Source organism: Nicotiana attenuata, unplaced genomic scaffold (assembly GCF_001879085.1).
Source record: "Nicotiana attenuata strain UT unplaced genomic scaffold, NIATTr2, whole genome shotgun sequence".
NCBI classification, from domain to species: domain Eukaryota; kingdom Viridiplantae; phylum Streptophyta; class Magnoliopsida; order Solanales; family Solanaceae; genus Nicotiana; species Nicotiana attenuata.
Window position 1 is genome coordinate 292,977 of NW_017670647.1, and position 61,557 is coordinate 354,533.

The following is a 61,557-nucleotide window of genomic DNA, read 5'->3' on the forward strand; positions in this document are numbered from 1 at the left end:
AAAATGCACGTGATGCAGATAAGCGTTCCTACTAGGGATCCGGCATGGAGTCAAGTTCTTCTAGGTTCAAAACCTGGGTATGTGTTCTAGACTGTGTACCCGAGCGGACAACTCGAGTCGAGGAGGGGGCTACGTACCGGGGACCCGCGGGATCGTCCGGCTTAGTAACTTGTCCGGCATCTTTCTTATTTCAAGGTATGATACTAACAGAATAGGGAGTCTCAACCAGTAAGCACATCCCCGGAGGTGAGAAGAGAAGGGTTTCGGCACAGTTTATATACAGTTCAGATAATATCAAAGCGGTAAAGCATTTAGCACATTTAGCAGGAAACATGTAGGAAAATCAGAGAAAGCCAAATACAACAATATATCTAAGCTCGAATTCTGAACCCTGAACCAGAGATTCTGGGTTCTTGTCCCCAGCAGACTCGCCAGAGCTGTCACACCTCCTTTTTTACTTACACCCCCGCAAGAGGGTATGATAAAGGGAGTTATTTCCAACTTGAAGTGACAATCGGAACGGGATTTATTATTAAGATTTCAGAGTCGCCACTTGGGAGATTAATGGTGTCCCAAGTCACCGATGGAATCCCGATCCGAGGAAATTATGACTCTGTTAACAGTCAGCGAACCAGAAATCTGGGTAAGGAATTCTGTTAACCCGGGAGAAGGTGTTAGGCATTCCCGGGTTCCGTGGTTCTAGCACGGTCGCTCAATGTCATATTTGGCTTATTTGTTTGAGTTTAGTACATGTTTTAATCTATGTGCTTTTAACTTTGAACCGCTTTTATTATTATTATTGCAACGTCGTGAAAATGTATCTCGAACCACGTCACACCAGTGTACCCGTGGCTTTCAATCCATTTCGACTCCGTTGAGATTTGGATTTGGGTCGCATAAATGCGCACCCACTTTTAGGAAGGTAAATTATTTAAATCGCGTGCCTAAAGAGACTATCGCGTTATTATTTGGGGAAGGCCGTGAAATTCGCTAAACGACACATCCCGAAGTCTAGGCATTTTTTACAATAAGCGCTTATCGAGGGTCCCGCAATTTATTTGTTTTGCTTAGCGAGGATCGTCTCATTTATTTTTTTTTGGAGACAAACCTAATGCAATTATGACTCTTATTTTTATTTCCGTCTCTAAGATGAAGGGAAAGTCCTATTCAGTTAGGGCTATGAATTTCGAACTCAAGTTCAAACAACCAGAGATAGGTAAAGAGAAAATGGGCCTTGAGCCCAAATTGCAAACGAGCACATTGTGAACTTAAAATTTTCAGGGACACAGTCATCAGGCCCACAAGTGGTCATTGTTTTGTCAAGGCAGACCTGAGCTTCATCAATATACCCAGGCCCAAATGAAAACAGGCGGCCCAGTGGAAGTAGAGGGCAATTCAGGCAGCCGTGATGCCAAAGTCTGGGATCGAATCCCAGCAGAAACAATCACAATTTAATAGGCTATGAAGCCAACATCGAGCTCAAACCTCATCCACGATACAACGTGAAAGATGCTATTCAAACGGGAAGACTAATTAACTGTCATGAACTACTAGTCTAGATGAATCATTTTAATTCAGGTGAAATTTAGTGCTAATTTCAGGCACAAATAAATACTACCAACCTAGTTCACAGGTTGAACTTTTGACTAACATCTCAACCAAATCAACTACTGGGTTCATATGTTGTTATTCAAATTAAACAAGTCTACTGAATTATACATACTACCAGACATACAATAGAATAGTATCAACAAAACACAAATGGCCTTCAATTAAACAGACAGATCCTTGAACATCTCATTAGAGCTTCAATGTATACATCATGTAGTTCAAATTAGTGTACCTGAAATGGTAGAAATGAGTGAACAAGGAGAATCAGCAGCTAGATTTGAGCAGAGAATGAACCAGCAGCACACAGTCCAGATTTAATGTTAATGGAATAGTAAACTCAACAGTGCAAAGCAAACAACTAAAAATCTGATGGAGCAGTAAACTCAACAGTGCAAAACCCCAAAAATGCAATTTGAACAAGGGATCCTGAATTCTAATAACCAAAGCACCCAAAGGAAATCGTTGACTGACTTTCAACCCATTTCAAAGCTAGAAGGTGGACCTCAACTCTAATCAAAAGATGCATTCAAACTCTGACTCGACAGAACAGTAGTAGCTTATGCTTCCTGTGTTTTCTTATATTTTAGCTCTCTAGTGCTCATCTTTCAGAATCTGTAGGCTCTGTATTTTGTTCTTAATCCTCTCAGATTTCGGAATCTTCTCCCCCCAAAAAAACCCCTTTCAAGGCAAGAAAACATGCCTTTATAGGCAAGGCAAGTAGGGCAAACAGTAGGTTTCAGTTTTTGCACTTTACCCCTTCTTGGATTTTCGTTTTAGCCTAAAATGTCCCTAGATTTCTGACTTTTTCCTCTTATTCTGACTTGTGGCACAAGTAACTACCCTAAGTTTATTAGAATCTATACTATAGTCCATCCTAGAAAGTTCTATACTTATTACAATCCCTATCCTATCCTTACCCCCCTTTAAAAATTACCAAATCTAATAAAACTGCCCTTTTCCCATGCCTAAACTACCCTTAAAACCTCCTGAAATTACCGACCATTGATAAACCTGCCAACAACTAATCTAGCCTAAACTAATTCAGATTAATTAATAGAACTTGAAGCTCAAACTGAAATTAAACCAATTAAACTAAAAACCATGTTCATTTAGTCAAACCAAAACTCCAATTTTAGACGTGCACCAACAGCTATTGAACAAATACGGATCCAAAACAACAAATCAACCTATTAACCTAATGAGTCAGAATTAGATTTATTATCAGAAAAGCAAGCATATCAACTTGAATCAAAACGAGTAAGAAAATCAGAACTATCAATTGGTTGGCCTAAACGAACATTTGGATATATAAACTGGCAAAGGTAAGATGAAGTACAAACTAAGAATTAACCAAACTAACACTCAAACTAATCACAGAAAACAAATAAAAATTGACTAACAATTAACAGGAACCAAAAACTCAGAGAAGAGAAACTTACTGGCTTTAGGAATTCTGGCCAACCAATGACGTTCGAATCTTTCAAGATTTTTGACACGCAACATCCCTAATCGTGTGTTTTCGCAAGAATACACCTGGTTAAGGATGGTGCGGTCCAAAATCACGAAGATTTTGAATTAGGGTTCTGCCGGGATCGAAATTTTAGATTCGTGACATTCTGGACAGATTCGAGGGACGGGGCTTGGGGGGTTTGAAAGAGGAGGTGAAGGCGGTTAGGTGGTGTAATTTGGGGGTGGTTTGGGTGGGGTTTCGTCGTGGCCGGAAAACTTTGAGTTAATATTCGAAGGGCCCGGCGNAAAACTGCCAAAGATAATCCAGTACCAGTAAAGAAAGCCGTAACTGAAGAAGAAGCAGAAGAATTTTTTGAAGAAGATGAAGGCGCAAGATTACTCCATTGTAGAACAGCTGAGAAAGACCCCGGCATAGATCTCACTGTTATCGTTATTGATCCACTCAGACGAGCACCGCCGGGTGTTGATGAAAATTATGAATGAAGCCCATGTCCCGAATAAGATCTCAGTAAACCATCTAGAGAAAATAGCAAACAAGATTTTCGAGGTCAATAGGGTTACATTTTCTGATGATGAGCTGCCTTTGGAAGGCACTGAGCATAATAGAGCACTCTACCTCATGGTGAAATACGAAGACTCTGTGGTCACCCGGGTGCTGATTGACAACGGGTCCAGTGCAAACATCTGCCCTCTCTCCACCCTGGATAAATTAAAGGTGGATAGTGAGTGAATCATCAAGAATAGCATTTGTGTGCGAGGATTTGATGGCGGAGGGAAGGACTCAGTTGGGGATATAGTGTTGGAATTGACAATAGGATCGGTTGAATTTACTATGGAGTTCCAAGTGCTCGACGTGGCTGTTTCCTACAATCTCTTGCTAGGGCGGCCCTGGATTCATGCAGCAAAAGCAGTGCCATCTACCCTACACCAGATGGTCAAATTCGAGTGGGACCGGCAGGAAATTGTAGTGCATGGGGAAGATAGTTCGTGTGCTCTGGTAATACCATTATGCCTTTCATAGAAGCGGAGGACGACAAGGTTCCATGAGTTTATCAAGTCTTGGACACGGTATCAGTTGAAAAGATCCCAGAAGGAGAGTGTATTCCTGTGCCAAAGGTAGCTGCTGCATCCGTCATGGTGGCTTCGGAAATGCTGAAAAACGGATTCGTACCTGGAAAAGGCTTGGGTACTTCTTTGCAGGGCATCATACAGCCAGTGTCCCTTCCTGGAAACCTGGATACCTTTGGTTTAGGCTTCAAACCCACTGCTGCAGACATAAGGCGAGCTAAAAAGATGAAAAAGAAAGCATGGACCCTTCCAAAACCTATTCCCCGTCTTTCCCGTTCCTTTGTCAAGCCTGGTCCTAAGGAGCGCCTAGCAGCAATGTCCAGTTATGTGGTTGATCCCGACAAGGAGCTGATCGAGAGATTCGAAAAGCTGTTTGACGAGGTGAATATGTTTGAGGCTGGAGAAGGTCCGAGCAAAGCAGATGTTCAGTTCGTGGGGCCCCAGGCAAAGCTTAATAATTGTGAAGCTACTCCCCTTCCTACCCGGAAGGAGTCTTGGTAGTTAGTTTTGATTTCCTTTCAGTTTAATCTGGGTTATTTCCAAGGTTGTAATTCGGATGCTATGTTCCGTCCGTTTGGACGAGTTAAACCTTGTCGTCTTAAAATTTAATGAAATGCAATTTCCTTTCTTGTTCATTCCTGATAGCTTTTATTTTTTCTTTGTTTTTCCTTTTCTTCTTGTACAGTCCCTTTTATGCTGGTTTCAGTGACATGTCATGCATGAGGAGTCTTCGGCCCAGTCTTAAATGCCAACCTAACTCCGAAATAATAATACAAGAAATTGAGTGTGATGACGAAGTAGAATATGATGATAAGGAGGCCTTTGAGGAAATCAGTAAGGAATTAAGCCACTTTGAAGAAAAACCTAGACCTAACCTGAATGACACAGAAGCAATCAACTTAGGGGATCAGGATAATGTACGGGAAACGAAAATAAGTGTCCATCTGGAACCACAGCTCAGAGAAGAGATAATTAAAGCATTGCTTGAGTACAAAGATGTTTTTGCGTGGTCATATGACGATATGCCGGGTTTAAGCACTGACTTGGTGGTCCACAAATTGCCCACCGACCCAGCATTCCCTCCTGTCAAGCAAAAGCTAAGGAAATATAAAACAGATATGAGTGTGAAAATCAAAGAAGAGGTCACCAAGCAATTTGATGCAAAGGTCATCCGGGTCACGCGATATCCCACCTGGTTAGCCAATGTTGTACCTGTGCCAAAGAAGGATGGAAAGACCAGAGGGTGTGTTGATTACCGTGATCTCAATAAGGCAAGTCGAAAAGACAACTTCCCACTGCCAAACATCCACATATTGATCGATAATTGTGCAAAGCAGGAGATTGGTTCCTTCTTGGATTGTTACGCGGGCTATCACCAGATCTTAATGGACGAGGAAGATGCGGAAAAGACGGCATTCATCACGCCTTGGGGAACGCATTGTTATAGGGTTATGCCATTCGGGTTGAAGAATGCAGGGGCAACATATATGAGGGCAATGACCACCATGTTTCATGACATGATACATCGGGAAATTGAGGTCTATGTAGACGACGTGATCATAAAATCAAGGAAGCACTGTGACCATGTCAAGGACCTGAGGAAGTTTTTTCAGAGGCTCCGCAGGTACAACCTCAAGCTTAATCCAGCGAAGTGTGCATTTGGTGTCCCATCTAGGAAACTATTGGGGTTCGTGGTGAGTCAACGCGATATTGAGTTAGACCCGTCCAAGGTCAAAGCCATTCAAGAGCTACCGCCGCCAAAGAACAAAACTGAGGTGATGAGCTTGCTTGGAAGGTTAAATTATATCAGTAGGTTCATCGCTCAGCTCACGACGACTTGTGAGCCTATCTTTAAGCTGCTAAAGAAGGATGTTGCGGTCAGATGGACTAATGAATGTCAGGCAGCATTTGACAAGATTAAGGAGTATCTTGCCAATCCACTTGTGTTGGTCCCGTCAGAGCCGGGAAGGCCCTTGATTCTTTATCTGATAGTTTTGGACAACTCTTTCGGATGTGTATTGGGGCAACATGACATCACGGGAAAGAAAGAGCAAGCGATTTGTTACCTCAGCAAGAAGTTCACATCTTACGAGGTGAAGTACACTCAACTTGAGAAGACGTGTTGTGCCTTAACTTGGATAGCGCAGAAGTTGAAACATTACTTGTCATCCTATACCACCTATCTCATCTCTCGGTTGGACCCGTTAAAGTATATTTTTCAGAAGCCCATGCCCACGGGGAGGCTCACAAAGTGGCAAATCTTGCTCACGGAATTTGACATTGTCTATGTGACCAGGACTGCAATGAAAGCACAAGCGTTTGTTGATCATCTGGCAGAGAATCCAGTTGATGAAGAATATGAACCTTTGAAGACATACTTCCCCGACGAAGAGGTAATGCATGTTGATGAATTAGAACAGGTCGAGAGGCCAGGATGGAAGCTTTTCTTTGATGGGGCTTCCAACACAAAAGGCGTTGGGATAGGAGCAGTGCTTATTTTTGAGACAGGGCAACATTACCCTGTTACAGCTCAACTTCGTTTCTATTGCACCAATAACATGGCTGAATATGAGGCGTGTATCTTGGGTTTGAGGTTGGCTATAGACATGGGTGTCCAGGAAATCTTGGTCATGGGTGACTCGGATCTTCTGGTGCACCAGATTCAAGGGGAATGGGAGACACGAGATCTGAAGCTTATACCCTACCGGCAATGTTTGCATGATCTTTGTCAACGGTTTCAATCAATAGATTTCAGGCATATTCCAAGGATTCATAATGAAGTTGCTGACGCTTTGGCTACTTTGGCGTCAATGTTGCATCATCCAGATAAGGCTTATGCGGACCCTTTGCAGATTCAGGTCCGAGATCAGCATGCCTATTGTAACATGGTGGAAGAAGAACTTGATGGTGAGCCGTGGTTCCATGACATCAAAGAATACCTCAGGATGGGAGTATATCCAGTACAGGCCACAGAGGATCAAAAAAGAGCGATTCGACGCTTGGCAAGCGGGTTTTTCTTCAGTGGAGGAGTGTTGTACAAAAGAACTCCAGATCTTGGTTTATTAAGATGCATAGATGGTAAACAGGCTACAGTTATCATGACCGAGGTACATGCGGGAGTTTGTGGACCGCATATGAGTGGATATGTATTGGCAAAGAAGATTCTCCGAGCAGGTTATTATTGGCTTACCATGGAACGGGATTGCATCCATTTCGTGCGCAAGTGTCATCAATGTCAGGTACATGGAGATTTGATTCATTCTCCACCATCTGAATTACATACAATGTCGGCACCATGGCCCTTCGTTGCTTGGGGGATGGATGTCATTGGGTCGATCGAGCCAGCAGCGTCAAACGAACACAGGTTCATTCTGGTAGCCATCGATTATTTTACTAAGTGGGTTGAGGCGAAAACTTTCAAATCAGTAACCAAGAAGGCAGTGGTCAATTTTGTGCATTCAAATATCATCTGTCAGTTTGGGATCCCGAAGGTAATCATCACGGACAATGGCGCCAACCTCAACAGTCATCTGATGACGGAGACATGCCAGCAGTTTAGAATTACGCACCGCAATTCCACCCCATATCGCCCTAAGGCGAATGGAGCAGTTGAAGCGGCTAATAAGAACATCAAGAAAATACTTCGGAAAATGGTGGAAGGGTCCAGGCAATGGCATGAGAAGTTACCTTTCGCATTGCTGGGCTACCGCACTACTGTCCGCACTTCAGTAGGGGCGACTCCTTATTCATTGGTGTACGGTACTGAGGCAGTAATACCTGCAGAGGTCGAAATCCCATCCCTTCGGGTTATCGCCGAGGCGAAAATTGATGATGTTGAATGGGTCAAACCTCGCTTGGAACAGCTAAGTTTGATTGATGAAAAGAGATTGGCAGCAGTATGTAATGGACAGTTATACCAACAAAGAATGGCGAGGGCATACAACAAGAAGGTGCGTCTGCGGAAGTTTGAAGTTGGGCAATTGGTGTTGAGACACTGGCAGGGGCCATTTGTCGTAACCAGAGTGTTGTCCAATGGCGTACTATATTTGACGGATGTGGAAGGAAAATGTGTAGAAATGGCTATCAATTCTGATGCAGTCAAACGATACTATGTATGATTCCTTTGTTTAATTTGTACTTGATTGTATTTGGCATATTTTGGAGACTGAAATGACGAAAGCATTTTTGTTCTGCTATCCAAACACTTTATCCATTGCTACCCCTTTGAGGCTCAGTTATTTTCTTTCATACCCCTCTTTCGGAATCAGTGACAAAAACTCTTAAGCACGAGCGTGAAAAGTAAGTGAAGAAGCGGAGAAAGAAATGGTGAAATAGAGAGAGAAAACAAAAAAAAAGAAGAAAAAAGAGAAAAAGAAAAGAAAAAAGAAGAAAAAAGAGAAAAAGAAAAGAAAAGAAAAGAGGAAAAAGAAAGGAAAAGCAAAAGGAAGAGAAAAGAGAAAGAAAAGAAAAGAAGAGGAAAATCGGGGAGAAGAAAAATCACAGCAAGGTAATTTCTATGACCTGAACTACGTTTGACTTGATCCCGAAAGGATACGTAGGCAGCCTCTCTCTGAGGTGCAGTCACACCAAAATAAAAATCCAAAAGTCCCCAAGAAAGAAACTGGGGCAAAAGTTGTGTATGTTGTGAGAAGTTGATTCCGAAAGTTGTAATTTTGAACCCATGTCGAATTATTTCGAGCCTTTGATACCCTTTCTTTCTAACCCTATCCAAAAGCCCACATTATGGTCCAAAGAAAGACCTTCTAATCAGTCTTCAGGAAATGCCAAGTAAAGATGATTCATGTCCGGGGCAACACTCTGGTCCAAGCAGAAAAATGATGAAAATGAGAGAGTCTTATTGGTGAAAACCCTCACGGGCACCGTAAGGCGAAGTGAGTTGAGAGAAATAAAAATGATGAGAGAGTCTTATTGGTGAAAACCCTCACGGGCACCGTAAGGGGAAGTGAGTTGAGAGAAATAAAAATGATGAGAGAGTCTTATTGATGACAACCCTCACAGGCACCGTAAGGCGAGGTGAGTTGAAAGAATTAAATGAGAGAGTTTTCTTGGTGAAAACCCTTGCGGGCACCTTAAGGCGAAGGTGGTATTTCAGATGGACAAACAAGATAGGGTTGTGGTTGAACGCTGCAGGATGAACAAGGTTGAGGTCTGGTTGAAGAAATCAGGCCGTGGAATTTTGGGGCAACAAAGCGTGGCAATTGAAAGTTGATTGGTTAGACAGATTGGGCCGGTTAATCCAAAATGCATGGCATGATCAATGGTACCAGTTGTTCCACTCAGATAAGTCTCTTTCCTTTTCCTTCTTCGTTACAAATCGTCCGGTTTTGGATTTTCTTTATCCTTAACCCTCAAGGTCATTGCATTTCATTCTCTCTGAGTTTGTTTCTTTAAAATGTGTCAATGTTAGTCTTGTTCAAAAACAAAGAATAAAGGATGTCAGGGCTCGCTACCAGTTTCCCAATTGTAAAGCACAGCAGGGTCGGAACGTATCAAAGATGACATGACACAAAGGGTCACCGGAAGTTTCATCGGTGGATTGGCATAATAGTTTTGTGGGGAGAGACAAAGTTTCAGATAAAGGGGTCAGAAATGTAAAACCTTAAGATGGGGTAGAACACTTGAGTCATCAAAAGTCATGGGGAGTTGGCAAGTCTGTCAGGAAGTCAAAGCGATTCAAGGCAAGGCTAGGGAGGCAAGTCGGAGTAGAGCTCAGCAACAGGGATATACCCAGCAAGAATGCTAGCAACTAACCACCATTTTATATTAACAAGATTTTTCTTTGATTGAAACAGGGGAAGAAATTTTGTTGGTTTCATAGGAATTTGCCATAAGGGAAGGACAAGCACCAAACAGCCACCAAACTAGGGCAGGAAATTTTTCATTTATTTCAAGTTTTAGCAATCAGGAGCCCGACTGGAGAACAGAGGCATTTAGTTCAAGTTTTAGAAATCAGGAGCCCGCCTAGAGAACAGAGGCATTTATTTCAAGTTTTAGCAATCAGGAGCCCGCCTGGAGAACAGAGGCATTTATTTCAAGTTTTAGCAATCAGGAGCCCGCCTGGAAAACAGAGGCATTTATTTCAAGTTTTAGCAATCAGGAGCCCGCCTGGAGAACAGAGGCATTTATTTTAAGTTTTAGCAATCAGGAGCCCGCCTGGAGAACAGAGGCATTTATTTCAAGTTTTAGCAATCAGGAGCCCGCCTGGAGAACAGAGGCATTTATTTTCAAGTTTTAGCAATCAGGAGCCCGCCTGGAGAACAGAGGCATTTATTTCAAGTTTTAGCAATCAGGAGCCCGCCTGGAGAACAGAGGCATTTATTTCAAGTTTTAGCAATCAGGAGCCCGCCTGGAGAACAGAGGCATTTATTTCAAGTTTTAGCAATCAGGAGCCCGCCTGGAGAACAGAGGCATTTATTTCAAGTTTTAGCAGTCAGGAGCCCGCCTGGAGAACAGAGGCTTTTATTTTAAGTTTTAGCAATCAGGAGCCCGCCTGGAGAACAGAGGCATTTATTTCAAGTTTTAGCAATCAGGAGCCCGCTTGCAGAACAGAGGCATTTATTTCAAGTTTTTAGCAATCAGGAGCCCGCCTGGAGAACAGAGGCATTTATTTCAAGTTTTAGCAGTCAGGAGCACGCCTGGAGAACAGAGGCATATATTTCAAGTTTTAGCAGTCAGGAGCCCGCCTGGAGAATAGAGGCATATATTTCAAGTTTTAGTAGTCAGGAACCCGCCTGGAGAACAGAGGCATATATCTCAAATTTTAGCAGTCAAGCATCACTCGGAGAAATAGCGAAACATCTCAGATCACAATTCAAGGCACCTTTAAAAGAATGCCGCTGGGAGAATGCAAGTTAACAAGGCAACAAGAGCTACAAGAGCAAGTTTGAAGACATGGATAGGACTTTTCTAATTCATAGATCATAACTTAGTCTAGCTTCTCTTTATTTTGACACGGTGTAATAAGGGGGTTCAGTAAGCAGCAGCAGCAGCAGCAACAACAGTGAAATCACAGCTTCATGGTAGTCCCAGCTACCAGACCTTCCCGAACTACACTGACCTGATTCCTTTTTAGCCAAGGATATGTAGGCAACCTCAGAAGCAGGGTGCGGTCAAACTTTTCAAAAATGCTTCACACGGAGTATTCAAACGGGCGAAAATCGCTCATATTTGCTCACTTATCTTTGCACGAAAACTCTTCGTGCTTCCGAGCAAAGAGGGGCAGCTGTGAGCACGTAATTTTTGCCCTATATGAATTACTCCCACAGTTTCTAAACAAAATAATTTCTTTTAATATTTGCAATTTTGTGGATTTTTATGACATTTTTTGTTAATTGTTTGCATTTGTCTGCGCATGTTAATTTTGTTCAGATTATGGAAAATGTCACAAATACCATGCATGTGTATTTAGGATTATTTTTAGGTTAATCAGTAAATTAGTTGCTTTATTAAAAATTAAAAATCACAAAATTATTTCATTTTAGAATAGTATTTTTCCTTTTCTAATTTAGGATTAAAGAATTTTTTATTTATTTTCAGAAAGGGATAGTATTACAATTTTAGGTTTAACTTAGTTTTTGTGTCATTAATTTTAGTTAAAAGAAAATTGAAAAAAAGAGAAAAGAAAAGGAAGGAGAATTTAAAAAAAGGGGGCTGCTTAATTAAGGCCCAATTCCTTAAGACCCAAACTAAACCCGCCGTCCAGCCCCAAACCCGACGCGTTTTGAAATATACCCACAACACACAACAGCCCTAATCTCCCAAATTTGCAGAGACGCGTACTCGTACTGTTCTTCTTCTCAAACACAACCAAATCAGACCCTAAATCGCCAAAAAATTCAGGCGAGTGAGCCTCAATCTCACAATCACGCGTTCCCTCCTTCTCTCCCCTTGCCATTTCTAACCGTTTCTGACAGATTCCCCCTCCCTCACATGCTCTCTTTGATTTTAGTCCGAATTTTTCACCCTTCAGATGAAAATAAGGAAAAATGGGGGGCGTTAGATTGGATTGGAGTTAATATAATCCTTCCATTTGTCCCTCTTTCATCAGAAACGGGGTAAGAAATCTGTTTTGTGAGGAGGATTTTCGTTTTGGGGATTTCTTGGAGATAAAGGGAGAAGGTTCGAGAAGCTTGGAGGTATATATAAGGTGAGGTCATTTCTGGGGGATTTTTCGGGAGAGATTTTTGGAGAAAGGATAGGTTTTCCTTATAAAAAAGAGATTCCTCTTCTTCTTTTTTCTGAATTTCGGTTCAGTTTTCCAGAACAAGAGAAGATATAAAACTGTTCATTGTTTTTCTGAATTGGTTTCATTTTCGACTACTTTTTTCAAAAAGAAAAAAAATCACAGAAAATATACATTTCATTATCTCTTTCTGGGCTGGAGGTTTGTTTGGAATTGGTGATCGATTGAGAGCTGCTGAGTCTGTTGCTATTTGAGCATCTGATTTCTACTCATTAGCTTCCGGATTTCATTTGTAATCCAAGTTCGAGCAAAGTTGAACGAAAGTGTTTACTAATTCAGGTTCGTTTTTAATCCCTTGTAGCCTATCTTTGGCATTTGATTAAGAAATATATTGATAGTTTGAGTTTTAGCTGGTTTAAAACTGTTTAAATCTTGGTGGCTGTTGGTCGTAATGTGTTCATTTGCCATTTGCACGCGTGCTTCTGGTTCGGTTTGGCCGAGTTTACATGTGAATTAAGTTCTGAAATTTTCATGTTCTGCAATATTGATAGAGTCTGTAGGTTCTTGACAAATAGTTTTAAAGGGGTTGTGTTTGAATGCTGCCTCAGAGTTTGTGTTACACTCGACCAGGCTTTCGCGATTTGTCCCCATTGTTCTTTTCACCTTATTTTAAGTAGGAAACTCAACATTTATATCATAGCTGCCTCTGTTTAACTTGCTGAAATTCAGATTCAGGCATCTATTTTCGTTCTGTTTGCTGTAAGCTGTTGTGTGGATCGACGCATGTTCATTGTCTCAAGAAAGCATATGATATTTATGTTAGAATGCTAAATGGTTGTTATGTTGACATTTTCTTAAGCATTCTGCCTCCAGTTTGTTGTAGCTGTTGGTGTTTGAGCTATTGTCCTTGGTCAGTATAATATCGCGAAGTGTTAATTCAAGTATATGAAGTTGGAGTTGTTGGTTCACTCTATCAGTTCTATTTGAGAACACACAGCATCTTATCCTTTATTTCGTCTGCTGATTAAAAGATCAACCATGGCTAAGGTTTAAACAACTGATTTCTTGCTTTTGATTTTAGAGATTGTTTTGCTGGCATAATTGAACCTGAACATGAATAGTTGATAAAAATTGGAATGCCTATGGTTGTTGCTCAATATCGGGCTGAATTGCATTCGGATGGCTAGTATTCAGATCCATTTGTCTCTATTGATCTGATTTTGGACTTGTGACTTGATATGCATTTAGTTTGAGTGTAGTTATTGTTCATGTTTACAAAGATCATGTTTCAAAATTGAAGGATTGAATGTTCTGTTGGACTACTCTGGTAGCTAAAACACCTTCTCAGGCTCTGTTGTTGAGCTCATACCATGTGAGAGTACTGAAAGTTTTTTTTAAATTGACTGTGAAAAGGATTTTTCATTCAAAGAGAGGTAGCCCATTCGCATTTAATAGGAAGTGATAATTCAAGTTCAAATTCTCTTGTTCGGTTTAGCTGAGTTAGTGATAAAAGTTGTTGGCTTTCAAGTGAACATGTTAGTCTTGTTACTACGTTGATTAAGGATCACATTTGAATGGCTTGTTAGAATTGGTGTGTGTTGAGTTGTATCGTCAACTAACCTGCTGCTCATAACCTGATGACTTCTTTATGTTCAAGCATGAAAGGCTGAAAATATTGTTTGGGATTCTCTATGTATGGGTGATCGATCATCTTTGGCTAAGTATGAATGGAGTTGAAATCTGCACTGTTGCGCTAAGGTTGGTAAAGATAGGAAGTGTGTGTTTTCCTCCTGTTTGGTCAGTGACAACATTAGTTAATTCCTTTTTAAGTTAATCCCTGCCTATTCAAGTTCAAAAGATCTTTTGTCATTCTCTTTAGTTCTAGATTATCAATTTGTTTAAAAGAGCTGCAATTTACACTCAATTCCGGCCATGTAACTCTTCTGTTGATATTGCTAAGCTTACTGTTGCATGCTTTGTGTTAGCTCTATTGAATTTTGAATCAAGTAATAATGTACTACTGTGTTTTGTGTGTAGACGTGTAGGGAGTTCATGCTTTCATTTAAGTTTTAAGGAAATTGATCACCATTCTTGAATATCTATAGTTTGCTTTAGTTGAGTACAAACCTTTTTAAAAACAAGTCGAGGTGTGCCATGCCAAATAAAATCTCAAATGTGTGGCCCTCATTTAACTATTTCTTTTAAAATCCTTAGAATTCGAGGCGTGCCATTTAGCAAATTTCCATGGCCCTCGCAAAGTTAAGAATGCGTAGTTGCTTTAGGCGCGTTGTTTTAATAATACTACCTTCCTAAACTCGGGTGTGCATTTCATGTGACCCAAATCTAAATCTTATAACGTTGGATAAAATGTGTTTCGGATTGCGGGTGCATTTCATGTGACGCGGTCCAAAGATATGCTTTAGACGATGTTAAATCTTCTTTAAAATAAGTAAAAGCGGTTTTGAAGTTAAAATGCACATAGGTTTCAAAATGTTCTAAAATCAGATATTATGCCACTTATAGCAGTTGAGCGACCGTGCTAGAACCACGGAACTCGGGAGTGCCTAACACCTTCTCCCGGGTTAACAGAATTCCTTACCCAGATTTCTGGTTCGCGGACTGTAATACAGAGTCAACCTTTTCCTCGATTCGGGATTTGAACCGGTGACTTGGGACACCATAAATCTCTCAAGTGGCGACTCTGAATCTTTTAATTAAAATAAATCCCGTTTCGATTTTCCTTTAATTGGAAAAACTCCTTTATTATACCCTCTTTACAGGGTGTAAGTGGGAAAAAGGAGGTGTGACAATGCCTCTGTATGTTGCTGCATACGCATCTACAATCAATTCGCATAACATGTCCACATGTGCCACAATTATCAAATAGATGCAAGATACAATTTATCATCAAGAGTCAAATTCTCATTACTCATCAATAAAGCGCACGAGAACATGATAACAACAAAAGTGCGGATAAAGCATGACCATGGTTAAATCAAGTATAACAACCAAGTTCAAGTAGTTGTACAAAGAATCACATAACTATAATCGAGTGTATACGTTCCAATGAAGGCACATTACAAGACCAAGTCCGGATGTCTGTTCATAACCTACTTGTATTTATCCTCGAGGCAAATATAGCATAAGTCTCAAGATTTGCTGATCATGTTCAACATGAGATACCAATAGCTTCCAAATTTCTCTAGTATGGTTTATAGTACTCATGAAGTCAATTAATTTAATTATACATGGAATCAAGTTAAACACACAACCAAATAAGGCATAGAGTAATCTAGAATCTACCTTGAGCATGAATACCCATAGCACATGTATAAACTCGTCATCTCATATATACATCACTCCCGCATGTAGCAAACAATATAAATTAGTAAAAAAATTGCCTCAACCAAAGCTAGGCAAGACGCTTACCTCAAACAAGCCAAATTAATACTCAAAAATAGCCTTTCATTTAGAATCACCACTGCTCGGCTTAAATCTAGCCAAAAATCTTAATAATATCAAAAAATGCAAAAGAATTCAATTTCGATAAATAAGGTTGAGATCTTTACAGAACTCCTAAAAAGTGAACAAATGTCAACTCCAAGCCCGCCCGGTCAAAACCCGAGCTGAGGGGTAGATCTCGACTATCCATAACCGCACAAGTCCAAATATATGATTAGTTTTCAAACCCGATTCCAATTTGAGTCTCAAATCTCAAATTTTTATTTTTCAAAACATAGTCAAAAATCCCAAAACTTCCCTTCAAATTTCATGATTTGGATGTTAAAATTTGTAAGAAATCAAGTTATAATATCAAATTTGAGTCAAAATCACTTAACCAATAGCTATGTGTGGAAATCTCCTCCAAAAATCGCCTCCCACTGAGTCTAGGGTGCAAAATATGATAAAATGAGACTAAGTCCCGAAATCCCAGCTATATGATAAGCTGCAGATGTCGCATTTGCGACCAGAGGTTCGCAAATGCGACTATCGCAAAAGCGACCTTAGGATCGCAAATGCGAAGCAAGGCTGTCTCAAATATAGTCGCAAACGCGACAATGAGCTCACAAATGCGAACTGCCCACTACCCAGCCAATGTCGCAAATTCCACTCGAGCTTCGCATTTGCAGAACCCTCATCACAAATTCGAACATGGCCAGAATACCTAGTCGTTGCAATTGTGATTCCACCTCGCAAATGCGTGTAGAATCTCACAAATGCGAGTTTTCTACACTAGAATTCCAATACTCAACAAAACCATATGAAACGCGTCTGAAACTTACTCGAGCCCTAGGGGATCCACACCAAACACCCACATAAGTCTAGAACACACATACAAACACGCTCGCGAGCTCAAAACAATAATATAACGTCCTAAACCATGAATCGATCACTAAAATGCATCAAAATCACAATGAACTCAAGAATTTCCAGAAGCTCAACCAAGCGTCCAATTCCCATCAAATTGACATGGAGTTGTTGTCTCTTTAGTTTATGTTTCCACTTTAAGCCCCTTTAATTATGTACTTGTTATCCCAATACTTGTTGGTTATCCCATCTTTATACTCGACACTTTACATGTTATTTCATTACTTCTTGATATATAAATGCACATGTTTATTGTAGGTGTCTTGTCTTAGCCTCATTACTACCTCGTCGAGTTTAGTCTCGACACATACTGAGTACATTAGGTCGGTTCTACTCATACTACCCTTCTGCGCTTCTTGTGCATATCCGGATATTAGTACCAGTGTAGTCTCGAGAGGTGCTTAGTGGATACCAAATAGGTGATTGAAGGTAGAGCTGTATTCCATCTGCATGCCCTGATTCGTCTTCTTATTTCCATTCTTCGAAAAGTGTTATATTTTCTTTCAAAGTAGTGTATGTAGCAAACTCTAGAGGCTCATGTACTTGTGACTCCACATCTTGGGATGGTCTGCGTTAGATATTGGTTTTAGAACTTATTATGTTTATCTCAAAGTTGCTTTTATGCTATGTTATTATTCTATTGTCTGTCATTTATCGCAGTTCCTCATATTTATTTGTTGTGTGTTGTCTTTCCTATCAAGAGGTGATAGGCGCCATCGCGTCCACAATTGGTTGGGATCTTAGTTCGTGACAAGTTGGTATCAAAGCACTAGGTTGCATAGGTCCCATGAGTCATGAGCAAGCTTATTAGAGTCTTGAGGATCTGTACGGAGACGTCTGTACTCATCTTCTCGAGGCTATAAGGCTTTAGGAAACTTTACTTACTTTCTTTCTCTATTGTGCGACTTTGTTCAATCATTAAGTTTGAATCTTTCTTCTCTTCTTCTCTCACAGATGGTGAGGACGCCTATGTTATCCACAATGGATCAGCAGTCGTATCCAAGATTGCAGCCAATACAAGGGGTAGGGACCGAGGTCGAGGTAGAACCAGATCCAGAGGTAGAGGGAGAGCTCATCCTAGAGGACGCTCAGATACACCCATTGTCGAGCCTCAGATAGAGCAGGATGATACGATCCCTATTCAAACCGAGCCAGTAGGACTAGCTCAGGTCCCATAGGGGTTCATTGCTACCCAGTGCTTCAGTATGCCTTAGCTCGCATGGTTGGCTTGATGGAGAGTATGGCTAGGCCGGCGCATTTCCTGTGGCACCAACCATTTCTCTGGGGGAAGAGCCCAGACTCCCACTACTCATACTCCAGAGCAGATGGATAATGGTTATCATACCCAAGCAGTCCTACTATTTAGGGTGGTTCAGCCTGTTGTTGCTACAAAGCCTGGGGAGAGACCCGCTATGTTAGATGATGAGTTGAAGAGGTTGAGAGGTTCACCAAGTTGTTTCCCACTCACTTTAGTGGTACACCTTCTGAGGACCTACAGGACTTTCTAGACTGTTTCATGATATTTTGCACAACATGGGTATAGTGGAGTCCAACAAAGTTGATTTCACGGTATTTCAGATACATGGTTTTGCCAAGAGGTGGTGGCAGGTGTATGTATAGGGCAAGCTAGAAAGTTCACCTCCTCTCACATGAGCTTAGTTTCTTAGTGTTGTTCTTGCAAATGCTTATTCACTTCTATCAGAGAGAGAAAATCTGCAGTCAGTTCAAGCGCCTTCAGTAGGGTAGCATGATAATTACTCAGTATAAGACTAGATTTGTGGATTTGTCTCGCCATGCAACTATCTTGACCCCTACTCATATGGAGAAGGTGCGGAGGTTCATAGATGGCCTTAAATATTGAATCAGACTTCAGATGGCCAGAGTGACTGAGTATGAGATTTCTTTAATCGGGTAGTGAAGATCGCCAGGAGGATCGATCAGATTAGAGACCGGGCTAGGGAGATGACCTCTAACAAGAGGCCCCGTCATTTTTGAGGATTTAGTGGTGCCTCGTGTGGAGGCAGGAGTTCTTTTGGTATAGGCCATCCTATCAAGCCATTTCAGTCAGCTATACATGTTACCCATGGTACTTCAGGCAGCCACAATACTTATGGTCCTTGTGACGAGCAACTAGCTTACGGCGCACCTCTAGCGCCAGTCAGTGCACCTCTGATACAAAGTTATTAGGGTGGTTATTTAGGTCAGCAATGTCAGTTCTAGGGTCAAAAGTCATGTCAGCCGAGGGATTGTTATATACATGGGATCTAAGTCACGCCGAGAAACCTTTCCCCAGGTCACAGTGCAGTATGCCACAACAAGGTACTCGTGCCATAGTTCTTGCACCGATGGCTCCACCATTCGCACAGCCAATAAGAGGCGGGGGTCAAGTAGCCCGAGTTGGAAGCTAGTCAGTCAGAGGTGGAGGCCAATCAGTGAGAGGTCATCCCAAAGGTGGAGGACATGTTTGTGGGGCTCAGCCCCATTGTTATGCATCTCTAGCTAGACCTGAGGCGGAGTCATTCGATGCAATTACAGGTATTATATTAGTCTGTCGTAGAGATGCTTCCGTGTTGTTTGATCCGGGCTCTACATATTGTGATGTGCCTTCATATTTTGCTTCGCATTTGAGTATGCCTCATGATTCTCTTGATGTTCCTATTTCGGTTAGATACTCTATAGTAGTTTATCATGTGTACAGGTCTTGTGTTGTTACTATTAATAGTTTTGATGCTGTAGTTGATCTTTTGTTGTTGAATATGGTAGATTTTGAGTTCATTCTTGGTATGGATTGGTTGTCCCTATAAAACGCTATCTTGGATTGTCATGCAGATTGTGACTTTGGCTATGTCGGGGTTACCTAGATTAGAGTGGAGAAGGACCCATGGTCACTCCACTATCACGATGGTTTCATATTATAAGGCTCAACGTATGGTTGAGAAGGGGTGTCTGGCATATTTGGCTTATACCCATGGTTCTAGAGCGGAGGTTCCTTCTATGGATTCGGCACCGTTGTGGCTCAGTTTCCTAAGGTGTTTCTTACAAACTTGCTGGGTATGCCACCTAACTGGATATTGACTTTTGCATTGATTCGGTTTTGGGGACTCAGCCTATTTCTATTCCATTGTACTGCATGGCTCCAACTGAGTTGAAAGAATTGAAGGATCAGTTGCAAGATTTGCTTGACAATGGATTCATTAGACCGATTGTCTCACCTTGGAGCATGATGGTGTTGTTTGTTAAGAAAAAAGATGGATCGATGAGGATGTGCATAGATTATCGACAGCTAAAGAAGGTCACTATCAAGAACTAGTATCCTTTATTGAGGATTGATGACTTATTTGAGCAACTTCAGGGTGCTAAGGTGTTTTCCAAGATTGATTTGAGATCTGGATACCATCAGGTGAAGATTAAGGCATCAGATGTTCCTAAGACAACTTTTAGGACTCGATATGGTCACTACGAGTTCTTGGTGATTTCATTTGGCTTGACTAATGCTCAAGTAGCCTTCATGGATTTTATGAATCGATTGTTCAAGCCTTATTTGGATTCCTTTGTGATTGTCTTCATTGATGATATTCTGGTTTACTCCCGCTGTAGAGAGGAGCATGAGCAGCACCTCCGAATTATACTTCAAACATTGAAGGATCATCAACTATATGCCAAGTTTTCAAAGTGTGAGTTCTGGTTAGACTTAGTTTCCTTTTAAGGGCATGTGGTGTCATCCGAGGGTATCAAGGTAGATCCTAAGAAGATTGAGGTAATTCAGAACTGGCCTATACTTATTTCAGTCATAGAGATTCAAAGCTTCTTGGGTTTGGCTGGTTACTATCGCTGGTTCATGGAGGGGTTTTCCTCAATCTCAACCCTGTTGACCAAGTTGACCTAGAAAGGTGCTCTTTCCAGATGGTCCAATGAGTTTGAGGCGAGCTTTCTGAAGCTCAATACATCCTTGACTACAACCTGAGTATGGTATTGCCCTTAGGTTCAGGATCTTATGTTGTGTATTGTGAGGCATCACGTATTGGACTTGGCGCGCTGTTGATGCAAGATTGTAGGGTGATTGCCTACGAGTCTCGTCAGTTGAAGTTTCATGAGAAGAATTAACCTGTGCATGATTTGGAGTTAGCAGCCATTATTCACGCGCTCAAGATTTGGAGGCACTATCCATACGACGTTCTATGCAAGGGTCTATACCAACCATCAGAGTCTCCAGCATCTATTCAAGAAGAAGGATCTTAATTTGTGGAATCAGAGATGGTTAAAGTTACTAAAATACTATGATATCACCATATTATATTATCCAAGGAAGGCCAATATAGTGGCCACTGCCTTGATTAGGAAGGCGAAGAGCATTGGTAGTTTGGCATTTTAACCGACAACGGAGAGGCCATTAGCCATGGATGTTAAGGCTTTGGCCAACCGGTTCGTGAGGTTGGAAGTTTCAGAGCCTAGCCGGGTTTTTGCTTGTGTTGTGGCATAGTCCTCATTTTTGGAGCGCATCAAGGCTCGCCAATTTGATGATCCTTACTTGTTGGTGTTGAAAGACACAATGCAGCGGGGTGGTGTCAAGGAGGTTTTGATTAGAGATGATGGTGTTATGCGGCTTCAGGGCCAAATTTGTGTTCCTAATGTTGATGGGTTGAGAGAGTTGATCCTCGAGGTGGCTCATAGTTTATGGTATTCCATTCATCTAGGTGTCACGAAGATGTATTGTGACTTGAAATAGCACTATTGGTTGCGGAAGATGAAGAAAGACTTTGTTTGACATGTCTCTCGGTTTTTGAATTGTCAATAAGTGAAGTATGAACATCAGAAATCGGGTGGGTTAACTCAGAGATTGGTGATACCAGAGTGGAAGTCGGAGCACATCACTATGGACTTTGTGGTAGGCCTACCACGGACCTTGAGGAAATATGATTCTGTTTGGTCATTGTGGACCAGTTGACAAAGTCCGCAGACTTCATTTTGGTGATGGCATCATATTCTTCAGAGCGATTGCCTCAGATTACATCCGGGAGATTATCCACCTGCACAGTGTGCCCATTTCTATCATTTTAGACTAGGGCAGGTAGTTCACATCACACTTTTGGAGAGCCGTGCAACCTGGATTGGGCACACGGGTCGAGTTGAGTACCGTATTTCATCCTCAGACAAATGGACAGTCTGAGCGTATTATATAGGTTTTGGAGGACATGTTGCAGGCATGCTCTACGAATTTTGAGGGTTGGTGGGACCAGTTTCTACCTCTAGTGGAGTTCGCCTACAATAACAACTATCAGTCTAGAATGGCTCCTTACGAGACCTGATATGGGAGGCGATGTCGTTCTCAGGTAGGATGATTTGAGCCCGGTGAGGCAAGATTGTTCGGCACAGATTTGGTTCGTGATGCCTTGGAAAAGGTAAAAGTGATTCGGGAGTGGCTTTGTACAGCTCAGGCCAGACAAAAGAGTTATGCGGACCGGAAGGTTCGAGATGTGGCTTACATGGAAGGTGAGAAGGTTCTTCTCCGAGTGACACCTATGAAGGGCGTGATGAGATTTGGGAAGAGGGCAAGTTGAGCCCGAGGTTTATTGGCCCATTTGAGATCTTGGCAAGAGTTGGGGAGGTTGCTTATAGGCTTGCATTGCCTTCTATCCTAGCAGAGGTACATTCAGTATTTCGCATTTCTATGCTTCGGAAGTACTATGAGGATAGGTTGCATGTTTTGGACTTTAACACTTTGCAGCTTGATGAGAATTTGACCTATGAAGAAGAGCCGGTAGCTATTCTAGCTGAAAATCCATGGGTAGTTTGGCTCACTTGGAGGCATATCAAAGGTTGTTAGCCAAGGAAATTCATCGGTTGGCTAGTTTGGGAGTTCGGCTTGCGGACTCTAGCGAAGGTAGGGTGATTATGCAGAATAGGGCTGAATTATTATTAGTAGTGGAAGTCAAGGAGAAATAGTACGATGCTCGTTATTGGTGTAGTTGAAGGATGGGATTCATAAACCTAAGACCACGACTTTTTCTCTTGGCATGAATGATGGTATCCTAAGGTACCAAGGACGATTGTGTGTTGTGAATGTGGATGGTCTCCGGGAAAGAATCATGACAGAGGCTCACAGCTCCAAGTATTCCATGCACCTACGCTCTACCAAGATGTACCATGATCTCAAGGAAGTCTACTGGTGGAATGACATGAATAAGGATGTGGCAAACTATGTGGCAAGATGCCCAAGCTGTCAATAAGTGAAGGCCGAGCAGTAGAAACCCGGTGGCCTGGTTCAGAATATGGAAATTCCAATGTGTAAGTGGGAGATGATCAATATGGTCTTTGTAGTAGGTTTACCGCGTATGCCTTGTAAGTTTGATTCGATTTGGGTGATTGTGGATTAACTTACAAAATCACCACACTTCTTGATTGTCAAGGCTACAGACATAGCAGAATATTATGCTCAGTTGTATATCAAGGAAATAGTCAGGTTGCATGGCACTCCAATTTCTATCATCGCAGATCGAGGGGCATAGTTCACCGCTAACTTTTGGTAGAAGTTTAAGCAAGGTTTGGGAACTCAGGTTAATCTTAGCATAGCTTTCCATCCACAAACAAACGGGCCAGCAGAGCGGACTATTCAGACACTTGAGGATATGTAGCATGCTTGTATTCTTGACTTCAAGGGTAGTTGGGATAATCATTTGCCACTCATAAATTTACCTACAACAGTTATCATGATAACATTTGGATGACACCATTCGAGGCTCTATATAGTAGGAGATGTAGATATCCCATTGGGTAGTTTGAAGTTGGGGAAGTAGAATTGATAGGGCCAGACCTTGTGCATCAAGCTATGGAGAAGGTCAAGACCATTAAGGAACGGTTGAAAACTGCTTAGAGTCGCCAGAATTCCTATTCGGATGTTAATCGCAGAGATTTGGAGTTCAAAGAGGATGATTGGGTATTCTTGAAAGTTTCTCCCATGAAGGGAATAATGCGATTTGGGAAGAAGGGACAATTGAATCTAAGGTATATCAGATCGTAAAGAATCTTGTAGAGAGTTGGTCAAGTGGCCTATAAGCTCGAGCTACCTCAAGATATGTCCTTAGTATATCAGACCGTAAAGAATCTTGCAGAGAGTTAGTCAAGTGGCCTATAAGCTCGAGATACCTCAAGATATGTCCTTAGTACACCCAGTGTTTCATGTTTCCATGTTAAAGAAGGTAGTTGGAGATCCATCTCTCATTGTTCAGGTGGATGCTTTTGAGGTTAATGAGGAGTTGACCTACGAAGAGATTCCGGTTGCCATTCTTGATAGAAAAGTTTGGAAGTTGTGGAATAAAGAGATTGCCTCTGTGAAAGGGCTATGACGAAACAAACAATTTGAAGAGGCCACATGGGAGGCTGAGGAAGAAATGAAGGAGAAATACCCTCACTTGTTCATGTAACCATATTGTTAGGAGTTTACTTTATATGAATTTTGTTCAACTTGTATAATTTATGTCAAGATGCTCCTTTTTGGTAATATAATGCTTATGAGGTTATGTTTTCATGCAATGTTATGTCATTGGATTATGAATATGTTGTTAGGATTTGTTTCTGGGGCTCTATGACAGGTGGATACGCCCAATTACAGGGGAAACTGTGCCGAAATTTTTGCAAATTTAGGAGTTAGCCAAATTTGGAACTCTTGAGGTGTGAGGGAAGAGTTAAGTCATGTTGGGTGTTCGGACGGACTCAATTTCTCATTCGAGCATGAATAATCCTAAGCGGGGAAGGATGTAAGTCCCCGTAAAAATATGCCTGTGAGGTTGGAGGGTTGTAGATAAAGCTTGTCGTGGTATGGATTTTTTGGACTAGCTATGCATCGAGGAGTTGGTGGAGTAAAAATTTGTTGAGAAGTGCATTTCTGCGGTCAATTTTGCGAACATAGATTGGTTTTGCGGACCGCAGAACCGTCGCGGAGTGAACCGGGTGAAGCTTAATTTTGAGGGTTATTCCACGTTTAATTATGCAGCCACATATATTGTTTCGCAGGCCGCACTTCCGTCGCAGAACCATCATGAGGATTTTCTTGAGGGAGGTTTCGTGGTCCATTTTGCAGTCGAAAAAGTGATTTGCGAACTGTAGATCTGCCTCAGACTTGGCTAGGTCAGCCTAGTTTTCGAGGATAATTTTGCTGTCCCTTTAGCGAACTGCGAGACCTATTCTATGGTGCATTCTACAATTGCAGGTTGGGTTCGGAGGGTCCATTTTGTGTATTTTTCTAACCTGACCCTATGTTAATTAAAAGCCATTGGGGGTCATTTTGGAAGGCATCTGATGGCATTTTAGAGAGAAGGGAGAGCTAGCTAGAGAGAGAAGGTGAAGCTTACACTCCTACACTTTAACTCTTTGATCTAGCTTTGGAAATTCAAGGGGAGAACTCACGAATCATCTGCTAAAAAGGTAAGCCTTTGTTCCAAGCTTTCATGCAATGTCCTATCATGCATTTGTGGGTAGGATTTCCCTATTTTGAGGCTTATGGGAGGGTGATCGAAAGCCTAAGCCCTCTATTTCGAAATTGGGCTGCATATAGGTAGTGGGAAGTGTGATTCTTGAGAATAAGAGTTCGTCATTTGTGCATGCATGTATCAAAGAAGGTGGTGGGGAGGTTGTGGAACTAGTATTGGTGAGATATTGGTGTTAGAGTTTGTTGTGGGGTGAAGGATTACCACCGTAGGACCTTGTACTCGAATTTGCACCTAGCGTTTGATGAAATGCCTAGATGAGCTGAACCTATGAGCACCTTCCTAACTATGGCTCAATTTTGTTATGTCTCTATAGATTGAAATCACTAGGAGTCTTGAATCGTTGTAGTAATCCTAAGCAAAGCTCAATCAAGGTATGTTGGCTAAACTCTTTCCGTAGAATCAAATATGTCGAAATTCTTGTAACCTTCAATTGTGGTTATAGTCTGCTTCTACGGTTAGCTTGCCCAAAGGCTTATGATTTGGTTCATGTTCCAATTACAAAATGCTATGCTCCTCTTTTGTGCTTATTCCCAATGTGTTTTGAATTTTTACTCGCTTATGAGTTGAAGTTATGATTTTTCTCAATGTTTCAAATATCCTTAAATGTTTTAAGATGACCCTTGAAAGGTAGTGAAATAATGGAAGTAAACAATGAAAATGCATCCCTCGTGCCAAGAATGATGATTTACATTTGTGGCCAAGAGTGCCACTGAAATGAAAAGAAGTATGAAAGGTTATGAAACAAATATGATTCTTTTACATGATAAACAATATTGGGAGTATCGTTAGGTCACCGAGGAAGGCTGGGTTATAAATGCCCAAGCCTGAAACCACACGTGCTGGTGTAGGGATTGATTGAGGGACAAATTCCCATTATATTATATTGATATTATTCCCCTTGTTTGGGATGAGTTGATAGCAATTAAGGACGATGTCGATTCACACGACATGGTGGTGATATGGCTTAGCCGATCGGCCGGAGATCATATGCCATGCTGCAGACATGGTGTTGTTGTGTTACTATGTCAATCCTCATATTTTGGGGTGAGATGGCTTAGACAATCGGGTAATGATCGGACTTCATGCCATGGGCATGGTGGTGTGTAGGTAAAAAAGATCTCCCAACCAAAAATGAATTTTTTTACTTGAAGTTCTACTTTGTTTTAACTTGGTATTTAAATATGATTGTATACTTACTGTTTCCATGTTTCTCTCCTTATGTTGGAATTCCATGAAAGGGTATTTAGCTTTACATACTAGTACTATTCAATGTGTACTAATGTCCCTTTTGTCGGGGGTGCTGCATCTTTAATGGATGCAGGGGGTTCCTCAACAGGCGGCATTAACCCTTAATAGCAGCATACCCCCCACTTAGCGGATCTGGGTGAGCCCTATTCTATACGGGGCCCATAGGTTGTATAGTCTTCATGTACATTACTTTTGAGGTATCGTCGGGGCCTTGTCATTGGCACCTTCATAATGTACTCACGCTCCCTTAGAGGCTTCGTAGACAATGTTATGGGTTATATTTTGATTTGGGCAAAACAAACGAGAAATGTTGTAGCTATGAAACATGTTTCCACTTTTAAACTATGAACATGTAATATTTTGGAATCATAAGTGAAGTTTCTATAAGTAATGTAATTGGTGTTGTACATGTTATTCTCTCGCTTGTCTAACTCTTGGTATTCATCCTCACATTATTCATGGGTAAGGTTGGGTAGAAGGCATCAAGTAGGCTTGCTTGATTGGGATATCTGGGTTCAGCACTGGTCGCGCTCCCTGAGGTCGGGGTGTGACAGTAAGGACCCGATAAGTCATTTTGAGTACTAGTTCCTTTTTTTGTGTTTTGAGACTTTGCATAGCTCAGTTTGATGGTTTATAAATTGCGTGCGTGGACCGTGTCGATTTTCAGATAGCTTATAAGTGAAATTTTAAAGAAGATGTGATTATTCGCTTTAAAAACGACTAGAGTTGACCACGATCAACGTTTTTGGTAAAAGATCTTAGATCAGTGTTTTGACGATTCTGGTAGGTTCTATGATTTTTTAGGATTTGTACGCATTTTTAATTGGGATCCCCGGTGACCCGAGCCGTTTCGGTGCATTACGTGAAAAGTTGGAAAAATAAGTTTTGAAGGTGAAAATCTCGAGCTTTAATGACCGATTCCTAATATTTGATGTTATTTTAATGATTTGAGTTAGTGAGCGAGTTTGTATGATGTTACTACACTTGTGTGAATGTTCGGATTAGAGCCTGAGGGTCTCGGGTGAGTTTCAAATGTGTTTTGGATGATTTTGGAATTGTTGAGAAAATATAGTGTAGTTGGTTTGCAGGTCTCGCAAATGCAAAGACCTATTCGCAAATGCGAGCTTCACTTTGCGAAGTTAGACTCGCATTTACGAAGGAGGATGGGAACTGAGAGCTTCGCTTTTGCGAAGCAGTAATGTCACGACCCCAGTTCGCCCTCCGTGAACTGTCGTGACGGCACCTAGTCCCTACGACTAGGTAAGCCTAACAAGTGCGGAAAAACAATCGAAACCTTGCGAAAATTATAACTTAAAGCCAAGATTTAACAAAATGGAAATGAAATGTAAAATGCCACTCGACACATACAACACAATATCTCAAACTTCTACAATACTATCCCAAAACCCGAAAACTCACGAGAACACATGCTGAGAGAAATATAGTAAAAATGCTCTAACTCCGGAATGTCTACATCAACAGTATAATAGAAGGGCTAATACTACAAGATAGAATAAAGATGGAGACTCTTCGGTCTGCGGACGCGGCAGATGTACCTCGAAGTCTCCAAAAGCTCTCCCTGCCTCAAGGATGGTAAGCCTGTGCAGTGGTACCTAGATCTGCACATGAAAAATATGCGCAGGAAGGGCATGAGTACACCACAGCGGTACTCAGTAAGTGCCAAGCCTAACCTCGGTTGGGTAGTGACGAGGAAGGTCAGGGCCCTACTGAGGTTAAATATGATATAAAGTTTAACAATGTGAAATGATAGTGTGATTAAATAACACAAGATATGAAGGACAACAACAATTATTACAAGGCAAGTAAAATACAGTAAAAGAACGCAACTCAGCTCCAAAATAACAACCGGGGATCTCCCAGGATACCGTCCTGTAGTCCCCAAATATAAATGTCATATCCAGTGGATCTCCGGGGTGCAGTCCTGTAGTCCAACTCATAAATATGCAGGGGGATCTCTATGAATGCAATTCTGTAGTCCCAAAGTAAACATACAGGGGAGCTCCCGGGATACCGTCCTGTAGTCCCAGAGTAAAAGTGGAGGGGGATCTCCCGGAATACCGTTCCGTAGTTCCAAACTAAATACACATCAACAACAAGAATTCAATCCAATCGATTTCATATCAAAGTGAAGCAGGAAATCCTAACCTAGCATGATTCACGTAATACAATTAAGGCAGTTAAGGTAAAGAGAGCAATTTAGTCAAGTAGACATGTTTCTCTAACCTACAGTAGGATTAATGTCCAAACAGTGTAAGCAAAAAAAAAAAAGAACACAATTCAAGGCTATTTTTAAAGAAAAACCGGATTTCCAACAATTAGCACAAGTACGCGCTCGTCACCTCACGTATGAGGCATTTCAATTACCACAATATCAATCCTAAGGGGAAAGGTCCCCCACACAAGGTTAGACAAGCCACTTACCTCGAACCGGCTCAAAATCAACTCGAAACCACACCTTTTCCACGAGTATCCGACTCCAAATGGCCCAAATCTATTCAATTCAGTTTCATAATGTAAATAACACTTCAAATAACTGATTCTATAATTAAATTCTAAGCTAAAACGCGAAATTAGGTAAAATGACCAAAATGCACCTCAGGCCAACATCTCGAAATCGGGTGAAATTTATATTTTCAGAAACCTCGTACTCCCACGAGTCTATTCATAATAAGAACACTGAAATCGGAGTCCAAATCACCCCTCAAATTAATGGTCTAAGAACTTTTCCCCCAATTTCTACCAAAATCCCGAAATTAAATGATTAAATTACTAAAGATTGATGGAATATGACTAGAAAGGGTTAAAGAATCGTTACCCAGAGATCTCCTCTTCAAATCCCTCTCAAAATCGCCCTCTCCCGAGCTCTTATTCGATTTTTCAACTTTTGAAACCAAACCCTCGAAATTTTATATTTCTGCCCAGCTATTTCCGCATATGCGGTCATGGGACCGCATCTGCGGTCCCGCTTCTGCGGACCAATATGTCGCATATGAGACCTTCATTAAAGAGCCCAGGAGCCGCATCTGTGGTTCTTCTTTCGCAGATGCGAAACCGCATCTGCGGTGAAACTTCCGCATCTGCGGAACCTGAAGGAAACCCAAAATCCGCATCTGCGCTTGCCTTGACGCATCTGCGGCGCCGCATCTGTGCTCGCCTTGCCGCATCTGCGGCGCCGCATCTGCGGTCCCCAAACCGCAGATGCGAAAATATCAGAAGCAGCAAAAATCTGCAATCTCTTAACTTTAAAATCTTTCCGCCAACCACCCGAAATCATCCCGAGGCCCCCGGGACCCCAACCAATAACACCTAATACCTCATTCAAACTTGTACCAATCCTTAAACCATCTAAAACAACATCGGAAACTCGAATTAATCAAGGATTTAGCCTAAGAACTCCAAATTTTCCTCAAAATACGCTTTCGATCAAAAACCTAACCAAACCACCTCCGAATGACTTGAAATTTTGCACACACATCACAAATGATATGAAGGAACTACTGCAAGTCTCGGAATTCCATTCCGACCCTCGGATCAAAATCTCACCATCAAACTGGAAACTTCCAAAATCCAACCTTCGGCATTTCAAGCCTAAATTAGCTACGGGCCCCCAAAACACAATCCGACCACGCCCCTAAACCCTGAAATCACCTAACGAAGCTAACGGAACCATCGGATTTCCATTCCGAGGCCGTCTTCACACTGTTATGACTACGGTAAATTTTCCAGCACTTAAGCTCTCATTTAGGGACTAAGTGTCCCAAAACTCTCTGAAACTCAAAACCGAACATCCCGGCAAATCAAAATAGCAGAAATAAGCTTGGGGGAAGCAGTTAATAGGGGATCAGGGCGAAAATTCCAAAAACGACCGGCCGGGTCGTTACATCCTCCCACACTTAAACATTCGTTCGTCCTCGAACGAGCACAAAGACATATCTGAAGTAGTGAAAAGATGAGGGTACTGGCTGCGCATATCCTACTCGATCTCCCAGGTCGCCTCCTCGACCGGCTGACCCAGCCACTGAACCTTCACGGACGCAATGTTCTTCGACCTCAGCTTCCTGACCTACCTGTCCAATATTGCCACTGGCTCCTCAACATAAGATAGATCCTTCACGGTGCCTTCTGAATGCTGGACTGATAGCTGTTGTTGTAGGCAAACTCCGCCAATGGCAAGAACTGATCCCAAGAACCTCCAAACTCAATCACACACGCACAGAGCATATCCTCAAGAATCTGAATAGTGCGCTCTGACTGCCCGTCCGTCTAAGGGTGAAATGCTGTGCTCAACTCCTCCCGAGTACCCAACTCCTGCTGTATGGCTCTCCAGAACCGCAATGTGAACTGAGTACCTCTGTCTGAAATGATGGAAACTGGAATACCATGCAGATGAACAATCTCCCGGATATAAATCTCCGCCAACCGCTCCGAGGAATAGGTAGTACACACGGGGATGAAATGCGCGGACTTGGTCAGCCGATCCATAATAACCCAAATGGCATCGAACTTCTTCAAAGTCCGTGGGAGTCCGGTTACGAAGTCCATGGTGATCCGCTCCCACTTCCACTCCGGAATCTCTATCTGCTGAAGCAATCCACCCGGTCTCTGGTGCTCGTACTTTACCTGCTGACAATTAAGGCACCAGGCTACAAACCCAACTATATCCTTCTTCATCTTCCTCCACCAGTAGTGCTGCCTCAAATCCTGATACATCTTCGCGACACCCGGATGAATGGAATACCGCGAACTATGGGCCTCCTCTAGAATCAACTCCCAAAGTCCACCAACATTGGGTACACAGACCCGACCCTGCATCCTCAATACTCCATCCTCGCCAATGGTCACATCCCTGTCATCACCATGCTGAACCTTGTCCTTGAGGACAAGCAAATAAGGGTCATCATACTGCCGCTCCCTGATACGATCAAATAAGGAAGACCGAGAAACCACACAAGCTAGAACCCGGCTGGGCTTCGAAAGATCCAATCTCACAAACTGGCTGGCTAGGGCCTGAACATCCATCGGCATAGGCCTCTCTGCTGCTGGTAAATAAGCCAAACTCCCCAAACTCTCTGCCCGGCGGCTCAAAGCATCGGCCACCACATTGGCCTTGCCCGGGTGATACAAGATAGTGATGTCATAATCCTTCAGCAACTCTAGCCATTTCCTCTGATGCAAATTAAGGTCCTTTTGCTTGAACAGATGCTGCAAACTCCGGTGATCAGTATATATCTCACAAGGCACACCGTACAAGTAAAGATGCCAGATCTTCAAGGCATGAACAATGGCAGCTAACTCAAGATCATGGAAAGGATAATTCTTCTCATGTATCTTCAACTGTCTGGACGCATAGGCAATCACCCTACCATCCTGCATCAATATCGCTCCAAGGCCAACTCTCGAGGCATCACAATAGACCGTATAAGACCCCGAACCGGTAGGCAATATCAAAACTGGGGCTGTAGTCAGGGCTGTCTTGAGCTTCTGAAAGCTCGCCTCACACTCGTCCGTCCACTGGAACGGAGCACCCTTCTGGGTCAGTCTGGTCATAGGTGCTGCAATAGATGAAAACCCCTGAACAAATCAACGGTAATAACCCGCCAAGCCAAGAAAACTACGGATCTCTGTAGCTGAGGATGGTCTGGGCCAACTCTGCACGGCCTCCACTTTCTTCAGATCCACCTGAATACCCTCTCTCGAGGCCACATTACCCAAAAACGCCACGGAGTCCAACCAAAACTCACATTTTGAGAACTTAGCATACAAATTCTTCTCTCTCAAGGTCTGGAGCACTGCTCTCAAGTGCTGCTCATGCTCTCCTCGACTCCGGGAATACACCAGGATTGTCATCAATAAAAACGATCACGAACGAATTAAGATATGGCCGGAAAACACTGTGCATCAGATGCATGAAGGCTGCTGGGGCATTGGTCAGCCCAAATGACATAACAAGGAACTAATAATGACCATACCGAGTCCTAAAGGCCGTCTTCGGGATGTCTGGCTCCCGAATCTTCAACTGATGGTAACCTGAGCGCAAATCAATCTTAGAAAACACCCGTGCGCCCTGAAGCTGGTCAAATAGATCATCAATACGAGGCAAAGGATAGCGGTTCTTCACTGTCACCTTATTCAACTGGCGGTAATCAATACACATGCGCATAGAACCATCCTTCTTCTTCACAAATAACACAGGAGCACCCCAAGGCAATACACTGGGTCGAATAAAACCTTTATCAAGTAATTCCTCCAATTGCTCCTTCAACTCCTTCAACTCAAGAGGCGCCATACGGTACGGAGGGATAGAAATGGGCTGAGTGCCCGGCAACAAATCAATGCCAAAATTAATGTCCCTACCGGGAGGCAAGACCGGAGATCAGCTGGAAACACATCAGGAAAATCCCGTACTATCGGGACTGAATCAACAGAAGAGGTATCCATGCTGGCATCTCTCACATAAGCTAAGTACGCATCACAATCTTTCTCAACCATACGCTAAACCTTAAGGAAAGAAATAACTCTACTGGTAGTGTGACCTAAGGCACCCCTCCACTCAATATGCGGTACACCTGGCATGGCCAGTGTCACAGTTTTGGCGTGACAATCAAGAATAGCATGATGGGGTGACAACCAGTCCATGCCCAAAATAAAATCAAAATCAACCATGCTGAGTGTGAACACCTAATTTTTGACCACACCCCTAATCCTATATTACTTTAGTGTAAATATTTGTTTTAGGTCTAATCTTAATATTTTAAACTTTTGTCTTACTCTTAATAGGTCTTTTTTGAAAGAAAAAAAAATTATGAAAAAAATACATGCACATTCTTTGAGTATAAGTTTTATTTCTATTTACAAGAGAAAAGACAATTTACAATATATATATATATATATATATATATATATATATATAATTAGTTTTAATTATTATTACTATCATTTTTTTTATAAGTAAGCTATAGAATATTTTTTAGTATCATTTAAAGTACATGTAAATATTTAGTTTTCCTATATTGTAAGAAATGTTGGTTAATCTTTTTATCTTTATAACATAATTTATTAAAAAATTTAAAAAAAAAGAAAAGGCAAGATGAAGTTAACGTGAGAGAGATAAAGTTTGTTATCAAACTTTTATCCCAAAAAATCTGATTTTTGCTTGCTAACAATTATACCAATCCCATAATCCCCATTTTTAGCCTAACTAACCCCACAATCTCCATTTTCCCCAACTCCCTCACGTTCCCATATCCCTCACTTCACATCACTTCCTTCCCCACTGACATCACACACTCACGTCCCAATCCCCACTTCCCCACTTTCTTGATATCAGTTATACAACACACACATCTATATATTGGATTCCCCCATTAAAAAAAGAGAGGAGGCGGCAGACCTTTTAGGAATTCTTAAGCAAAGAGGACCCCCATTTTTTGACCTCTCTTTCTCTGTTTCCTCACCTTAGAATTTTCCAGCAACACATACACGCATAGATATCAAGCCTTTGGTTGTTCTCTTTTCTTTTCCAAGTCAAAAGTATTCTACTCTCATATATCAAGTTTTAAGTTCCGTTCTAAGGAGATGAAAACCCAAAATAGATTTCCACCTTCAGATTTTAAGATTTGTTAAGTTTCAAATTCAACAAAAAGAATACCAAGATATCTTTAGTTCTATTTGGTTAGATTTTATCTCAAGCCAGCCGTAGTCCCTCCGTGTCTTTCTGTTTGCCATATTTTCCGGCTCAAACCAGCCAAGCCGCCAAATTCCGTCGAAGATCCAGCGAAGCTTCCAGGTCGTGGTTCAGTTTTCCGGCAAAAGTTCCGGTTACGCGGAAGATTCTGTTTTTCCTTGAATTTCGTCAATGGAGGTTCTTTTCTTTGTTTACACTTTCTTCTATGTCCATATTATGCTATCATCAGTGTTTAAATGAATGGTTTTGGTTCTCTTACTTATTTATTTATTTTGACGTGAAGATGTTTTAATTTGCTCTAATGGTAATTAACTTGATGTATTTGTTCAAACTAAATCGGAAGCATTTAATTTAATACGTTTGGAATGGAACATGACTCTACAATTCATTGATGTTCTAATATTGAATGATTTTAAAGTTTCAACTCTTTTCTCTGTTTTCCGAATTACCATAGTTGATTAGCTTTCATCATGCCTTTTCAATTTGCGTTGCTTGAAGGCTTGTACTACTAAGTTGTCATCACTTTATATGGTACACTATTTAATGTTATGTTGACTTTAGCCTTATGATTATTAATTGCTTTAATTGGTAAAAGAATGTTATGGGCTATAAGGTAAGTTTTGGACCATAAGGAATTTGGGCCAAGTAAAAGATCATGTTAGTTGGCCCACCTACTCCCTAATAATATCTTGTCCATAAATTTGGCATTGTAATAATCTCAAAATTTAGGAAGAATAATGAACACCGCTAGAGTGCTTTAGGCGCAGCTTAGTTTATTACCGTGATTATGTATACTTTCGCGTAACATAAATATGAATTTCGTTCTAAAAATAAATCGAGGTATGCGTTCGCGCGACTTCGACCAAACTTTCTTAATAATAAACAAAGCGTTATTAATTGTGGACACGTTCGCGTGACACGATTTTTTGATGCGCCAAAGAAAAAGAGTATACGTACGCGTAACTCAATTCTTTAATTACGAATAATCAAGCAATTAAAAGCGGTAAAAAATAAATGCACATAGGTCCTAAAAATAAGTAGTTAAAACAATTTAAGCCAAGTATAAATCGCTAAGCGACCGTGCTAGAACCAGGCAACCCGGGAATGCCTAACACCTTCTCCCGGCTTAACAGAATTCCTTGTCTAGAATTTCTGGTTCGCAGACTCTTTAAAAATAAAACTTCCTCGATTTGGGATTTAAAATAAAACGGTGACTTGGGACACCAAATAAACTATTCCAAGTGGCGACTCTGATAAATAAAATAATCCCATTTCGAATAATGTCACTTAAATTGGAAAAACTCCCTTACTCCCTTCCGGGGGTAGGAAAAAAGAGGTGTGACACTGAGCAATAGTAAGTCGGCTCTGGTCTCAAAACCACCAAGAATAACCAAACATGACCGTTAAACGCGGTCCACAACAAGAGAATCTCCCACAGGAGTAGAAACATAAACGGGGGAACTCAAAGAATCCCGAGGTACACCCAAATGCGGAGCAAAATAAGAAGACACATAAGAATAAGTGGAGCCTGGATCGAATAGAATCGATGCATCTCTGTGACAAACCAAGATAGTACCTGTGATGACAGAATCGGAGGCGGCGGCCTCAGTACGGCCTGGAAGAGCATAATATCTGGCCTGGCCTCCCCCTTGAGGGCGACCTCTACCTCCCCGACCTCCACCCTTGGCTGGCTGGGCTGGTGGAGTAGCAACTGGTGCTGGAACCATAGCCTGAGAGCTCTGTGGGGCCTGCTGTGGCTGGGGAGTCTGCGGAGGTGCACCCCTCCTAAGCCTGGGGCAATCCCTCACCATATGGCGTGTGTCCCCACACTCGAAACAAGCTCTCGGAGGACGTGGCGGCTATGACTGGCTCGGGCCAGGTCTGCTGGACTGACCACTGGAAGCACCCCGTGCAGGAGGCGCACTAGAGACTAGAGGTGCATAATAATGCTCCCGAGGCCTAGGTGGAGCTAGAATACCACTGGCTGCTGGAAGAGCTTAATGAACGGGGCGACCCATATGACCCCTACATGACGACCTGCAGTTGGGGACGGGCACCAGAATAATAGCCCGACTCTCGAGAGCTCTTGGCCTCCCTCTTCACTCTGTCCCTAGCATGCATACCCTCAATCCTCCTAGCAATACTCACCACCTGCTGATAAGATATATCCATCTCTAACTCACGAGCCATGCTAGATCTGATGTTGGGAATAAGCCCCTCAATGAACCGGCGAACCTTCTCGCGAACCGTAGATACCAACGCTGGTGCATGTCTAGCCAAGTCAATGTAACGGACAGCATACTCCGAGACAGTCATAGTACCCTGGAGCAAATGCTCAAACTCTGCACGCCAGGCGTCCCTAAGACTCTGGGGGACATACTCCCTCGTGAACATATCCGAAAACTGAGCCCAAGTCAGGGAAGCTGCCTCATCCGGACTGTCTAACTCATAAGCACGCCACCACTGATAGGCGGCTCCTCGAAGCTGGAAAGTGGTGAAAGAAACCCCACTCGATCCTGATATACCCGTAGTGCGGAGAATACGGTAGCACTACTCCAGAAATCCCAAGGCATCCTCTGATGCTAACCCACTGAATACAGGAGGATCATATTTCTTGAACCTCTCAAGTATCCGCTGCTCATCCTCTAAAGTCGTTGCCCTATCCTCGGGCTGAACTGGTACTGCAGGCGGCGCAGGTATAACCTCTGGGGCCTGCTTAACATGCACTCGCTGCTCAGGAGCGCGGGCGACGGGAGTCTGTACTCCTCCCCCGGCCTGGGATGTGGCTGCAGCAAGGCAAGTAAAATACTGTAAAAGAACGCATCTCAGCTCCAAAATAACAACCGGGGATCTCCTAGGATACCGTCCGGTAGTCCCCAAATATAAATGTCATATCCAGTGGATCTCCCGGGTGCAGTCCCTAGTCCAACTCATAAATGTGCAGGGGGATCTTCCGGAATGCAATTCCGTAGTCCCAGTAAACATACAGGGGAGCTCCCGGGATACCGTCCCGTAGTCCCAAAGTAAAAGTGCAGGGGGATCTCCTAGAATACCGTTTAGTCCCAAAGTAAATACACATTAACAACAAGAATTCAATCCAATCGATTTCATATCAAAGTGAACCAGGAAATCCTAACCTAGCATGATTCACGTAATACAATTAAGGCAGTTAAGGCAAATAGAGCAATTCAGTCAAGTAGACATGTTTCTCTAAGCTACAGCAGGTTTAATGTCCAAATAGTGTAAGCAAAAAAAGGAAGAACACAATTCAAGGCTATTTTTAAAGAAAAACCGGATTTCCAACAATTAGCACATGTACGCGCTCGTCACCTCACGTACGAGGCATCTCAATTACCACAATATCAATCCTAAGGGGAAAGGTCCCCCACACAAGGTTAGACAAGCCACTTACCTCGAACCGGCTCAAAATCAACTCGAAACCACACCTTAGCCACGAGTATCCGACTCCAAATGGCCCAAATCTATTCAATTCAATTTCATAATGTAAATAACACTTCAAATAACTGATTCTATAATTAAATTCTAAGCTAAAATGCGAAATTAGGTAAAATGACCAAAATGCCCCTCAGGCCAACGTCTCGAAATTGGGTGAAATTTATATTTTCAGAAACCTCGTACTACCACGAGTCTATTCATAACAAGAACACTGAAATCGAAGTGCAAATGACCCCTCAAATCCTCCATTAAAGGTCTAAGAACTTTTCCCCCAATTTCTACCAAAATCTGAAAATTAAATATGAAATTACTAAAGATTGATGGGATATGGCTAGAAAGGGTTAAAGAATCGTTACCTAGAGATCTCCTCTTCAAATCCCTCTCAAAATCGCCCTCTCCCGAGCTCTAATTGGATTTTTCAACTTTCGAACCAAACCCTCGAAATTTCATATTTCTGCTCAGCTATTTCCGCATCTGCGGTCATGGGACCGCATCTGCGGTCCCGCTTCTGTGGACCAAAATATCGCATATGCAACTTTCATTAAAGAGCCCAGGAGCCGCATCTGCGGTTCTTCTTTCGCAGATGCGAAATCGCATCTGCGGTGAAACTTTCGCATCTGCAGAACCTGAAGGAAACCCAAAATCTGCATCTGCGCTTGCCTTGCCGCATCTGCGGTGCCGCATCTGCGGTCCCCAAACCGCAGATGCAAAAATATCAGAAGCAGCAAAAATTTGCAATCTCTTAACTTCAAAATCTTTCCGCCAACCACCCGAAATCATCCCGAGGCCCCCGGGACCCCAACCAAAAGCACCAATAACACCTAATACCTCATTCAAACTTGTACCAATCCTTAAACCATCTGAAACAATATCGGAAACTCAAATTAATCAAGGATTTAGCCTAAGAACTCCAAATTTTCCTCAAAATACGCTTTTGATCAAAAACCTAACCAAACCACCTCCGAATGACTTGAAATTTTGCACACACATCAAAAATGACATGAAGGAACTACTGCAAGTCTCGGAATTCCATTCCGACACTCGGATCAAAATCTCACTATCGAACCGGAAACTTTCAAAATTCAACCTTCGGCATTTCAAGCCTAAATTAGCTACGGGCCCCCAAAACACAATCCGACCACGCCCCTATACCTGAAATCACCTAATGAGCTAACATAACCATCAGATTTCCATTCCGAGGCCATCTTCATACTGTTCCGACTACGGTAAATTTTCCAACACTTAAGCTCTCATTTAGGGACTAAGTGTCCCAAAACTCTCCGAAACTCAAAACCGACCATCCCGACAAATCAAAATAGCAGAAATAAGCTTGGGGGAAGCAGTTATTAGGGGATCGGGGCATAAATTCAAAAAATGACCGGCCGGGTCGTTACAAGTAATCGCATTTGCGAGCTGGAGGACATCCTTTTTCCGATCATCGTGTCGCATTTGCGACTCATGGCTGGGCTGGGCAGCCTTGGCAAATGTGAAGGCAGTATAACTTTTACGATAGGTGGCATTTTGACAATGCGAGGTTCTGTCGCTAATGCGACAACTGAAGGACTGAGATTCGTAATTGCGATATCTGCAGCTGGGTAAAGTGTTGGGATTTCATGACTTAGCTCATTTTACACCATTTTTGCACCCTAGACTCCGTAGACGCAATTTTTGTAGAGCAATTTCTTCCCAAGTTCATAGGTTGGTACCTATAACTTGTTTTCAATGAATTTCAATTACCTTTTCATGAATTTTATCGTCAACTCTATGAATTTTAAAGTAAAAATATGGGTTTTGCTGTAGGATTTTGGAATTTTGTGAAATTGAGATTTTGACCTCGAATTGAGATCGAATTTCAAAACAAATCACATATTCCAGGCTTGAGGGTGAATCAGTAATCGGAATTGGGTCTTAATTTCATATTTCGACCACATGGGTCCAGGTTGACTTTTTCAATTATGTTTAAGGTTGAACTTTATTCATCTGAGGGTAGTTTCTAAAGCTTGTTTTGATTTGTTTGAATAATATTTGACTGAATTCGATTGGTTTGTAGGCTTGTTTTAAAGGAAAAGCCGTAATGGATTGTTGATTGTGTTCCGGAAAGAGGTAAGTATATTGGTTAATCTTGATATGAAAATAAGGTAGAATTGGGTTATTTGCTATGTGCACTATGTGATGGGGGCATCGTATATGAAAGGTGATGAGTGCAGATGCGTTGCCCATGGGATAATCATTCAGGTAGAATTAGCCTTACTTGTACCATGTTATTTTATGTATTATGTCTTCCATGCTTTAGATAGAATGTATAATTCTTTGATTACTCGTTTTCATGTTTTCTCTTATGTTGAGATTATTGTGATATTGGGTGTTGAGATCGTGGAAATTGATTATTTGTTGTTGGCCCTAATTGTTAGAAGATTCCCATATGACGAGTTGTGTTCAAATACTATTGTTGATGTCGACTTTGCCCCCACCTTGCTTAGTATTGTGTTGTTTGTTATTGCTTGGTGTGGAAGAGTGAAACACACGAAGGGTGTTGCTGTGCCTTATTTAAATATTGATATTATTGCTTGAGTGAACGTGAGGACAAAACACGAAGGGTGATGACGTGCAATTGCTTTTATATTATTATGTGAGGAAGAGAGTAAAAACACGAAGGATGATGTCGTGCACTTGCTTTTATATTATTTTATATGTGAGGATGAGAGTAAAAGCACAAAGGGTGATGTCATGCACTGCTTTTATATTATAATGTGAGGATGAGAGTAAAAGCACGAAGGGTGATGCTGTGTAATTTTGTTAATTCATTGCTCTTTACTTTGACATTGAAATGTGGTCTTGACTTTATGACTTCGTTATTTATTTTTGAAAGATTGTTCGGAGATGTTGTCACTTTACTCTATGTTTCCACTTTATGCCCCTCTACTTATGTACTTATTATCCCTTTACTTGTTGATTATCCTATCTTTATACTCGACACTTTACTTGTTATTTCAGTATCTCTTGATATATAACTACATATGTTTATTGTAGGTTTCTTGTCTAAGCCTTGTTACTACCTCGTCGAGGTTAGGCTCCACATTTACTGAGTACATTGGGTCGGTTCTACTCATACTACACTTCTACACTTCTTGTGTAGGTCCGGATATTGGTAACAGTGGAGTCCCAAGAGGTGCTTAGCGGATAACAGATGTGTAATTCAAGATAGAGTTGCATTCTGTTCGCAGGCCCTGAGTCGTCTTCTTATTTCCATTGCATTGTTTCCATTCTTCGGACAGTGTTGTATTTTGTTTTAAAACACTGTATGTAGCAAACTCTAGAGGCTCATGTACTTATGACTCCACATCTTGGGATGTTTTGCGTTAGATATTGGTTTTAGAACTTATTATGTTTATCTCTGAGTTGCTTTTATGTTATGTTATTATTCTATTGTCGGTCATTATCGCAGTTCCTCGTATTTATTTGTTGTATATTGGCCTACCTAGCAAGCTGTAAGCACGTAATTTTTGACCCGTACATTAGAATTACCTTTATTAATCCTAGTATTTTTAGAATATTTATTTTAGTTTATCTCTATAGTATTTCACTTTATTATTAATTTAATTCTATTTTTTAATGTACAAAATTGAAAAATACAAAAATAGTTTCATGTTCTCTATTTAATTCCAGTATTATGTACTTTCATAAAGATATTATTTTTAATCCATTTTTCATTTTAGTATAATCCTTGAAAATACCAAAAATAGTTTCATGTCATAATATAGTTGTTTTAATTAATCAGGATTGATTTTATATTTTTTGGTGTTATTTTAGAAAAGAAATTAATATATTTTCTTTTAGCCAAATTGCAAGGCTTGTAGAACAAAATGGCCAATTTTATAAGGGATTTTTTCCTAACTATACCATATATGAAACATTATTACCAAAAATGTGCATAATTTGTTAATTACCCGCCCAGTCCACACTTTAACTACAATATATATACCAATCCATAATTAGGCAGATTCTGCCATTTAAAACGCGCGAAAAAAAAAGGCACAAAATCTGCGTTTGATTCTTTCCACATTAAATTCGAAATTTGAAACGGAAAGAGATCTGATTGCTGCATAATTCTCTCTTTCACTACAATTCAAAAACAACGAGAGCTTCAGAAGCTTCCACAACGCAATACAAATTGTAGAATTCAAAATTGTTCTTCATCGTCCTCAGTACTCAAATTGTCGAACCTATATCTGTTCTTCATCTTTTTTCTCTCAACTACACGAAATCATGTCAAAAATTCCAATAATGCTAAAATTGAATGTGAATTGGGATAACTATGGCAGATTTAGAGATTTTGAAGTTGATGCCATTGTGTTAGATGAGAATGCAGGTTTGTGTAGTTCGAAAATGCTTAGAATTTTAGTTTTATGATATTATCTACAAATTTACTACATATATCTACAATTTGACTACAAGTTCTTTATTTGGTGCAGGAAAAAACTATTTTAATATACAGTGTCTCCAGATTGTAGATAAATTGTAGGCAAATTGTAGTTTACTTGTAGTTTGTAGTTAATTTGTAGATAAATTGTAGATAAAATGTAGATATATTGTAGATACTATATTTTTAATATTGTAAATTTTTTTTTCTTTGTGTTTGTTCTGAAAATGTAGGTGAGGGCTTCAACAGATCATATACATACAGTGTTGGATGGTGTGAAGCGGTACATTGTGTGTCTAGAAAACAAGAAATGTAGTTGTGGCCAATTCCAACTTGAAGAACTTCCATTTGTAAATTGTTTCCAGATTGTAGTTATAATGTAGGTTAAATGTAGTTAATTTGTAGTTTTTGTAAAATTTTGTAGACAATTTACAGATTAATTGTGGATAACACATTTCTACGATTGGAGTATTTATTTCTTATTTTTTGTTGTGTAATTTATATTCAACTGACAGTTATATACAAATATTACATAGAACTTGGAGGTAAACATCTAAAAATTATGATAAAAAGCTACAAAATTTATATACAATAACTACACTGAGTCTTCACACAATGTAGATAGTTTGAAGATTTTTGGCGAGGGAGATTTACGTCAAGGATTAGGGCGAGAGAGATGCAAGCAGAAAATTGGCGAGGGGGAGGGAAGCTGGAGGCAAAGTCGGCGACGATCTGATCGAAGGGCCGATGATCCCCGGCTTTGAGCAACGTCAACACCGTGTTCGATTTGGGAGAAAGATTACTTCAACTTGAATCAGATGAAACTTCAAATTGGGATTTTGTGAAATTAAATGGAGAAAAAATTGTAGAATCGTGGGTGTGTAGAGGACAACTGATGGTAAACGTGAGGTAGTGAAGGTAAAACGTGGGGGGTGTGGGGGGGGTGGGAGGAGAGAGAGAGGCAGGTAAAGGTAAATGTGAGAATATACGCTCCTAAATTAACGCCTAATATAAATGAAGCATTAATTATACCCCTAATTTGAATTATGGTATATAAATGGTAATCTGGTATGCTGAAATGTAATTAACACAAACCTTAAACATTGAGGGTAATAAGGTTTCATATATGATATAGGAAGGTAAAAATCCCATTTTAGAACCCAATACCCCACAAATCTTCTTGGCCCAAATTTTTCTCTTGGCAAACCCAAATATTCCTAGCCCATACCCCTACTCCCCTTTAACAAGAAAAGGTCAGTAAAAAGAGAAAAAGGAGAGACTTAATTTCCTAAGCTAGCATCAGCCGCAGATTGACAAAAATAAAAAGGAGACCATTCTCTGATTCTGAATAGAGAAGCGACAGACCACCCCCAAGAGAAAAATCGGACACCTCCCTTTAGAAATCAGCCGTCACCCAACTCCTCAACTCCAGCCCCAAAAATGCAGCATTTACACCTCTCAAAACCATCATTAAAACTCCATTTTTAGTCATGGGAGTAGCCTGAAAACTCCATGAAGTAAGCTGAAACTTCAGCTCAAAACCAGCTGAAATACTGCCTACAAAACGCCATTAAACAGCTCCAGAATCCTCCATTAATCCCGTTGAAGTTCTCGAGGTCGTCGCCGTCGAGGTTTCCGTTCAACAGCTCCATTTCAATTCGTGAGAGTTTCTTTTCGTACATTTGATGCCTGTGTCGTTTTGTTCAATGGTTCTTATCTTCAAAATAATAAAGGAATTTCTATGCCTAGTCGCGTTCTAACTGTAGTCATGTTGGTATCCTCAACTGGATAGTTTTTTTTCAGTAAACGCCATATTGCTATTGACAGTAGATTATCGTTGCTTGTGTTATACACGGAAATCAAGTTTTGTAAATACTCATTATCATGACATATTACTGATTGTAGGTACTATGTTGCTGAAAATTCATTCTAATCTTGGTTGTATGCAACTTCATTCTGTGATATTGTTTTCAAAAGTTAATCAACTGAATTTGATGCCATGTATTTTGATAACACAATTACCATTTGCCTTCTCGTAAGCTACTAGTTGATCAGTAATATGCGACATAAGTTCTTAAGCCCATGACAATGATCTGCTTTACGCTAGAACTTTAATAGTGTATAATTTTACTCTGCATCATTGTCTATATTATTCTCCAAATTATGAATAAACAACTTTCAAACAACCCTAGTTTTCTTTAGGCGCGATTAATAATAATTATCGTGACTATGGGTACGGTTCCTGTGGCATAGTCATGATACGTAACCCCAAAATTCGAGTGCACGCTGGCGTGACTCGACCATCAAACAGTTAAAATAAATAAATTATCGTGACTATGGGTACGGTTCCCGTGGCATAGTCATGATATGTAAATCTCATTCGGGTGTGCATTTCATGTGACCCGACCATAACTTCGAATAATAATAAAAATAAACATGTTGTAGATCGTAGGTACGATTCCCGTGACGCGGTTTGCAATGTGTACCAAAACGACAAGTGTACGACAATTGTGACTTGTTCCAGAAATAACTCCATAAATAATTAAAAGCGGTTAAAAAGTTAAAAATGCACAATAGTTTTAACATGTAATTAATCAGATAATTAGGCCAATTATTGATAGTTGAGCGACCGTGCTAAAACCACGGAACTTGGGAGTGCCTAACACCTTCTCCCGGATTAACATAATTCCTTACCTGGTCTTCTGTGTTCGCGGACCAAAATTAGAGTCAATTTCCTCGATTTGGGATTTAAAATAAACCGGTGACTTGGAACACCAATAATTATTCCAAGTGGCGACTCTGAAGAAAATAAATAAATCCCATTTCGATTATTGTTACGTTAATTGGAAAAACTCCCTATCTCCCTCGAGAAAAAGGAGGTGTGATAGCTCTGGCGACTCAGCTGGGGATCGAACCCAGAATCTCTGGTTCTGGGTTCAGAATTCGAGCTTAGAATAGCTGTTATAGTTAGCTTTTGTTTATTATCTCATTTTACGTGTTTGAGCCTAATATGCTAAATGTCGCTTTTACCGCTTTGATATTGTATGAACTGTATATAAACTGTTACGAAACCCTTCTTTCTCTGAGTCTTCTAAATCTTCTGGGAAGTGCACGCTGGCGTGACTTCTTTTCTGTTAGTGTCATACCTTAATTTAGAACGAGGATTGGATCAGTTACAAAGCCGGATGGCCTTTTGGTTACCGGTACGTTACCCCCACCCCACCCCCGCGGCTCGAGTTGTCCGCATATCCTGCTCTATCTCCCAAGTCGCCTCCTCAACTAGCTGACCCCGCCACTTAACCTTTACTAAGGCGATATTCTTTGACCTCAACTTTCGAACGTGCCTGTCCAAAATAGCCACTGGCTCCTCAACATAAGATAGATCCTTGTCCAACTGGATTGAGCTGAGATCCAACACGTGAGATGGATCTCCGTGATACTTTTGGAGCATCGAAACATGAAATACCGGATGGAATCCTGTTAGGCTGGGAGGCAAGGCAAGCTCATAAGCAACCTCCCCAACTCGCCGCAACACCTCAAAAGGACCAATAAACCTTGGGCTCAGCTTGCCCTTCTTTCCGAACCTCATAATGCCCTTCATAGGCGAAACCCAAAGCAAGACCCGCTCTCCAACCATAAATGAAATGTCACGAACCTTCCGGTCTGCATAACTCTTCTGTCTGGACTGGGCTATGCGAACTCTATCCTGAATCACTTTAACCTTCTCCAAAGCATCCTGAAACAAGTCGTGCCCAATAATCTAGCCTCGCCTGGCTCGAACCAACCCATTGGGGACAGACACCGCCTACCATACAGAGCCATCTGAATGCTGGACTTATAATTGTTGTTGTAGGCAAACTCCGCAAGTGGCAAGAACTGATCCCATGAACCTCCAAACTCCATCACACACGCACGAAGCATATCCTCAAGAATCTGAATAGTGCGCTCGGACTGCCCGTCCGTCTGAGGGTGAAATGCTATGCTCAACTCCACCCGAGTACCCAACTTATGTTGTACGACGCTCCAGAACCGTGATGTAAATTGTGTACCCCGGTCAGATATGATAGATACCGGCACGCCATGAAGTCAGACAATCTCACGGATATAAACTCGATCCAGCTGCTCGAAAGAATAGGTAGTCATCACAGGAAGGAAGTGAGCCAACTTGGTCAGCCTATCCACAATCACCCAAACTGCATCAAACTTCTACTGAGTCCGTGGGAGTCAAACAACGAAGTCCATAGTAATCCGCTCCCATTTCCACTCCAGAATCTCTAACTTCTGAAGTAATCCACCCGGTCGCTGATGCTTATACTTCACTTGCTGGCAATTTAGGCACCGAGCAACATACTCCACTATGTCTTTCTTCATCCTTCTCCACCAGTAATGCTGCCTCAAGTCCTGATACATCTTCACTACACCCGGATGAATAGGGTACCGCGCTGTGAGCCTCTTGAAGAATCAACTGACACAAACCGTCCACATTAGGCCCACATAGCCTGCCTTGCATCCTCAATGCACCATCATCCCCAATAGTGACCTCCTTAGAATCACCGTACTGGACCGTGTCCTTAAGGATAAGCAGATGGGGGTCATCATACTGACGTTCCCTGATACGATCATAAAGAGAAGACTGAGAGACCAACAAGAGAATACTCGACTAGGCTCAGAAATATCCAATCTCACAAACTGGCTGGCTAAGGTGTGAACATCCAACGTCATGGGCCTCTCTGTTGTTGGTAGATAAGCCAAACTCCCCAAACTCTCTGCCCGGCAACTCAAAGCATCGGCTACCACATTGGCCTTCCCAGGGTGGTACAAAATGGTGATATTATAATCCTTATGTAGCTCTAACCACCTCCTCTGACGTGAATTAAGATACTTCTGCTTGAACAGAGATGCAAACTCCGATGATCAATATAGATCTCACAAGGGACACTATACAAATAGTGCCTCCAAATCTTCGAGGCATGAACAATAGCAGCTAACTCAAGGTCGTGGATAGGATAGTTCTTCTCATGCACATTCAGCTGTCTGGACACGTAGGCAATTACCCTACGGTTCTGCATCAACACCGCACCGAGGTCAACTCGCGACGCATCACAATAAAATGTATAAGACCCCGAACGTGAAGGCAATACCAATACTGGGGCGTAGTCAAAGCTGTCTTGAGCTTCTGAAAGTTCTCCTTACACTCTTCCGTCCACTTGGACGGAGCACCCTTCTGGGTCAGCCTGGTCATAGGCACTGTAATAGATAAAAATCCCTCAACAAATCGACGGTAATAACCTACCAAACCAAGAAAACTCCGAATCTCTGTAGCTGAGAGTGGTCTGCGCCAACTCTACAATGCTTCCACTTTCTTCAGATCCACCTTGATCCCTTCACTCGATACCATATGAACCAAGAATGCCATGGAATCTAACTAGAACTCACATTTTGAGAACTTTACATATAATTTCTTTTCTCTCAAGGTTTGAAGCATTGTCCTCAGGCGTTGTTCATGATCTTCCCGACTCCGGGAGTACACTAGAATGTCATTAATAAAGACAATGACGAACGAGTCAAGATAAGGCCGAAATACACTATGCATCAAATGTATAAATGCTGCTGGGGCGTTGTCAGCCCAAATGACATGACAAGGAGCTCGTAATGACCATACCGAGTCCTGAAAGCAGTCTTCGGGATATCTGACTCCCGAATCTTCAACTGATGATAACCTGAACGCAAGTCAATCTTGGAAAACACTCCGGCACCCTATAACTGATCAAATAAGTCATCAATACGAGGCAAAGGATACCGGTTCTTCACTGTAACATTGTTCAACTGGCGATAATCGATGCATATACGCATAGAACCATCCTTTTTCTTCATAAACAAGACAAGAGCACCCCAAGGTGATACATTGGGCCGAATGAAGCCCTTATTAAGCAATTATTGCAATTGTTCCTTCAACTCCTTCAACTCAGGAGGGGTCAAACGATAAGGAGGAATAGAGATGGGCTAAGTGCCCGGCAACAAATCAATGGAAAAATTAATATCTCTGTCGGGCGGCATGCCTGGAAGATCAGCTGGAAACACATCAGGGAAATCGCTCACTACTGGAACTGAATCAACTGTAGGGGTATCAATACTGACATCTCTCACATAGGCTAGATACGCGTTACACCCCTTCTCAACCATTCGTTGAGCTTTAAGAAATGAAATGACTCTGCTGGGGATGTAATCTAAGGTACCTCTCCACTCTAATTGTGGTAAATCGAGCATAGTCAGCGGTGTGACAATCAAGAATAGCATAATGGGGTGACAACCAGTCCATGCCCAGGATAACATCAAAATCTACCATGTTGAGCAATAATAAATCGGCTCTGGTCTCAAAACCACTAAGAGTAATCATACACGACCGATACACGCAGTCCACAACAAGAAAATCTCCCACAAGAGTAGACACATAAACAAGGGAACTCAAAGAATCCCGAGATACGCCCAAATGCGGGGCAAAATAAGAGGACACATAGAAATAAGTGGACCCTGGATCGAATAGAACCGATGCATCTCTATGAAAGACTAGAACAATACCTGTAATGAAAGAATCAGAATCAACAGCCTCTGTACGACCAGGAAGGGCATAGTATCTGGCATGGCCTCCCCCTCTAGGGCGACCTCTACCTCCCCAACCTCCACCTCGAGCTGGCTGAGTAGGTGGGGGTGGCAGATGGTGTTGTAATCATAGCCTAAGGACCTGATGGAGCATGCTGTGGCTGAGAAGTCTATGGAGGTGCACCCTTCCTAAGTCTAGGGCAATTCCTCACCATATAGAGAGTGTCTCCACACTCAAAACAAGCTCTAGGAGGACGTGGCGGCTGTGGCTGGCTCGGGCCATGTCTGCTGGACTAACCGCTGATAGCACCCGATGCAGGAGGCACACTAGATATTGGAGGTGCATAATAGGGCTCCTGAGGTCTAGGAAGAGTTGGAATGCCATTGGCAGTTGGATGAACTGAATGAACGGGGCGACTCACATACCCCTACCATAACGAATTGCAGCTGCGGCATAGACACCAAAATAATGGCCCGACTCTCGAGACCTCTTGGACTCCCTCTCCTCCCTATCCCAAGCAAGCATGCCCTCCACTCTCCTAGCAATACTCACCACCTGCTGATACGAGATATCCATCTCTAACTCCCAGGCCATGCTAGTCCTGATGGTGGGAATGAGTCCCACAATAAACCGACGGACCCTCTCTCGAACTGTAGAAACCAAGGCCGGTGCATGTCTAGCCAAGTCACTAAAACGGACTGCATACTCTGAAAAAGTCATAGTACCCTGGAACAGTCATAGTACCCTGGCCCAACTGCTCAAACTCCGCGCACTATGCGTCCTTGAGGCTCTGAGGGACATACTCCTTCAAAAACATATCCGAGAACTGAGTCCATGTAAGGGAAGCTACCTCAGTCGGACTGTCCAACTCATAAGTACCCCACCACTGATAGGCTGCCCCTTGATGCTAGAAGGCAGTGAAAGAAACCCCACTCGACTCTGGTATGCCGATAGTGCGGAGGATACAATGGCACTCCTCTAGAAATCCCTGAGCATCCTCTGATGCTAGACCACTAAATGTAGGAGGGTCATACTTCTTATGCCTCTCGAGCCTACGTTGCTCCTCCTCTAAAGCTGCTGCCCTACCCTCGGGCTGAACTAGGCCTACAGGTGGTACCGGTATAACCTCTGGAATCTGATCAACCTGAACCCGCTGCTATGGGGTGCGCGCGGAAGAGTCTGTGCTCCTCCGCCGGCCTGAGATGTGGCTGCAGCAAGGGGAATTAACCCTGCCCGAGCTAGAGTGCTGTACATGCTCATGAACTGTGCAAGGGTCTCCTAGAGAGCTGGAGTAGTAGAAGTTGGCATATCAAGTGCCTGTGCTCCAACTAGAGCTACTGGTGGCTCCTTTGCAGCAGCTCGCACGGGTGCTCTGGCTGCACCACGTGTGCGTCCTCGGCCTCTACCCCGGCCCCGGTCTCTGACGGCTCTAGTAGGGGGCGCGGGTGCCTGTTCATCTCCTGTAGCACGTGTCCGCACCATCTGTGAGAGAATAGAAGACAAAAGTTTAGAATTTTTAAGTCAATAATCTCGCATGACAAGGAATCAAATGAAGTGGAATTTTCCTAACAGTTGCATAGCCTCCCAAAGATAAGTACAGACATCTCCATACCGATCCGCGACACTCTAATAAACCAGCTTGAGACTCACGACTCTGATGAACCTAGAGCTCTGTTACCAACTTGTCACGACCCATTTCCTCCCTTCGGGAGTTTTCGTGGCGGCACCTAGTCTCTACTACTAGGTAAGCCTAACACTTTGCAAAAAATGAAACAAAAGCATGAACATTAGCCACTAACAGTAACAATAGCTAATAAGCAATTGAATGCCACACGGCACATACAATTATCACTCGAAAACAATTCCCAAAACCCGAAACCTGCAAGTCACAAGCTACTAGGAAGTCTTAACTGTTCTATACATCATTTCTACAGAAATAGGGAAAAATGAACCTAGGGGGATAAAGGGGGACTCCGAGGATCTGCGGGCGCGGGCAGATTTACCTTGAAATTCCAATGAGCAGTAGCGACTGCAACTAAAGATGAGGATGATACAATTAACCTGGATCTGCACACGAAAAATATGTACAGGAAAGGGCATGAGTACACCACAACGATACCCAACAAGTGCCAAGCCTAACCTCAGTCGCGTAGTCACAAGATCAAGTCAGTGCCCTACTAGTATAAATATAATAAAATAAAACAAAATGAAATATCGCAGTAAAAAGAATAGAATCAATGAAAGACAACAGCTCAGAACACGGTGATAACAACAGGGGATTTCCCGGGATACCATCCCATAGTCCCAAACGTAAATGTGCAGGGGGATCTCCCGGAATACCGTTCTGTACTCCCAAAGTAAATATGCAGTGCTGCGGGATCTCCCGAAATATCATTCGATAGTCCCAAAGTAAATATGCAGTACAGGGGGATCTCCCGGAATACCGTTCTGTAGTCCCAAAGTAAATATGCAGCTCAACCAATATAAACAACAATTCATAGCAAGAAAACCTACATTTTAGACTAAGTTAAAATCAAAGAAAGCAGGTAATTTCACTAAACATGCTGCACAGAGTTCAAATAGGCAGTTAAAACACGTAGGCATGTTTTCCTAATCTAAACATGATAGTACATATGCTAGTGTAGTTCAAACAAGGAGAAAAACAGGTTATGACTTAGTAAAAAATGGAGTTTTACAACGAATATCCCGTGTACGTACTCGTCACCTTGCGTACACGGTGCTCATATATCAAACAGTACCAAATCCTAAGAGGAGTTACCCCACACAAGGTTAGGCAAGCCACTTACCTCGAACCGAGCTCAAATCAATCTGTAACAATGCTCTTACCACGAATATCCGGCTCCTGATGGCCCATATCTAGCCAAATCAATTACATAACGTAAATATAGCTATAAGAAACTAATCTAGCTAATGAAATCAAAGCTAAGGCAAGAAAATAGAAAAACGCCCAAAAGGCCTCCCCGGGCCCACGTCTCGGAATCGGGTAAAAGTCACAAATTATGAACACCCATTCACTCACAAGTCTAACCATAGCAAATTCACTCAAATCCGATATCGAAATCTCGATCAAAACCCAAAAATTCGGCCTAAGATCTTTTCTCAATTATTCCCAATTTTCCACCCCAAATCCGAAATTAAATGATGGAATCAAGCATAGATTAGTGGGATATAATCATAAAGGAGTTAGGAATAATTAACCAATATCTTCCTCCAAAAGTCTCTCCAAATTTCGTCTTCTACCGAGCTCTCAATCAAATTTTGTGATAAGAACTCAAAACCCTCATTTTGAACTTTAAATTCTGCCCAGGTACGCCCTTCTTCGCGAACACGGTCAAAGCCTCACGTTCGCGAAGCACAAAAATCCATTGCTCAAATTTCCTCTTTTGCAATCGCGAGTACCCTCTTGCGAACGTGTAGCTTCACCTACCAGACCTTCCCAAACACGTTGTCCTCTACGCGAACGCATAGAAGAAATCCTTGGGGTCCAGCTGTTCCATCTTTCCTCTTCGTGAATGCGTTCATCTCCTCGCGTTCGCGATGCTTCAACTGGCCACACCTTCGCAAACACGAGCTCCCCTTCGCGAACGCGAAGAAGAAATCTCTGCAACAAAAATACTAGAAAATCTGCTATTTTTCCAAAGTCCAAAATGATCCGTTAACCACCCGAAGTCCCCGGGACCTCAACCAAACATACCAACCAATCCTAAAACACCATACGAACTTAGTCGATCCCTCAAATCACATCAAACAATGCTAAAATCACGAATCACCTTCTGATCCAAACTTTAGGAACTTGAAACATCAAATTTCCACAACCAATGCCGAAACCTATCAAACCATGTTCGATTGAACTCAAATTTTGCACACAAGTCATATTCAACACTACGGACCTACTCCAACTTCCGGAATCGGATTCCGACCCCGATATAAAAAAATTCCATTACCGGCCCAAAACTCCCAAAATTTGACTTTCACCATTTCAAGCCTAAATGAGCTACGGAGCTCAAAAACATAATCCGGACACGCCCCTAAGCCCAAAATCACCCAACAGAGCAACGGAATTGACGGAATTCCGTTCTGGAGCCGTCTTAACACTCTTCCGACTACGGTCCAAATTCTAAGACTTAAGCTTCCATTTAGGGACTTAGTGCCCCAAAACACTTCAAAAACCAATACGAAACGACTGGCCGGGTCGTTACAGCAAGTGTCTACTAGAGTCTTACGGATCGGTATGATGATGTCCATACCTATCTTCGATATTCTACAAGTCATCTAGGAAACGTGCCCTTTTTCTTTCCCCATCTTGCAACTTTATTTCAGCTTGAAGCCTTAATTGCTAGTTTCTTTCTCTTCGATTCTTGTGCGATGTTGAGTACTCGGTATCAGATATGCACCAAAGGCTTGTGATGTTGCGAAGGGGATGCAAAGGGTTATCGATATTGGATCATCGTCTTGATGTGTTTTATAGTTTTGAGATGTGGATGTGTCGTTGGATCCTTCAGTTCTTCATTTGAGAAATGAAGTGGATTCTTATATCTTGTTAACGAGTGTAGACTCGGGAAGATTAATTGATTGGTTAGTGGTAGTTACCATGTTAGGGTCATGGGAATATGTTGATTTGAGGTTAGCAGGCGGGTTATCTCATGCGAGAAGATTTGAGGTTGTATGATTTGTTTGAGGCTTCTATATAATGGAATATATATACTACCATTTCGGGACACTTGAGGAAGTTTGCTTGACTGTCATGAGGATGAGTATGCATTCGACAGATGATCGGAGTGTGTTTTTACTAATGCTATGCGAGCTTATAAGGAGATTCAGCTGGATAGTAGTGCGAGGTCATGACGAGTTAAGAAGGAAGGGTATCATGGATTATTAGATGAGGTTTTTGTGGCTTCAAGCCAAGTGAGGGAGTCTACCATCGACATTCGGGTCATTTGGGCATGTGTTGCTTAGTTCCTGGATTTGGATGAATTGTGGATTTGGTATGGTTTGAGAAGGGCGCCATCGAGGATTGTCGTGCCCCTTTTTCTCGCGAAATCGGGTTTCGACATTGACAACTATTTTAAGAAGGGGTTTTAAAAGAGAGAGAGAAGGAGAGTCGCCACCTAACGGATTAAGGTGCGCTAGGGCACCTATTTGCAGTTAAATTTGGATTAACTAGTTGCGTCACCAAAGATTGGGTAGGGCTCAAATTACCTTGAGGAGAAGATGTTAGGAACTTCTCGAGGTCCACAACGTTGGGTCCGGGCCGAACTTGAATTATATGAACTAGTCTAAGTGGAACGACAAATAAATAAAATGATTGGTTTTTAAGCAAAGATGGGGGGTCCTATGTTTTTTAGCCTAAAGGATCACCCCGTGCAACATAAATAATACTTCGTAACACCCTCAAGGTGGGGTGTTACTCATATTATTCAGCGGGCACAGACTATCATCTCCTGCTACCCGATTACTATCTTTAAGTTGTTTATCTAAAGCGTACTAGTCAATTCTAAGTCGTACCCTATGCGTGCACTACCCGTCCCATGACTATGGTCCAGGAGGCATTTGGACCTCTATCTCAGGGTGGTTCTAGACTTTAACTTACGCTGCTCAAAAACGAAAAATACTAGGCGACATACAAAATATTTTGCACTTTCACTTATAAACAAATAAGGGCTCAAGTTGGCCTCCGCACGAAAACAGCAAATGCACACAAAGCCTGATTAATAAAGATAGTTGCAGATTTTAACAAGTTGAAGTTGCAGAAACCTATGGGCAGGATCTCTACGTGATTCAAGATTTTAATAAGCAGGCAGTTTACAATCTCTGAAACCTACATGGTTGCCTACTGATTACAGGTATAAGAGATTAGACCTATAGGCATGATTTCTAGTGGTGATAATTAGCACAGCGTGAAGGCTATTAAAGAAGTGAGTAGGACAATTAATTAAACTGATTCAGACCCTATAGGCATGATTTCTATAATTAAAACTGATTTTAGATCCTATAGCCTTAATTTCTATAATTAGAAACTAATCTTAGATCCTATAGGCATGGTTTCTAATAGTTGACAGTTTGAGCTGATTTTATGCGTATTTGGCTCCTATAGGCATGTTTTCAAGATAGACTGTGATGCAGCATTGAATTTAAGTAAATAAAATCCTATAGGCATGATATCTATTGAGCGTGGTGCAGGTTGTAAGGGGGTTATTAAAATTCATTCCCTATAGGCGTAATATCTAGTGATCGGGCAAAAATGAATATAAGAGTAGGTAAAACATTTAGTCAAAGATCATGCTTGTACAGGCATTAGACAGGCTAAGTGAAGTGTGTGATTTCCTAATATCATGATTTCTATGGGTCTCAACACATATAACAAACATATTGTCAAGTCCTATAGGCATGTTATCTACCCATGGCATGTAGATATAAAATTCTACCCTTTCCCTTTTCACTAACACGCCAATTGATTAGACAAAGTATTATTACAGGCCCAGATTAATAAGTAAAATAGTAATATTAAATGGCATTAGACAGGCCTATAGCAGGCCAAAATAAACAACTAAATACCCAGCCTTCCTGGGCCTTCAACATTTCCGGCCTAGCATACCACACGATCATAGGTCCATAGGGGAGTTCAGAACCCTTTAGTGAACCACAACACCAAATATTGCATCACTTGTAATCAACACTGTACAGGATATGGATGTAGGATATTAGGGACAATTTTAGAAGTTGAAGAGTGACTAGAGCCTAACCCTAGTGTGTCAGAGTTCACAAGGGCCTTAATTGGACCCCGAACAGTGCTCACACTAGAGAGGCCAACAACAGAACTTAGATAGCCTCGGCTTTCAGCCGACTAACAATAGGAATTTAGAATGTCAAAGTAACAAGTAAGGAGGGTAGATAGAGATCACTGAACTGAACATACAGCATAAACAGTCAAGCAAGCCAGCAGGTTCAGCAAGGTGCACATAGCAAAGTATCACATAAACAAACATTCATAGGAACTAGGAGAAGAGACAAGTTTGCAAGCATACATAGGTTGCACTAGTGGACATCTAAGGGGCTAAATTAAACTTAGTCTCAACACTTGAACACAACAGAGGGATATACATGTTGATAACCACAGAAAGGAGAGCACAACAGATAAACCAAGATATACTGGGAAACATATTATCATAAGTCTTAAAAAATAGAGTTGGAAATCCAGGACAACATGAAACGAGTTTGAACAGGTCTTAAAACATTCCAATATACACAGGATTCATTGAAGGTCCATCTAAATAAAAGGGGTTTTCATAGAGCTAAGGCATTATTTAAGCATAACATGCAAATCAGCATACAACCACAATACTGAAGTCTAAATTGACACGTTAAGATGCTATATGGGTATAGAACTAATCCTTGGAGATGAGAGATCACAAGATGCAGATTATGATAAAACGTGACATGAACAGAAGACTATTCTCAGGCATCAATTAACACAGAATGATATCAAAGATGAACACCATCATAGTTGAATCGAAGTTCAGGTACATGTGCAGAAAGAAGGAGAGAAATTAAACATTATGAAGGTTTAAACACTAACCAGTAGCAAGCTAGAAAAGTGCAGATTGTAGAAGTAAAAAACCCCAAATCCCCGATGCTTCAGAGTTCACAAGAGCCTCGAGAATGAGCTCCGAGCAGTGCTTGCACCGGAGGAGGTTATCCAATAGTTTCAGAGAGTTTGATAGTAACAGTGAGTGAACGAGAGAGTAGTGGAAAAATAGTAGTTAAAGTCCGGCCTCAAACCTTTTCTGAGAGGGGTTTATATAGCATAGATCAAACAAGTAAACATGGAAAAAAATTATTCGAACACAAATAGGAAAGATATACTAGAATCAGTCAGAACCAATTTTAGGGCAAATAATACATAAAACAAGGGATTTCAGTAAGCTAACAGAGAATAAGAGAACATAATCACGCAAATAACACTAAAAGTAAGGGAATACAACAGAGAATAAGGAAAATATTACACAAAGATCAATTAGAGTCAGATTTAGGTCGAAATAAAGTAAAAATAAGGGAAACACAGTTGGTTAAACAAAATAAGGAAAATATCAGTCAAACACAAAAAAGGGGAAAGTATCAATCAGAAATCAGTAAAGAATAGGGGAAAATCTCAAACCCTAGTTGAGACTGACGCCTTGAATCAAACCAAAATACAAGGGATCGTTCAATATATCATGCATAGAGACGGAAAATTGTCCAGATCTTCCCAGAGTCAAAGTGAATCGGCCAATTCTTGAGATGTAGTTCTTGCCAAAAATAGGGCAAGAACTAAGTGATTCCAGAATAATGCGTATAATGATAGAGTATTACGAAATATGTAAGTAAATCATGGATTGATTCCGTGTTTGAACCGGAATCGGAGAAGATTAAGGGTGACATCGACTAGGGTTTGACAGCAAAGAGAGCGTTTGAGAGAGTTTAAGGGCATCAGATTGTAGAGAATGGGGTTAGGGTTAAGGGTTTTGGGTAAATAAAAAGGGATGGAATAATGTGGGTCGTTGATCTCAGAGATCAGCGGCCATGATTTAAAAGGGGTTTTGGGTCGGGTAGGTTTAGTTGATTGGGCTGGGGTATTTTGGGCTAGTGTATTAGGTAATTGGGCTGGGGGTTGGTCCGAAAATAGGTATAATTTAGGCTAGTTTTTAAATACCCAATATTTAATAAATAAATAATTTAAAAAAATAATTAAAAAATAATAAAAATATCATTTGTGCACTGAAATGATTTAAAATAATTACTTAACATTATAAAAATATAAAAAAGTTATTTTCTGCATAAATAATGTGATTATACATGCATATGGGCCATTATTGCAAAAATATGCAATCAGCCTTAAAAAATGCAAAATGCAATTATAAAAAATACACTTAAAATATTTAAAACCTCACGTTGGTATAAATTATAAGTTAAGATGATTAAATCATCATAAAATAATATGGAGGATAATTATTGGATATATATATATAATAAAATGCAGGAATAAATTGGTTTAAAGTCTTTAAAAATTATGAAAAATATTTGTGTATGCTTATAAATCAAATGATGATGGATATGCACTATTTTGAAGGTATATATATATATATATACCTTCAAAATACAAGGATGATTTGGGCAATAAATTTCCTGGACGCATCAACATAATATACTTTATTGATATATGAAGGTTGTGGAATGACTCAAGTTTGAAATTCATCATGGATGAGGTGTGCAAGGGAAAGGATTTACTCAGTTTCGTAAGGGTGAAGTTGCTTTTGAAGTATTCATGTTCTAATGGAGCACTAGCCGTTCGTCATGTTTTGCCATGTATTCCAAGATTGAGAAAAGTGGATGACTCTTATAGAGGTTCTAGTGGGTTTATGTTCCAGGAGGTGGTACATAAGGATTTATCAAATTTTGTTGTGTGGCTATAGATCTGAGGTTTGCCTCAGATGGTTTCGAGACTTAAAGTATTTCTATATTATTATTGATTCTACATGGCAGTATTAGAGAGATGAAAGAAATAGCCTCAGAGTTGCAGAAGGTCTCTTTAGGACGAGCATTTCGATTTTAACTACTTTTGGTTTGGTAGTCTGCATGACTTGGTCGATTTAGATGGATTCAGTTAAGTTTGCTTGGCTATGTGCTAATGGGTTTCAAAGAGTTCATGATGGCTTTGACCACAACACGAGGTTGATGTCTTCTACAGGTATATAAGGTTTGTTGCGTTTCACGTTGTTCTCGAGTGAGTTAAGTAGAAGGTTTGTGGTTGATAAAGTGTTTAATCTACTCGTGATTCAGAGTTGATGATGAGATTCTCATTTTTATTTTTCGTATTGTAGCATGGTCGATGTGGAGAGCCGCGTGAGGCATTGGGATTAGATGGACAAGGTTGCGGTTCAGCTTTGAAAGGAAGGTCATGAGTTCTAGACAATATGAGGGATTTTTAGATATTTAAGAGTACGCTAGCACACTCTTCTATATTACCGGAGGGGGCGTGTGTTGTAGAAGACATATTGTGTATTGATTTGCAGATGCTTGACTGGTATTACAGAAATTGCATAGTTGGTGACTGCTGATCTTCAAGTTTTACTACATGGAACGGAAGATTTATGGGAGTACTTCTCATTAGGTGACTATGTATGACTGATGTATCAGTCGTTTGGGTGAGGGAGTTGGAGATCAGATATGGAGATTTCTTGTATGCTTGAGATTTAGAGACTAGATACTCTCAAAGATAGATTATTCCTTAAACTTTGAAGGTGTGATAAGGACTAGAAAACTAATTGTATGTGTTATGGATAAGTCAATGTGGACTTTTGGAAGGTTATTTATTTTGGGATGATCAGAATTTATTTGGGGCCCATTGGTAGGTCTAATAAGAATATGTATTCAACACTAGATAGGTTTGCTTACTCTTGCGCATCATCTATTGTGGATATGTCATCAGGTTAATGGATGTTATCCATTCCTTGATCTATTTCATATGTTACTCTTTTATGCTATAATGGGTTGTGAGGCCACTTGATTGTTCACACGTATGTTGTGGTCCTGTTTAGGTCTTGTGGCGATATATGAGCAAGAGGGCTTTTGTAATATTGATTTGCTTATTGCACCTTAGTTGTGCTTACCTTTTCCGTAGTGTATTATGATTATTCATCTCCCCATGGTCATATTTTTGCACTCTATCGTGCTTGATGTTGATGCACATGTGTTTAGTGATCACGAGCATTATGGTTCGATGGTATTCCCATGTGGATAGATATATTTGGGATCGGGTTGCGCTGTAACGGAGTTGTGTGGGATACCCTTCCTTGTATTTATTTTGTGTGTTTTGTTTTCCATTTGTGGGATGAGTTCATGGTATAATACTCTTGTTGTTATATCAGTTGCATTTGTTGGATAGTTCTCTTAATTTGCTTTTTTCCATCTTTTGTTATATTTGAATTGTTGCTTGTTGGGTACAGATCGTGTCGTATGTGGCTATAAGCGACATTAGATGTGGCTTGTCAATCGATCAACTTGTACTAGGTGAGAAGGAGGTTATTGGACCTAGAAATTGTATAACCAGATAAGAATAAGGTATGTTTGGAAGAATAATGTCATTAGTCATCTCAGAATTTTGAAATGGTTCTTGTCAAGCGAGGGAGCTTCACGACTTGTTGATCTGGAGAGTGGTTTGGAGTTTCTACGTGTTTCTTTCATTATTAGCTATGTTGCAAAGGTTTTGAACAAGATTTTATATGATATGAGGTATGTTGCCGGTATCGAATTTAGTTATGAGCAGCTATGCGGTCTGAAGAAATTACTTTAAGTACGTGAGTTATGTGGTACCTCGTGTGCTTACATATTGGGAATATAGTTATGGTTGATGCGGCTTGCTGAGACTTGTACACTGTATATATGCAAGAATTGGATCTGACAAGGAATTTTGGATGTTAGAAATTGGTTCTAAGGTTTATAGGCTAAGGACGAAGAAAGAAGCTTCAGTTGAGATCGGATAATGGAGTTATATGGATTATGGTGACATGGGACCACCCAACCCATGGTATGTGTATGGTGATCTTAAATAGTGGTTTGATGACTTTGGAATGACTATTGGCACGTTCGAGGACGAAGGTATGTTTAAGTGGGGGAGAACATAACAACCCGAGTGGTTATTTGAGCTTTATCATTATGTTCGGTGGTTTGAGACTTTGAGTGGTTTTATATGACGTATTATGACTTGCATTCATGGTCGGTTTTAGTGTTTGAGTGGATCGAGATTGCTTTGGAATAATGACTCTCGATTTGGAAGCCTTAAGTTGGAAGAGTTAACCAAGGTTTGACCTTTGGGTAAACGGACTCGGAATCGGGTTTTGATGGGTTTTATATGTTCGTAGGATAATTTTGGACTTGTACACATGTTCTGATTTGGTTTTGGAGGTTCTTAGATGTCATGACTCCAGTTCACCCTCCATGAACATGTCGTGATGGCACCTAGTTCCTACAACTAGGTAAGCCTAACAATGTGGAAATAACAACCTAACTTGCGAAATGGTTAAATAAAGCTAGACATATTAAAATAATAACTGCATATAAGGCCGCTCGGCCTATACAACTCAAAAGAAATGCGGAAGTCTACAATTCAATCCCAAAACTCGGAAACTCACGGGAACCACAGGCTAAGAGAAACATAGTACGCTGCTCTAACTCTAGAATGTCTAAACAACTGAGAGAAAAGGGATAAACTAAGTACTAAAGCTGGAACGGAGTAGAGACTCCTGGTCTGCGGACGCGACAGATATACCTCGAAGTCTCTGTGTATCTCCTCGCCTCAAGGATAGTACGCCTGAGTAGAGGTACCTGGATCTGCACATGAAAAACATGCACAAGAAGGGCATGAGTACACCACAGCGGTACTCAGTAAGTGCCAAGCCTAACCTCGGTTGGGTAGTGACGAGGAAGGTCAGGGCCCTACTGAGGTTAAACAATAAAATATAAATCACAAGTACGAAAATATGCAGAAACAGTGAGTACAGCAGTGGAATAAGACAGACTAAACAAAGCAATAACAAATACACAAAGAACGGAGCAAACACAGAATAAGTACAGCTCAATACCAATGGTAACAATGAGGATCTCCCAGGATACCGTCCTGTAGTCCTTTTCTCAATTGTCCAGTGGATCTCCCGGGATACCGTCCTGTAGTCCTTTTCTCAATTGTCCAGTGGATCTCCCGGGATACCGTCCCGTAGTCTATCATTTATGTATATCCGAAGGATCTCCCGGGAATGTACAGGGGGATCTATCAGGAACTAACCCGTAGTCCCAAAGTAAATGTATAGGGGGATCTATCGGGAATCTACCCCGCAGTCCCAAAGTAAATGTGCAGGGGGATCTATC

The 61,557-nt window shown here is 41.4% G+C and overlaps 1 protein-coding gene across 1 annotated transcript; it reads left to right on the forward strand.

Moving 5' to 3' along the window:
- Positions 1-18,045: 18,045 nt before the first annotated feature.
- Positions 18,046-24,063, forward strand: LOC109241873. Its single transcript, XM_019408697.1, has 10 exons — positions 18,046-18,195; positions 18,264-18,328; positions 19,419-19,479; positions 19,550-19,771; positions 19,827-19,946; positions 20,073-20,219; positions 21,201-21,380; positions 22,120-22,210; positions 22,363-22,478; positions 23,830-24,063. Exons 1-10 carry the CDS (start codon positions 18,046-18,048, stop codon positions 24,061-24,063), a joined length of 1,386 nt encoding a protein of 461 aa, XP_019264242.1.
- The last annotated feature ends 37,494 nt before the right edge of the window (positions 24,064-61,557 follow it).

Excerpts from the sequence above, each read along its gene's own strand:
- LOC109241873 (XM_019408697.1), top strand. The coding sequence starts at position 18,046 with ATGGATAATGGTTATCATACCCAAGCAGTCCTACTATTTAGGGTGGTT. Across the intron at positions 19,480-19,549 it reads ATCTTTTGTTGTTGAATATG|ATTGTGACTTTGGCTATGTC; the intron begins GTAGATTTTGAG and ends ATTGTCATGCAG. Across the intron at positions 21,381-22,119 it reads TGAGAGAGTTGATCCTCGAG|GTAAAAGTGATTCGGGAGTG; the intron begins GTGGCTCATAGT and ends GCCTTGGAAAAG.